The sequence below is a fragment of the Pseudophryne corroboree genome, chromosome 3 (genome assembly GCF_028390025.1).
Source record: "Pseudophryne corroboree isolate aPseCor3 chromosome 3, aPseCor3.hap2, whole genome shotgun sequence".
NCBI lineage: Eukaryota > Metazoa > Chordata > Amphibia > Anura > Myobatrachidae > Pseudophryne > Pseudophryne corroboree.
This window is the reverse complement of record NC_086446.1, coordinates 789,115,144-789,187,232: the sequence shown is the minus strand read 5'-3', so window position 1 is coordinate 789,187,232 and position 72,089 is coordinate 789,115,144.

The following is a 72,089-nucleotide window of genomic DNA, read 5'->3' as shown; positions in this document are numbered from 1 at the left end:
AGGAGGTGGAATGCACCTGTCTCAAGTGCAGTGGAGAATGATTTCAACGTTGTGCAAGGTTCTGATGCCCTTTGAACTTGCCACACGTGAAGTCAGTTCAGACACTGCCAGCCTGAGTCAGGTCATTCCCCTCATCAGGCTTTTGCAGAAGAAGCTGGAGGCATTGAAGAAGGAGCTAAAAGGGAGCGATTCCGCTAGGCATGTGGGACTTGTGGATGCAGCCCTTAATTCGCTTAACAAGGATTCACGGGTGGTCAATCTGTTGAAATCAGAGCACTACATTTTGGCCACCGTGCTCGATCCTAGATTTAAAGCCTACCTTGGATCTCTCTTTCCGGCAGACACAAGTCTGCTGGGGTTGAAAGACCTGCTGGTGACAAAATTGTCAAGTCAAGCGGAACGCGACCTGTCAACATCTCCTCCTTCACATTCTCCCGCAACTGGGGGTGCGAGGAAAAGGCTCAGAATTCCGAGCCCACCCGCTGGCGGTGATGCAGGGCAGTCTGGAGCGACTGCTGATGCTGACATCTGGTCCGGACTGAAGGACCTGACAACGATTACGGACATGTCGTCTACTGTCACTGCATATGATTCTCTCAACATTGATAGAATGGTGGAGGATTATATGAGTGACCGCATCCAAGTAGGCACGTCACACAGTCCGTACTTATACTGGCAGGAAAAAGAGGCAATTTGGAGGCCCTTGCACAAACTGGCTTTATTCTACCTAAGTTGCCCTCCCACAAGTGTGTACTCCGAAAGAGTGTTTAGTGCCGCCGCTCACCTTGTCAGCAATCGGCGTACGAGGTTACATCCAGAAAATGTGGAGAAGATGATGTTCATTAAAATGAATTATAATCAATTCCTCCGCGGAGACATTGACCAGCAGCAATTGCCTCCACAAAGTACACAGGGAGCTGAGATGGTGGATTCCAGTGGGGACGAATTGATAATCTGTGAGGAGGGGGATGTACACGGTGATATATCGGAGGGTGAAGATGAGGTGGACATCTTGCCTCTGTAGAGCCAGTTTGTGCAAGGAGAGATTAATTGCTTCTTTTTTGGGGGGGGTCCAAACCAACCCGTCATATCAGTCACAGTCGTGTGGCAGACCCTGTCACTGAAATGATGGGTTGGTTAAAGTGTGCATGTCCTGTTTTGTTTATACAACATAAGGGTGGGTGGGAGGGCCCAAGGACAATTCCATCTTGCACCTCTTTTTTCTTTTCTTTTTCTTTGCATCATGTGCTGATTGGGGAGGGTTTTTTGGAAGGGACATCCTGCGTGACACTGCAGTGCCACTCCTAGATGGGCCCGGTGTTTGTGTCGGCCACTAGGGTCGCTAATCTTACTCACACAGTCAGCTACCTCATTGCGCCTCTTTTTTTCTTTGCGTCATGTGCTGTTTGGGGAGGGTTTTTTGGAAGGGACATCCTGCGTGACACTGCAGTGCCACTCCTAGATGGGCCCGGTGTTTGTGTCGGCCACTAGGGTCGCTAATCTTACTCACACAGCTACCTCATTGCGCCTCTTTTTTTCTTTGCGTCATGTGCTGTTTGGGGAGGGTTTTTTGGAAGGGACATCCTGCGTGACACTGCAGTGCCACTCCTAGATGGGCCCGGTGTTTGTGTCGGCCACTAGGGTCGCTTATCTTACTCACACAGCGACCTCGGTGCAAATTTTAGGACTAAAAATAATATTGTGAGGTGTGAGGTATTCAGAATAGACTGAAAATGAGTGTAAATTATGGTTTTTGAGGTTAATAATACTTTGGGATCAAAATGACCCCCAAATTCTATGATTTAAGCTGTTTTTTAGTGTTTTTTGAAAAAAACACCCGAATCCAAAACACACCCGAATCCGACAAAAAAAATTCGGTGAGGTTTTGCCAAAACGCGTTCGAACCCAAAACACTGCCGCGGAACCGAACCCAAAACCAAAACACAAAACCCGAAAAATTTCAGGCGCTCATCTCTATTATATACAGGGTGTGTCTACCATAGGTGCAGGGAGTGCAGGTGCTATGGGCCCAGAGCTGAGAGGGGCCACCTTCCCTGTCATAGTTACATGTGTTATATACAGGGTGTAGCTACCATAGGTGCAGGCAGTGCAGCTGCTATGGGGCCTCCTTTCCTGTCACAGTTACATGTGTTGTATACAGGGGTGTACCTACCATAGGTGCAGGGAGTGCAGCTGCTATGGGTCCCAGAGCTGAGAGGGGCCACCTTCCTTGTCACAGTTACATGTGTTATATATAGAGGGCGTAGCTACCGTAGGTGCAGGGAGTGCAGCTGCTATGGGGCCCAGAGCTGAGAGGGGCCTCCTTCCCTGTCACAGTTATGTGTGTTATATACAGGGTGTAGCTACCAAAGGTGCAGGCAGTGCAGCTGCTATGGGGCCCAGAGCTGAGAGGGGCCACCTTCCCTGTCACAGTTATGTGTGTTATATACAGGGTGTAGCTACCATTGGTGCAGGGAGTGCAGCTTCTATGGGCCCAGAGCTGAGAGGGGCCACCTTCCCTGTCACAGTTACATGTGTTATATACAGGGTGTAGCTACCATAGGAGCAGGCAGTGCAGCTGCTATGGGGCCCAGAGCTGAGAGAGGCCACCTTCCCTTTCACAGTTACATGTGTTATATACAGGGTGTATCTACCATAGGTGCAGGGAGTGCAGGTGCTATGGGCCCAGAGCTGAGAGGGGCCACCTTCCCTGTCATAGTTACATGTGTTATATACAGGGTTGTAGCTACCATAGGTGCAGGGAGTGCAACTGCTATGGGGCCTAGAGCTGAGAGGGGCCACGTTCCCTGTCACAGTTATGTGTGTTATATACAGGGTGTAGTTACCATAGGTGCAGGGAGTGCAGCTGCTATGGGGCCCAGAGCTGAGAGGGGCCTCCTTCCCTGTCACAGTTATGTGTGTTATATACAGGGTGTAGCTACCATAGGTGCAGGCAGTGCAGCTGCTATTGGGCCCAGAGCTGAGAGGGGCCACCTTCCCTGTCACAGTTACATGTGTTATATACAGGGTGTAGCTACCATAGGTGCAGGGAGTGCAGCTGCTATGGAGCCCAGAGCTGAGAGGGGCCACCTTCCCTGTCACAGTTACATGTGATATATACAGGGTGTATCAACCATAGGTGCAGGGAGTGCAGGTGCTATGGGCCCAGAGCTGAGAGGGGCCACCTTCCCTGTCATAGTTACATGTGTTATATACAGGGTGTATCTACCATAGGTGCAGGCAGGGCAGGTGCTATGGGCCTAGAGCTGAGAGGGGCCACCTTCCCTGTCACAGTTACATGTGTTATATACAGGGTGTAGCTACCATAGGTGCAGGGAGTGCAGCTGCTATGGGGCCCAGAGCTGAGAGGGGCCACATTTCCTGTCACAGTTACATGTGTTATATACAGGGTTTAGCTACAATAGGTGCATGAAGTGCAGCTGCTATCGGTCTAGAGCTGAGATGGGCCACCTTCCCTGTCACAGTTACATGTGTTATATATACAGGACGTAGCTACCGTAGGTGCAGGGAGTGCAGCTGCTATGGGGCCCAGAGCTGAGACGGGCCACCTTCCCTGTCACAGTTATGTGTGTTATATACAGGGTGTAGATACCATAGGTGCAGGCAGTGCAGCTGCTATGGGGCCCAGAGCTGAGAGGGGCCACCTTCCCTGTCACAGTTACATGTGTTATATACAGGGGTGTAGCTACTATAGGTGCAGGGAGTGTAGCTGCTATGGGGCCCAGAGCTGAGAAGGGCCACCTTCCCTGTCACAGTCCACCTTCCCTGTCACAGTTACATGTGTTATATACAGGGTTTAGCTACAATAGGTGCATGAAGTGCAGCTGCTATCGGTCCAGAGCTGAGATGGGCCACCTTCCCTGTCACAGTTACATGTGTTATATATACAGGACGTAGCTACCGTAGGTGCAGGGAGTGCAGCTGCTATGGGGCCCAGAGCTGAGACGGGCCACCTTCCCTGTCACAGTTATGTGTGTTATATACAGGGTGTAGATACCATAGGTGCAGGCAGTGCAGCTGCTATGTGGCCCAGAGCTGAGAGGGGCCACCTTCCTTGTCACAGTTACATGTGTTATATACAGGGGTGTAGCTACTATAGGTGCAGGGAGTGTAGCTGCTATGGGGCCCAGAGCTGAGAGGGGCCACCTTCCCTGTCACAGTCCACCTTCCCTGTCACAGTTACATGTGTTATATACAGGGCGTAGCTACCATTCTAACGCCGTTGGCACGCCCCCTCCCACCCTGCAACCGCCTCTGCCTGTCAATCAGGCAGAGGCGATCGCAGCCCTGAGATGCTGTTAGCATCTCACTGGGCTCCAAGGATGCGCACGCGCAGTGCGCCCGCTGCACGAGCGCACTCCACATAGGGATTCAGACTGCGACCGCTGCAGCGAGCCAGTCTGAATTATGCCCAAGGTATGGGGAACAATATTTCAGGGGAAAGGTCCGTCATATAGCCACCCAACACCTGTGATACCTCTCTCAACCACTTAGACATACCCTGCCAACCAGTGTCGGACTGGTGCATGATGGGCCCACCAGGGGGATGCAGTGATAGGGGCCCATACTTAGGGGTCTGGCCAGCCTACAAAGGGGGTGTGGCCAGCCTCCACGGAGGCTTGAAATACACAATAATTTAGTGCAGTGTAATGCAACATATCTGCCATGTAAAATACAAGTGCACAGTCTTGAACCAGATCCCTAGAGGAAACCGAGTAAAACCGAGTACAACCGAATCCGCTCATCACTAAGAGGAAGGAGTGGGCCCTCAGGCAGTGGGGCAGACCGGTGGTTTCCCTGGTACCCCTGTGGGCCAGTCCGACCCTGCTGCCAACCTGGGGGTGTTACACTAATACATTGTACACAGCTGCCTGTATTACAGGCCATATTTCGGGATCCGGTCTGAAGATCGACAGTGTCTAGGTCGACAATGTTTAGGTCGACCACTATAGGTCGACAGTCACTAGGTCGACATGGATGGAAGGTCGACAGGGTTTCTAGGTCGACATGTGCTAGGTCGACAGGCCTAAAGGTCGACATGAGTTTTTCACATTTTTTTTCTTTTTTTGAATTTTTTCATACTTAACGATCCACATGGACTACGATTGGAACGGTAAAGTGTGCCGAAGCGGTAGCGGAGCGAAGGCACCATGCCCGAAGCATGGCGAGCGAAGCGAGCCAAGCGAGGGGACGCGGTGCACTAATTTGGGATCCCGGTCACTCTACGAAGAAAACGACACAAAAAAAAAAAAAATCCTCATGTCGACCTTTAGACCTGTCGACCTAGCACATGTCAACCTAGAAACCCTGTCGACCTTCCATCCATGTCGACCTAGTGACTGTCGACCTATAGTGGTCGACCTAAACATTGTCGACCTAGACACTGTCGATTTGATGAACCACACCCCATAGTTCTGTCACTGCGGTTTTACGGGACCCACTAGGTAATGGCTCACATCCACTTGGCTCTTCGGCCTGTGTGTACCGTAGACCATGCCCACATATTGGATAGCCCAGTGTGTGCGATGCATAAACAGAAAAGTTCCTGTCACATTCAGAACAACAAACAGCAAATCTGTCAGCTGTTTCCAACACATGAGGTAAAATCAGATGAAGGTTGGAAATAAAAGTGTTTTATAATTCGCCATCCGCAGTAGTTAATGTGTGTAAGTGACACCAGACAAGATAAATAGCAGCTTTTACACAAGACAAATGTTTGTCTGCATTCTTGTACTTCTCACTAATCTGAGAAAGCTTGCAGATCATTTAAGAAGCATTTCACAGGAATTGGATGAGCATGATTCTACTTCATAGAGTACGCAAAGTATGTGTTTAATTTCCACTTTGCACATTTGCTGGGAGGTGAAAGACGGGGATGTAAGGGGAGCGTCGGAACTCAGAGCAGAGACACAATTTTTCTTCTCTGAAAGCCATATATCTAATAAAAGGATCGGGGTCATTTTCCTAATTTTATGTTCTGAGCAGATTCTTTAATCACCACTTAGAAGAACTTAAATAGATTGGTTGTTTTAACTTCACAATCATCCTTCATCCATGTGATAATAGCCTCACATACATTCCTGGTGCTCATTCCACTCTATAATTCTGTGGCTTCCTGCTGCCTCCATTCCCCTCCTCACATCATGTCACAGCCCCTGTCACATGCAGCCCTGTCCTCACTGACACATCCCTCATCTCCTGATATACTCTGTGCTGCTGGGGACCCTGCTCCTCCCATTATATAACTCTCAGTCTGTGGCTTCCTGCTGCCTCCATTCCCCTCCTCACATCATGTCACTGCCCCTGTCACATGCAGCCCTGTCCTCACTGACACATCACTCATCCCCTGATATACTCTGTGCTGCTGGGGACCCTGCTCCTCCCACTATATAACTCTCAGTCTGTGACTTCCTGGCGGTGAGCGGATTCGGTTTTACTCGGTTTTACTCGGTTCTCAAAACCGAATCTTATTGGCTCACTGATGTCACGTGTTTTGGATAAAACCGAGTGAAACCGAATCCGCTCATCACGGCTTCCTGCTGCCTCCATTCCCCTCCTCACATCATATCACTGCCCCTCTCACATGCAGCCCTGTCCTCACTGACACATCACTCATTTCCTGATATACTCTGTGCTGCTGGACACCCTGCTCCTCCCACTATATATCTCTCAGTCTGTGACTTCCTGCTGCCGCCATTCCCCTCCTCACATCATGTCACTACCCCTGTCACATGCAGCCCTGTCCTCACTGACACATCACTCATCTCCTGATATACTCTGTGCTGCTGGGGACCCTGCTCCTCCCACTATATAACTCTCAGTCTGTGACTTCCTGCTGCCTCCATTCCCCTCCTCACATCATGTCACTGCCCTTGTCACATGCAGCCCTGTCCTCACTGACACATCCCTCATCTCCTGATATACTCTGTGCTGCTGGGGACCCTGCTCCTCTTATTATATAACTCTCAGTCTGTGGAATCCTGCTGCCTCCATTCCTCTCCTCACATCATGTCACTGCCCTTGTCACATGCAGCCCTGTCCTCACTGACACATCACTCATCTCCTGATATACTCTGTGCTTCTGGAGACCCTGCTCCTCCCACTATATGACTCTCAGTCTGTGACTTCCTGCTGTCTCCATTCCCCTCCTCACATCATGTCACTGCCCCTGTCACATGCAGCCCTGTCCTCACTGACACATCACTCATCTCCTGATATACTCTGTGCTGCTGACCCTGCTCCTCCCACTATTTAACTCTCAGTCTGTGACTTCCTGCTGCCTCCATTCCCCTCCTCACATCATGTCACTGCCCCTGTCACATGCAGCCCTGTCCTCACTGACACATCCCTCATCTCCTGATATACTCTGTGCTGCTGGGGACCCTGCTCCTCCCACTATATAACTTTCAGTCTGTGGCTTCCTGCTGCCTCCATTCCCCTCCTCACATCATGTCACTGCCCCTGTCACATGCAGCCCTGTCCTCACTGACACATCACTCATCTTCTGATATACTCTGTGCTTCTGGGGACCCTGCTCCTCCCACTATATAACTCTCAGTCTGTGACTTCCTGCTGTCTCCATTCTCCTCCTCACATCATGTCACTGCCCCTGTCACATGCAGCCTTGTCCTCACTGACACATCCCTCATCTCCTGATATACTCTGTGCTGCTGAGGACACTGCTCCTTCCACTATATAACTCTCAGTCTGTGGCTTCCTGCTGCCTCCATTCCCCTCCTCACATCATGTCACTGCCCCTGTCACATGCAGCCCTGTCCTCACTGACACATCACTCATTTCCTGATATACTCTGTGCTGCTGGGCACCCTGCTACTCCCACTATATAACTCTCAGTCTGTGACTTCCTGCTGACTCCATTCCCCTCCTCACATCATGTCACTGCCCCTGTCACATGCAGCCCTGTCCTCACTGACACATCACTCATCTCCTGACATACTCTGTGCTGCTGGGGACCCTGCTCCTCTTATTATATAACTCTCAGTCTGTGGAATCCTGCTGCATCCATTCCTCTCCTCACATCATGTCACTGCCCCTGTCACATGCAGCCCTGTCCTCACTGACACATCACCCATCTCCTGATATACTCTGTGCTGCTGGGCACCCTGCTCCTCCCACTATATAACTCTCAGTCTGTGGCTTCCTGCTGCCTCCATTCCTCTCCTAACATCATGTCACTGCCCCTGTCACATGCAGCCCTGTCCTCACTGACACATCACTCATTTCCTGATGTACTCTGTGCTGCTGGGCACCCTGCTCCTCCCACTATATAACTCTCAGTCTGTGACTTCCTGCTGCCTCTATTCCCCTCCTCACATCATGTCACTGCCCCTGTCACATGCAGCCTTGTCCTCAGTGACACATCACTCATCTTCTGATATACTCTGTGCTGCTGGGGACCCTGCTCCTCTTATTATATAACTCTCAGTCTGTGGCTTCCTGCTGCCTCCATTCCTCTCCTAACATCATGTCACTGCCCCTGTCACATGCAGCCCTGTCCTCACTGACACATCACTCATTTCCTGATATACTCTGTGCTGCTGGGCACCCTGCTCCTCCCACTATATAACTCTCAGTCTGTGACTTCCTGCTGCCTCCATTCCCCTCCTCACATTATGTCACTGCCCCTGTCACATGCAGCCCTGTCCTCACTGACACATCACTCATCTACTGATATACTCTGTGCTGCTGGGGACCCTGCTACTTCCACTATATAACTCTCAGTCTGTGGCTTCCTGCTGCCTCCATTCCTCTCCTCACATCATGTCACTGCCCCTGTCACATGCCGCCCTGTCCTCGCTAACACATCACTCATCTGATATACTCTGTGCTGCTGGGGACCCTGCTCCTCCCACTATATAACTCTCAGTCTGTGGCTACCTGCTGCCTCCATTCCCCTCCTCACATCATGTCACTGCCCCTGTCACATGCAGTCCTGTCCTCACTGACACATCACTCATCTCCTGATATACTCTGTGCTGCTGGGGACCCTGCTCCTCCCACTATATAACTCTCAGTCTGTGACTTCCTCATTGCTTTCATTCCCCATCCGCCTACTGTAAAATAAGTCTCTTACACTAATACAGAAACAGGTCCCACTCTGTATAAGGCCTAGGATCTTGATGGGTGGGGTACAATTTGAAGCGATGGACACCAAGTGCCTTCAGAGTGGATGGGAGAAGCCATTTCCCGACGGTACATCACACTGAATTCACTTCTCCCTCATGTGTTTTAGGAGGAGAATAGGAGCATTTACTGTATTATACTATCTGGCTGAGGTAAATGTGACACTGGTCATGCGTGTTTTCACTCAGGCATGCCGCATGCTTCGGAAGTTTGAATACACATTACAGTCACCTCTCTACTTGGTGCCGTAATAGGATGTCCTCATGTATGGAGAGATCAGAGTGGACATGCAGACTATGAAGTCACTGAGACGCGTAAACATGTATGATGTCAGACATGCCATTTGCAGCAATTGCATACCTCCCAACTGTCCCGATTTTCGCGGGACAGTCCCGTTTTTTGGGGACTGTCCCGCTGTCCCACCCGCGGGTCACAGTGTCCCACGGTGGGGAAGGGGCAGTTGGGAGGCTCTGTCTCTCGCTGCCCTGCTTAGCAGAGCAGCGGTGAATAGACGCTGGAGTCAGAGGGAGAGGGGCATGCCAGCGGCTCACAGAGCGCTGGGCATGCCCCCTCAGTGACGAAAACGGGGCGTGGCTCGCGATCGCTGGTCCTCCTGCGAAGCCATGCCCCCTTTTCATAGGCCACGCCCTATTTTTGGGAGCTTCGCCGCGCGTGTGTCCCTCTTCAATCCAAGTGAAAGTTGGGAGGTATGCAATTGTATGCTGAGGGTGACAGGGTTTTCCAGCAACAAACAAAGCCGGCGACAGGGGGGGTGTCAAAGGGGACACCTGTACCGGGCCCCAAGGATCAGAGGGGTTCCAAGTATATGCCACTTTGTGCCTGGCAGGGATGCGAGCCGCCTTGTCTAAATTGGGCAGCAAGTTGTAGGCGGTGTGAACGCAGCATCAGAATGACAGGAGCCTCTCACACACAGTGACTGTGCGGTGCGAGTGTGCGCCCGCTCTACCGGGTCCGGCTCTGTTGCTGGCAGTTATGGGACATGGCAGCAGCTCCACTGGCCAGGATTCCCGTACCCTGCGCCGGCCTCTTCTGCTGTGGTGTGAGGGCCGCATGGTATTTGCTGTGCAGCGTGAGGGTCTGGGAAGTGCAGAGTGGTTCCTTGGGTATATTTACTAAAGGTCGATTTTTTTTTTTTTTTTTGTTAGATCGATTTTAAATAGATTTTAATCGATGTTGGGCATCCAGGGTTAAAACACGCATTTACTAGCAAATTATTTTTTATATTTATTTTTAAATGTTAGTAAATGTGTGTTTTAACTAGTGATGAGCGGGTTCGGTTCGTCGGAATCCGAACCCCCCGGAACTTCACCCATTTTACACGGTTCCGAGGCAGATTCGAACCTTCCCGCCTTGCTCGGTTAACCCGAGCGCGCCTGAACGTCATCATCCCGCTGTCGGATTCTCGCGAGATTCGGATTCTATATAAGGAGCCGCGCGTCGCCGCCATTTTTCACTCGTGCATTGGAAATGATAGTGAGAGGACGTGGCTGACGTCCTCTCAGTTTTATTCAGGTGGCTGCAAATATCTGTGCTCACTGCTCTATTGTGGGGACTGGGGACCAGCAGTATTATAGGAGGAGTACAGTGCAGAGTTTTGCTGACCAGTGACCACCAGTATTATACGTTCTCTGCCTGAAAAACGCTCCATATCTGTGCTCAGTGTGCTGCATATATCTGTGCTCACACTGCTTTATTGTGGGGACTGGGGACCAGCTGTATTATATAGGAGGAGTACAGTGCAGAGTTTTGCTGACCAGTGACCACCAGTATTATACGTTCTCTGCCTGAAAAACGCTCCATATCTGTGCTCAGTGTGCTGCATATATCTGTGATCACACTGCTTTATTGTGGGGACTGGGGACCACCAGTATTATATAAGAGGAGTACAGTGCAGAGTTTTGCTGAGCAGTGACCACCAGTATTATACGTTCTCTGCCTGAAAAACGCTCCATATCTGTGCTGCATTGTAGTATATAGTAGGAGTACAGTGCATAATTTTGCTGACCACCAGTATATAATATATAGCAGTACGGTACAGTAGGCCACTGCTCTACCTACCTCTGTGTCGTCAAGTATACTATCCATCCATACCTGTGGTTAGTGATCTGCACCGGAAATTTTTCGGGTTTTGTGTTTTGGTTTTTGGTTCGGTTCCGCGGCCGTGTTTTGGGTTCGGACGCTTTTTGGCAAAACCTCACCGGAAATTTTTTGTCGGATTCGGGTGTGTTTTGGATTCGGGTGTTTTTTTCAAAAAACACTAAAAAACCGCTTAAATCATAGAATTTGGGGGTCATTTTGATCCCATAGTATTATTAACCTCAATAACCATAATTTCCACTCATTTCCAGTCTATTCTGAACACCTCACACCTCACAATATTATTTTTAGTCCTAAAATTTGCACCGAGGTCGCTGGATGGCTAAGCTAAGCGACCCAAGTGGCCGACACAAACACCTGGCCCATCTAGGAGTGGCACTGCAGTGTCAGACAGGATGGCCCTTTAAAAAAATTGTCCCCAAACAGCACATGATGCAAAGAAAAAAAGAGGCGCAATGAGGTAGCTGTGTGACTAAGCTAAGCGACCCTAGTGGCCGACACAAACACCTGGCCCATCTAGGAGTGGCACTGCAGTGTCAGACAGGATGGCACTTGAAAAAAATACTCCCCAAACAGCACATGATGCAAAGAAAAAAAGAGGCGCAATGAGGTAGCTGTGTGACTAAGCTAAGCGACCCTAGTGGCCGACACAAACACCTGGCCCATCTAGGAGTGGCACTGCAGTGTCAGACAGGATGGCACTTGAAAAAAATACTCCCCAAACAGCACATGATGCAAAGAAAAAAAGAGGCGCAATGAGGTAGCTGTGTGACTAAGCTAAGCAACCCTAGTGGCCGACACAAACAACTGGCCCATCTAGGAGTGGCACTGCAGTGTCAGACAGGATGGCACTTGAAAAAAATACTTTCCAAACAGCACATGATGCAAAGAAAAAAAGAGGCGCAATGAGGTAGCTGTGTGACTAAGCTAAGCGACCCTAGTGGCCGACACAAACACCTGGCCCATCTAGGAGTGGCACTGCAGTGTCAGACAGGATGGCCCTTCAAAAAAATACTCCCCAAACAGCACATGATGCAAAGAAAAAAAGAGGCGCAATGAGGTAGCTGTGTGACTAAGCTCAGCGACCCAAGTGGCCGACACAAACACCTGGCCCATCTAGGAGTGACACTGCAGTGTCAGGCAGTATGGCATGGCCCTTCAAAAAAATACTCCCCAAACAGCACATGATGCAAAGAAAAAAAGAGGCGCAATGAGGTAGCTGTGTGACTAAGCTCAGCGACCCAAGTGGCCAACACAAACACCTGGCCCATCTAGGAGTGGCACTGCAGTGTCAGACAGGATGGCCCTTCAAAAAAATACTCCCCAAACAGCACATGATGCAAAGAAAAAAAGAGGCGCAATGAGGTAGCTGTGTGACTAAGCTCAGCGACCCAAGTGGCCGACACAAACACCTGGCCCATCTAGGAGTGGCACTGCAGTGTCAGACAGGATGGCCCTTCAAAAAATACTCCCCAAACAGCACATGATGCAAAGAAAAAATGAGGCGCAATGAGGTAGCTGTGTGACTAAGCTCAGCGACCCAAGTGGCCGACACAAACACCTGGCCCATCTAGGAGTGACACTGCAGTGTCAGGCAGGATGGCCTTTCAAAAAAATACTCCCCAAACAGCACATGATGCAAAGAAAAAGAAAAGAAAAAAGAGGTGCAAGATGGAATTGTCCTTGGGCCCTCCCACCCACCCTTATGTTGTATAAACAGGACATGCACACTTTAACGAACCCATCATTTCAGCGACAGGGTCTGCCACACGACTGTGACTGAAATGACTGGTGGTTTGGGCCCACACCAAAAAAGAAGCAATCAATCTCTCCTTGCACAAACTGGCTCTACAGATGCAAGATGTCCACCTCATCATCATCGTCCGATTCATCACCCCTTTCACTGTGTACATCCCCCTCCTCACAGATTATTAATTCGTCCCCACTGGAATCCACCATCTCAGGTCCCCGTGTACTTTCTGGAGGCAATTGCTGCTGGTGAATGTCTCCACGGAGGAATTGATTATAATTCATTTTAATGAACATCATCTTCTCCACATTTTCTGGAAGTAACCTCGTACGCCGATTGCTGACAAGGTGTGCGGCTGCACTAAACACTCTTTCGGAGTACACACTGGAGGGAGGACAACTTAGGTAGAATAAAGCCAGTTTCTGCAAGGGCCTCCAAATTGCCTCTTTTTCCTGCCATTATACGTACGGACTGTCTGACGTGCCTACTTGGATGCGGTCACTCATATAATCCTCCACCATTCTTTCAATGGTGAGAGAATCATATGCAGTGACAGTAGACGACATGTCAGTAATCGTTGGCAGGTCCTTCAGTCCGGACCAGATGTCAGCACTCGCTCCAGACTGCCCTGCATCACCGCCAGCGGGTGGGTTCGGAATTCTTAGCCTTTTCCTCGCACCCCCAGTTGCGGGAGAATGTGAAGGAGGAGCTGTTGACGGGTCACGTTCCGCTTGACTTGACAATTTTCTCACCAGCAGGTCTTTGAACCCCTGCAGACTTGTGTCTGCCGGAAAGAGAGATACAACCTAGGTTTTAAATCTAGGATCGAGCACGGTGGCCAAAATGTAGTGCTCTGATTTCAACAGATTGACCACCCGTGAATCCTGGTTAAGCGAATGAAGGGCTCCATCCACAAGTCCCACATGCCTAGCGGAATCGCTCTGTTTTAGCTCCTCCTTCAATCTCTCCAGCTTCTTCTGCAAAAGCCTGATGAGGGGAATGACCTGAATCAGGCTGGCAGTGTCTGAACTGACTTCACATGTGGCAAGTTCAAAGGGTTGCAGAACCTTGCACAACGTTGAAATCATTCTCCACTGCGCTTGAGACAGGTGCATTCCACCTCCTTTGCCTATATCGTGGCCAGATGTATAGTCTTGAATGGCCTTTTGCTGCTTCTCCATCCTCTGAAGCATATAGAGGGTTGAATTCCACCTCGTTACCACCTCTTGCTTCAGATGATGGCAGGGCAGGTTCAGGTATTTTTGGTGGTGCTCCAGTCTTCTGTACGCGTTGCCTGAACGCCGAAAGTGGCCCGCAATTCTTCGGGCCACCGACAGCATCTCTTGCACGCCCCTGTCGTTTTTTAAATAATTCTGCACCACCAAATTCAAGGTATGTGCAAAACATGGGACATGCTGGAATTTGCCCAGATGTAATGCACGCACAATATTGCTGGCGTTGTCCGATGTCACAAATCCCCAGGAGAGTCCAATTGGGGTAAGCCATTCTGCGATGATCTTCCTCAGTTGCCGTAAGAGGTTTTCAGCTGTGTGCGTATTCTGGAAAGCGGTGATACAAAGCGTAGCCTGCCTAGGAACGAGTTGGCGTTTGCGAGATGCTGCTACTGGTGTCGCCGCTGCTGTTCTTGCAGCGGGAGGCAATACATCTACCCAGTGGGCTGTCACAGTCATATAGTCCTGAGTCTGCCCTGCTCCACTTGTCCACATGTCCGTGGTTAAGTGGACATTGGGTACAACTGCATTTTTTAGGACACTGGTGAGTCTTTTTCTGAGTTCTGTGTACATTTTCGGTATTGCCTGCCTAGAGAAATGGAACCTAGATGGTATTTGGTACCGGGAACACAGTACCTCAATCAAGTCTATAGTTGGATCTGATTTAACGATGGATACCGGAACCACGTTTCTCACCGCCCAGGCTGCCAAGGCCTCAGTTATCCGCTTTGCAGCAGGATGACTGCTGTGATATTTCATCTTCCTCGCAAAGGACTGTTGTACAGTCAATTGCTTACTGGAAGTAGTACAAGTGGTCTTCCGACTTCCCCTCTGGGATGACGATCGACTCCCAGCAGCAACAACATCAGCACCAGCAGCAGTAGGCGTTACACTCAAGGATGCATCGGAGGAATCCCAGGCAGGAGAAGACTCGTCAGACTTGCCAGTGACATGGCCTGCAGGACTATTGGCTTTCCTGGGTAAGGAGTAAATTGACACTGAGGGAGTTGGTGGTGTGGTTTGCAGGAGCTTGGTTACAAGAGGAAGGGATTTACTGGTCAGTGGACTGCTTCAAAGTTTTTGAACTTGTCACTGACTTATGATGAATGCGCTGCAGGTGACGTATAAGGGAGGATGTTCCGAGGTGGTTAACGTCCTTACCCCTACTAATTACAGCTTGACAAAGGCAACACACGGCTTGACACCTGTTGTCCGCATTTGTGTTGAAATAATTCCACACCGAAGAGCTGATTTTTTTTGTATTTTGACCAGGCATGTCAATGGCCATATTCCTCCCACGGACAACAGGTGTCTCCCCGGGTGCCTGACTTAAACAAACAACCTCACCATCAGAATCCTCCTTGTCAATTTCCTCCCAAGCGCCAGCAACACCCATATCCTCATCCTGGTGTACTTCAACACTGACATCTTCAATTTGACTATCAGGAACTGGACTGCGGATGCTCCTTCCAGCACTTGCAGGGGGCGTGCAATTGGTGGAAGGCGCAAGCTCTTCCCGTCCAGTGTTGGGAAGGTCAGGCATCGCAACCGACACAATTGGACTCTCCTTGGGGATTTGTGATTTTGAAGAACGCACAGTTCTTTGCTGTGCTTTTGCCAGCTTAAGTCTTTTCTTTTTTCTAGCGAGAGGATGAGTGCTTCCATCCTCATGTGAATCTGAACCACTAGCCATGAACATAGGCCAAGGCCTCAGCCGTTCCTTGCCACTCCGTGTCGTAAATGGCATATTGGCAAGTTTATGCTTCTCCTCAGACGCTTTTAATTTTGATTTTTGAGGCATTTTACTGATCTTTTGTGTTTTGGATTTTACATGCTCTGTACTATTACATTGGGCATCGGCCTTGGCAGACGACGTTGATGGCATTTCATCGTCTCGGCCATGACTAGTGGCAGCAGCTTCAGCACGAGGTGGAAGTGGATCTTGATCTTTCCCTATTTTTTTACCCTCCACATTTTTGTTCTCCATATTTTAATGCGCACAACTAAAAGGCACCACAGGTATACAATGTAGATTGACGGATAGTATACTTAATGGATGACGAGTGACGACACAGAGGTAGGTACAGCAGTGGCCTACCGTACTGCTATATACAGTATAATAAATGGACCTGGTGGACACTGTCAGCAAACTGCTAAACTAGTATAAAAAAAAAGCCACCACAGGTATACAATGTAGATGGATGGATAGTATACTTATGGATGACGAGTGACGACACAGAGGTAGGTACAGCAGTGGCCTACCGTACTGCTATATACAGTATAATAAATGGACCTGGTGGACACTGTCAGCAAACGGCTAAATTAGTATAAAAAAAGCCACCACAGGTATACAATGTAGATGGATGGATAGTATACTTATTAATGGATGACGAGTGACGACACAGAGGTAGGTACAGCAGTGGCCTACCGTACTGCTATATACAGTATAATGGACCTGGTGGACACTGTCAGCAAACTGCTAAACTAGTATAAAAAAAAAGCCTTCACAGGTATACAATGTAGATGGATGGATAGTATACTTATGGATGACGAGTGACGACACAGAGGTAGGTACAGCAGTGGCCTACCGTACTGCTATATACAGTATAATGGACCTGGTGGACACTGTCAGCAAACTGCTAAACTAGTATAAAAAAAAAGCCACCACAGGTATACAATGTAGATGGATGGATAGTATACTTATTAATGGATGACGAGTGATGACACAGAGGTAGGTACAGCAGTGGCCTACCGTACTGCTATATACAGTATAATAAATGGACCTGGTGGACACTGTCAGCAAACTGCTAAACTAGTATAAAAAAAAAGCCACCACAGGTATACAATGTAGATGGATGGATAGTATACTTATGGATGACGAGTGACGACACAGAGGTAGGTACAGCAGTGGCCTACCGTACTGCTATATACAGTATAATGGACCTGGTGGACACTGTCAGCAAACTGCTAAACTAGTATAAAAAAAGCCACCACAGGTATACAATGTAGATGGATGGATAGTATACTTATTAATGGATGACGAGTGACGATACAGAGGTAGGTACAGCAGTGGCCTATCGTACTGCTATATACAGTATAATGGACCTGGTGGACACTGCCAGCAAACTGCTAAACTAGTATAAAAAAAAAGCCATCACAGGTATACAATGTAGATGGATGGATAGTATACTTATTAATGGATGATGAGTGACGACACAGAGGTAGGTACAGCAGTGGCCTACCGTACTGCTATATACAGTATAATAAATGGACCTGGTGGACACTGTCAGCAAACTGCTAAACTAGTATAAAAAAAAAGCCACCACAGGTATACAATGTAGATGGATGGATAGTATACTTATTAATGGATGACGAGTGACGACACAGAGGTAGGTACAGCAGTGGCCTACCGTACTGCTATATACAGTATAATGGACCTGGTGGACACTGTCAGCAAACTGCTAAACTAGTATAAAAAAAAGCCACCACAGGTATACAATGTAGATGGATGGATAGTATACTTATTCATGGATGACGAGTGACGACACAGAGGTAGGTACAGCAGTGGCCTACTGTACTGCTATATACAGTATAATAAATGGACCTGGTGGACACTGTCAGCAAACTGCTAAACTAGTATAAAAAAAAAGCCACCACAGGTATACAATGTAGATGGATGGATAGTATACTTATTAATGGATGACGAGTGACGACACAGAGGTAGGTACAGCAGTGGCCTACCGTACTGCTATATACAGTATAATAAATGGACCTGGTGGACACTGTCAGCAAACTGCTAAACTAGTATAAAAAAAAGCCACCACAGGTATACAATGTAGATGGATGGATAGTATACTTATTAATGGATGATGAGTGACGACACAGAGGTAGGTACAGCAGTGGCCTACCGTACTGCTATATACAGTATAATGGACCTGGTGGACACTGTCAGCAAACTGCTAAACTAGTATAAAAAAAGCCACCACAGGTATACAATGTAGATGGATGGATAGTATACTTATTAATGGATGACAAGTGACGACACAGAGGTAGGTACAGCAGTGGCCTACCGTACTGCTATATACAGTATAATAAATGGACCTGGTGGACACTGTCAGCAAACTGCTAAACTAGTATAAAAAAAAAAGCCACCACAGGTATACAATGTAGATGGATGGACAGTATACTTATTAATGGATGACGAGTGATGACACAGAGGTAGGTACAGCAGTGGCCTACCGTACTGCTATATACAGTATAATGGACCTGGTGGACACTGCCAGCAAACTGCTAAACTAGTATAAAAAAAAAAGCCACCACAGGTATACAATGTAGATGGATGGATAGTATACTTATGGATGACGAGTGACGACACAGAGGTAGGTACAGCAGTGGCCTACCGTACTGCTATATACAGTATAATGGACCTGGTGGACACTGTCAGCAAACTGCTAAACTAGTATAAAAAAAGCCACCACAGGTATACAATGTAGATGGATGGATAGTATACTTATTAATGGATGACGAGTGACGATACAGAGGTAGGTACAGCAGTGGCCTATCGTACTGCTATATACAGTATAATGGACCTGGTGGACACTGCCAGCAAACTGCTAAACTAGTATAAAAAAAAAGCCATCACAGGTATACAATGTAGATGGATGGATAGTATACTTATTAATGGATGATGAGTGACGACACAGAGGTAGGTACAGCAGTGGCCTACCGTACTGCTATATACAGTATAATAAATGGACCTGGTGGACACTGTCAGCAAACTGCTAAACTAGTATAAAAAAAAAGCCACCACAGGTATACAGTGTAGATGGATGGATAGTATACTTATTAATGGATGACGAGTGACGACACCGAGGTAGGTACAGCAGTGGCCTACCGTACTGCTATATACAGTATAATAAATGGACCTGGTGGACACTGTCAGCAAACTGCTAAACTAGTATAAAAAAAAAAGCCACCACAGGTATACAATGTAGATGGATGGATAGTATACATATTAATGGATGACGAGTGACGACACAGAGGTAGGTACAGCAGTGGCCTACCGTACTGCTATATACAGTATAATGGACCTGGTGGACACTGCCAGCAAACTGCTAAACTAGTATAAAAAAAAAGCCACCACAGGTATACAATGTAGATGGATGGATAGTATACTTATGGATGACGAGTGACGACATAGAGGTAGGTACAGCAGTGGCCTACCGTACTGCTATATATAGTATAATGGACCTGGTGGACACTGTCAGCAAACTGCTAAACTAGTATAAAAAAAAGCCACCACAGGTATACAATGTAGATGGATGGATAGTATACTTATGGATGACGAGTGACGACACAGAGCAGTGGCGGATCTAGACTTAACTTTTAGGGGGGGCGGTTTAAGAATGATGACTCCTCCCCCTAATCATAGCCCCTCCCACTTAGTAATGCCCTTCCTGTTCGCTTCTAAAATTTCCTATTGTTGCCATTACTAATAAAATGTTGCCAGTTAGTGGCGAGAACCCTGCGCACTGGTGATACAGACTGGCGAATCGCCATTCCTTCCATCAGGGGTGGTAGAGGATAAGACAGTAGGGCAATTTAAACATGCATGGGATAGACATAAGGATATTCTTACAAAGAAATAAGGATCAGATAAGGTTAGAGATAAAAATAATGTAAAAAAAAAACAAAAAAAAAGGGGCAGACTAGATGGGCCAAGTGGTTCTTATCTGCCGACAAATTCTGTTTCTACAGCACACAGAATGAGCCGAAATTCACATTATAGCACACTGAATGAGCCGACATTCACATGATAGCACGCAGAATGAGGGAAAAATTACTTTATAGCACACTGTATGAGGCAAAAATGACGTTATAGCACGCAGAATGAGCCGAAATTGACATTATAGCACACTGTATGAGGTAAAAATCACGTTATAGCACGCAGAATGAGGGAAAAATCACATTATAGCACACTGTATGAGGCAAAAATGACGTTATAGCACGCAGAATGAGCCGAAATTGACATTATAGCACACTGTATGAGGCAAAATTCACGTTATAGCACGCAGAATGAGGGAAAAATCACATTATAGCACACTGTATGAGGCAAAAATGATGTTATAGCACGCAGAATGAGCCGAAATTGACATTATAGCACACTGTATGAGGCAAAAATCACGTTATAGCACGCAGAATGAGCCGAAATTGACATTATAGCACACTGTATGAGGCAAAAATCACGTTATAGCACGCAGAATGAGCCGAAATTGACATTATAGCACGCAGAATGAGGCAAAATTCACATGATAGCACGCAGAATGAGGGAAAAATCACATTATAGCACACTGTATGAGGCAAAAATCACATGATAGCACGCAGAATGAGGCAAAATTCACATGATAGCACGCAGAATGAGGCAAAAATCACATGATAGCACGCAGAATGAGGGAAAAATCACATTATAGCACACTGTATGAGGCAAAAATTACGTTATAGCACGCAGAATGAGCCGAAATTGACATTATAGCACACTGTATGAGGCAAAATTCACGTTATAGCACACTGAATGAGCCGAAATTCACATGATAGCACACTGAATGAGCCGAAATTCACATGATAGCACACTGAATGAGCCGAAATTCACATGATAGCACACTGAATGAGCCGAAATTCACATTGTAGCACACTGAATGAGCCGAAATTGACATTATAGCACGCAGAATGAGGCAAAATTCACATGATAGCACGCAGAATGAGGCAAAAATCACATGATAGCACGCAGAATGAGGGAAAAATCACATTATAGCACACTGTATGAGGCAAAAATCACATGATAGCACGCAGAATGAGGGGAAAATCACATTATAGCACACTGTATGAGGCAAAAATCACATGATAGCACGCAGAATGAGGGGAAAATCACATTATAGCACACTGTATGAGGCAAAAATCACATGATAGCACGCAGAATGAGGCAAACTTCAGCCAAATAATGCAGGGAGAAGAGGGGGGGGGGGAGAAATGGGACACACACACACACACACACACACACACACACACACACACACACACACACACACACACAGTTAGAAGCTGAATAATTCCTTTGGACAACATCTCCACTTTTTCTCTGTCCAAGGTTTGATACATACCCCCCTTATGCACATACTACAAACATACATACATACTACATACATACATACATACATACATACATACATACAGAATGACAGACAGATACTATTGTGGGTCTCTTCTTTCAGTCCCTATTACTTTATAGGCTGGCTGCTGGATAGTCCTCACCACTCTGGGTCTGCAGCTGCTCCTCCCCTCTCTCCCATACTGCTACCTCTATCTGTACAGTGCCATGTAGTCCTGCCTTCTGCTTAGACTCCACATCCCTCTCCTCTTCTCCACCTTGCAGTTAAGTCCTGATCTACATTTGTAGCTGTAATCAAATCCTAGGGCTCCCTGGGAGAGGGGAGCCTGGAACATTTCACCCCTCCCACCCATAAATCCAGCTCTGTATTATGTCCATCATTAAAGAACATGTATTCAGCATTACCACACATCAAAGACTGCATATTACTTAGCTAAATATTATACCACGAAAACTGTAACCGGAGTGATTTTTTTACATATCAAAATATGTCTGTGCTCTCTATCTCCATTCCAATAGTAAAAAGTGTAAACTGAGGACAAGACATGCCTAATCCACGATCAACCCATAATAACCCACATGATACCTGCCAAACTAAACTCACATTTGCTTGTCACTTCTAATTTTAGGCACCGGGATGGAGGCAGGGGCCCGCTGCGGTATTGGGAACGGGGTGCAGAGCGGTGCAGCGCGGCGGAGGATGAAGACAGAGAGAGAGAGAGCGTACTGACGCGCGTACAGGAAGGAGGGGGCATGGTCAGAACAGAGGTCGCTGTACGCGCGTCAGGACGCTCCTCTCTCTCCTCGTACCCCGCCGCGCTGCACCGCTCTCCACCCCGTTCGCAATACCGCGCCGGGACCCGGCCTCCATCCTGGTGCCGGTATATGTAGGGGGGACGTTCGGCCTAATCGCCCCCCGCTAGATCCGCCACTGACACAGAGGTAGGTACAGCAGTGGCCTACCGTACTGCTATATACAGTATAATGGACCTGGTGGACACTGTCAGCAAACTGCTAAACTAGTATAAAAAAAAGCCACCACAGGAGTGTTTTTCAGGCAGACAACGTATACTGGTGGTCACTGTCAGCAAAACTCTGCACTGTACTCCTGCTATAGCTGCTTCCCAGTCCCCACAATTAAGCAGTGTGAGCACTCAGCACAGATATATCATGCAGCACACTGAGCACAGATATGGTATGGAGCGTTTTTTTCAGGCAGAGAACGGATAAAAAACTGGTGGTCACGACTCACTTATCAGCAAAACTCTGCACTGTACTGTACTCCTCCTAACAGCTGCTCCCCAATCCTCCCCACAATTATAGTAAAATAAAACAAGCAATCAGAACAACCAACTGTCTCGTATTAGTAGTAGTACGGAGAGGACGCCAGCCACGTCCTCTCCCTATCAATCTCAATGCACGTGTGAAAATGGCGGCGACGCGCGGCTGCTTATATAGAATCCGAATCTCGCGAGAATCCGACAGCGGGATGATGACGTTCGGGCGCGCTCGGGTTAACCGAGCCATACGGGAGAATCCGAGTATGGCTCGGACCCGTGTAAAAAGGGTGACGTTCGGGGGGGGGTACGGTTTCTCGGAAACCGAACCCACTCATCACTACCTGTGGTGCATTTCAGTTTTGCACAGTTTGCTGACCACCAGTATATAATATATAGCAGTACGGTACAATAGGCCACTGCTCTACCTACCTCTGTGTCGTCAAGTATACTATCCTTCCATACCTGTGGTGCATTTCAGTTTTGCACAGTTTGCTGACCACCAGTATATAATATATAGCAGTACGGTACAGTAGGCCACTGCTCTACCTACCTCTGTGTCGCCAAGTATACTATCCATCCATACCTGTGGTGCATTTCAGTTTTGCACAGTTTGCTGACCACCAGTATATAATATATAGCAGTACGGTACAGAAGGCCTCTGCTCTACCTACCTCTGTGTCGTCAAGTATACTATCCATCCATACCTGTGGTGCATTTCAGTTGTGCGCAGTATATATAGTAGTATGCCATTGCTATTGATACTGGCATATAATTCCACACATTAAAAAATAAAGAACAAAAATGTGGAGGGTAAAATAGGGAAAGATCAAGATCCACTTCCACCTCGTGCTGAAGCTGCTGCCACTAGTCATGGCCGAGACGATGAAATGCCATCAACGTCGTCTGCCAAGGCCGATGCCCAATGTCATAGTAGAGAGCATGTAAAATCCAAAAAACAAAAGTTCAGTAATATGACCCAAAAATCAAAATTAAAAGCGTCTGAGGAGAAGCGTAAACTTGCCAATATGCCATTTACGACACGGAGTGGCAAGAAACGGCTGAGGCCCTGGCCTATGTTCATGGCTAGTGGTTCAGATTCACATGAGGATGGAAGCACTCATCCTCTCGCTAGAAAACTGCAGTGCCACTCCTAGATGGGCCATGTGTTTGTGTCGGCCACTTGGGTCGCTTAGCTTAGTCACACAGCTACCTCATTGCACCTCTTTTTTTCTTTGCATCATGTGCTGTTTGGGGACTATTTTTTTGAAGTGCCATCCTGCCTGACACTGCAGTGCCACTCCTAGATGTGCCAGGTGTTTGTGTCGGCCACTTGTGTCGCTTAGCTTAGCCATCCAGCGACCTTGGTGCACCTCTTTTTTTCTTTGAATCATGTGCTGTTTGGGGACTATTTTTTAAATCTGCCATCCTGTCTGACACTGCAGTGCCACTCCTAGATGGGCCAGGTGTTTGTGTCGGCCACTTGTGTCGCTTAGCTTAGCCATCCAGCGACCTTGGTGCACCTCTTTTTTTCTTTGCATCATGTGCTGTTTGGGGACTATTTTTTTGAAGTGCCATCCTGCCTGACACTGCAGTGCCACTCCTAGATGGGCCAGGTGTTTGTGTCAGCCACTTGGGTCGCTTAGCTTAGCCATCCAGCGACCTCGGTGCAAATTTTAGGACTAAAAATAATATTGTGAGGTGTGAGGTGTTCAGAATAGACTGGAAATGAGTGTAAATTATGGTTATTGAGGTTAATAATACTATGGGATCAAAATGACCCCCAAATTCTATGATTTAAGCTGTTTTTGAGGGTTTTTTGTAAAAAAAAAACACCTGAATCCAAAACACACCCGAATCCGACAAAAAGTTTTCGGTGAGGTTTTGCCAAACGCGTCCGAATCCAAAACACGGCCGCGGAACCGAATCCAAAACCAAAGCACAAAACCCGAAAAATTTCCGGTGCACATCACTAGTTTTAACCCTGGAAGCCCAACATCGATTAAAACTGATCTAATATCGAACAAAACCACACAAAATGGACCTTCAGTAAATATACCCACATGCATAGGCGTACGCACGGGGGGTGCCTGGTACACAGGCACCCCCTAATGTCTGGCTTCCCCCGCACTCCACACCTGCGATGATCGCAAGTCTGTCTCTGAAAAACTGTGCCGCCCGCCGCTGCGGACAATATATTTAAAGAGGCACATGCTGGTGTCATGAATGGCAGCCCAGCGCGTGCACAGGGGGTGACTGATGTCAAGCGCCGCCTCCTGCCCGATGTCTTCAGTCTTCTCTCGTGGCTACGCGCACGCAGGGGGGTGAGTGCAGCTCTTTACTTCTGATGGTGGTGGACTGGCTGAGTTGGATGCAGCGTCTTCTGTCTGCCTGCAGGTATGAGATGCATGTCAGGGGGTGACGGCAGTAGTTGCGGGTCCAGTGGGGGGGATCGGTATGCGGGCGTCTTTGATTAAAGATTCTGGCCGGGCGGGCTCTCGCTGACTCGGCAGGGGCTGGCAGCATCTATATGCAATTATGGTGGCTGTGTTTTATTGTTTTGTGAAAGAGATGTGTGTTTACAGTATGTATACTATGGTGGCAACTGTGTCTGCTGTGTATATCTATGCTACTGTGTGTGTCTACTGTATGTATGCATGTTGTGTACTACTGCTATGTGTGTTTATGTATGTAACTATGTCATCTATGTGTATGTATACTATTATGTGAGTTCACTGTGTGTGTGTGTGTGTGTGTGTGTGTGTGTGTGTGTGTGTGTGTGTGTGTGTGTGTGTGTGTATGCTGTGTGTGTGTATGTGTACTATGTGATTGGTGACATGCTGTGATGTGGTTTAATTATTAACATCTTGTTGGAGTGCCGGGCAACTTCACAGGCCCAGCCCGGGTAGCGTTCCTCTCAGGAGGACATGGCTGAACGAGCCTGAGACAGTTCAGCACTCAGCAGAGAGTATAAAGGTGTATACACACTGGACGTTTTTGCCCAGTGTGCATGCACAGGGATGATCGCTGACATCGCTGGGCTGAAAATCGCCCAGCGATGTCAGTGGGGGTGAACGGCTTTCAATAACAGGACGCTATGTAAAGTCGTCCACCCCACTGTTCATCTGCTGGTAATACCAGCAGATGAACGGCGGCTGTCGGCGATGAAGCATAGGCGCGCATCAGCGATCATCGCCGGGACATACACACTGGGCAGTTCTGAGCAGAAAAGTGAGCTGCTTTCAGCTCAAAATCGCCCAGTGTGTATGCGCCTTAGGACACAGCTCTGTTTAATATGTTAAATTTGGATTTTTTTTATTACTATGGATTATTTATATCCCTCAAAATATTTATTATTAATAATGTGTTATACTTTTATAATAACGGTGAGCACTATGGGGGTATTATGTGTATCTGGCACTGCTGGGGGCATACTGTTTGCCATAATATTAATTCCGACTCATATTGTGTGACATAACGTGAGTTTTGGATCATACTGTGTGGCATAACGTTAATTTTAGTTCATACTGTATGTCAAAAAGTATGAATTTCGGCTCATACTGTGTGGGGTCATGTGAATTTCGGCTCATACTGTGTGGGGTCATGTGAATTTTGACTCATAATGTGAATAAGGGGTACAACTGGCTAGTAGCTGGTGAGCATGGGAACATTTGTGACAAATGCTGGGTTCTGCAGAGGAGGGGTCTGTTGGCATAGAGAGAGGCAAATGAGGCTCTGATGGCACATGTGTAAATTATAAACTTACTTATGTTATATTAAAATGGAAATGTTTGTACCGGAATACATACCACTTACCGGAGGCCAGGATTCCGGCTGTCATGACAGTGGGATACCGACCACCAGTATGCCTGCAGCGGGGTGAGCGCTAGAAAGCCCCTTGCAGGCTCGCTATGCTCACCGAAGGATCTATTCTCCCTCTATGGGTGTCGTGCACACTCACAGAGGGAGAAAAGCCTGTGGTGCCGGTTTTCCGACAGGCGGTCTTGTGATCGCCTCCCATTTGGCTCAATAAATCTCCCGTACTTTTCAGAGTGGCCCGCTCAAAATTAGGGTGTAGTGCTGGGGGGTGCAAGTGGTGGGTGGGGCTGGGGAGGGGAATGCATAAGCACCGAGGCCCATCACTCTCTAGTTCCGCCACTGGGTCAGGGATAGATTGTGGAAATGTAAGCAGTGAATAGGGTACAGCGGCAGCTAGCACTCAGGGTTATGCCGTAGCGGACCATCAGTACTGCCTGGTGGTCGCACCATTATATTTCATTTTTTTTTCTCTGGAGTGTATTATATCTACTTTATTATTAGAGAGAAATTAGATTAAGCCATGTGATTTTACTGAGAGAATGTAAAATAGTTCTAGACATGTCTATGGGTGGTGCTAGACACGCCCAAAAGGTGGTGCTAGACACACCGCTCCGGGGGTGCACCCCCTAATAAAATTAGTTGCGCACGCCTATGCCCCCATGTGCTTTATACTCACACTAGGGCAGCCATTGCAAGCGAACGGCGGAAATGTTTTGAGGCATTCAGTAAAAAAAAATTACATTTTATCCCTAAAATAAACTTCTTAAAGAAATAAAGAATTTTCAGCCGCTGAGGGATTTATCCTTTCACATTTAATCCATTAGCACAGACCTGGTAGTAAAGAGAGATTATGTTACAAAAAACACACACAAAATGTTACATTTAATGTCAAGGATTGAAAAAAATATGTGCTTGCTTCAAAACTGACATTTAGTTTGGATTGGAAGACGAGGAAATAAAAGGATTGATATATCATTGGTACTGTAATAAGCTGAATATCCCTGCCTCGAAATGGCTGGATTTACACCCAACGCATGACGTCTTCAGAGTGGGAAAAGACGACAGGCAGCTGAGGGCCTGTTTCATAGAGGGTCGCCATTCCTTCGTTACCTCCCACAAATGGTGTCTGTCAATCACTTTGTAAATAAATCCCCACCGCAGTTGCATGACCATGGTGAGGTGTTTGCAGTGTGACTTATTTGCATGCGCAGTGACATTGCATACACGTGTGACTCAGACCCTACGTGGTTATCTCGTTCAGGGCCGTAACTACGTGTGTGCCTGGTGTGCCCCCTCTCCTTCCCTATTGGCTGCCCGGCGCTGCTGTGGATGCTTGGATGCGGTTCCTTCATCCCAGCATCCACAGCAGCGCCGGGTAGCCAATACGGAAGGAGAGGGGACAGCTGCAGCGGCGCTTACTACCAATGATATAGCGCTGCTGCGGCTCCAGTCCCCCTCCCTCCTCCTCCTTCTCCCCTGCCTCCGGAGCTGCACGAGGAGCCTGACTGCCAGCGGGAGAGATGGTAAGTATATCTCTCTCTCTCTGTCTGTCTGTCTCTCTCTCTCTCGTCTGCCGTTATGTGTAAAAAGGGGGACTGTGCCTGCCGCAATGTGTAAAAAGAGGGACTGGCTGCCGCTATGTGTAAAAAGGGGGACTGTGCCTGCCGCAATGTGTAAAAAGAGGGACTGGCTGCCGTTGTGTGTAAAAAGGGGGACTGGCTGCCGCTATGTGTAAAAAGGGGGACTGCGCCTGCCGCAATGTGTAAAAAGGGGGAACTGGCTGCCGTTATGTGTAAAAAGGGGGACTGGCTGCCACTATGTGTAAAAAGGGGGACTGTGCCTGCCGCAATGTGTAAAAAGGGGGACTGGCTGCCGTTGTGTGTAAAAAGGTGGACTGGCTGCTGCTATATGTAAAAAGGGGGCCTGGCTGCCGCAATGTGTAAAAAGGGGGCCTGGCTGCCGCAATGTGTAAAAAGGGGGCCTGGCTGCCGCAATGTGTAAAAAGGGGGCCTGGCTTCTGCAATGTGTTTAAAGGGGGACTGGCTGCCGCAATGTGTAAAATGGGGGACTGTGCCTGCTGCAATGTGTAAAAAGGGGGCCTGGCTGCCGCAATGTGTAAAAAGGGGGCCTGGCTGCCGCAATGTGTAAAAAGGGGGCCTGGCTTCCGCAATGTGTTTAAAGGGGGACTGGCTGCCGCAATGTGTAAAATGGGGGACTGTGCCTGCTGCAATGTGTAAAAAGGGGGACTGGCTGCCGCTATGTGAAAAAAGGGGGACTGTGCCTGCCGCAATGTGTAAAAATGGGGAATTGTGCCTGCCGCAATGTGTAAAAAGGGGGATGCTGTTTGCCGTAATGTGTAAAAAAGTGGACGCTGTCTGCCGTAATGTGTAGAAAGGGGGACTGTCTGCTGTAATGTGGAAAAAGGGGGACTGTCTGCTGTAATGTGTAAAAGGGGATCTACCTGATGTAGTAGCGCTACTGTGCAGCGTAATTTGAATAATGGAGACTACTGTGCACCGTAGTATGAATTGGTATTATTTTGTGGCCACGCCCATTCCCCATGAAGCCACGCCCCTATATGTTTTTCGCACTGCCCTATCTTGCATGGGGGGGGGGCACCAATGCCGTTTCTTGCACACAGCGCTAAAATGCCTAGTTACGGCACTGATCTCGTTGTACTGTATAACGCTGAGATGGAATGATGCTTTCTCGGTTTTCATGTGTGACTAAAGGACAAAAATAAAAATCTTTCTAACAAATTTGCTGCTGCGATCAACTCGGAATTACTTCCACAGTTTGTAACATGGCAGGTAGGAGGTGATTGGCTGGTGCAATTTATCACTCACAGTGAAATGTATCACTCATTGGGGGTAATTCCAAGTTGATCGCAGCAGGAAATTTTTTAGCAGTTGGGCAAAACCATGTGCACTGCAGGGGGGGGGGAGTTATAACATGTGCAGAGAGAGTTAGATTTTGGTGGGTTATTTTGTTTCTGTGCAGGGTAAATACTGGCTGCTTTATTTTTACACTGCAATTTAGATTGCAGATTGAACACACCACACCCAAATCTAACTCTCTCTGCACATGTTATATCTGCCTCCCCTGCAGTGCACATGGTTTTGCCCAACTGCTAACAAAGTAACTGCTGCAATCAACTCAGAATTACCCCCATTGTTAAATAAGGTGAAAGATTTTTATTTTATTTTATATATATAGTTATGGCACTCACTTTTCCTGCAGTATCCACCATGGTGCCTTCCTCCGTATGTATAGAGAAGGGTGGGTTCTATCACAGGGGTAGCAAATCCCCTCTCTGTTTTAAAAGAACCAGGCGGCACTCCTTGGGTTTTACAAAAATAGGTAAAGCTGTATTAGGCAATCATGGAATCAAAAAGGTGCAAGCATACTGCAGATCCCCAATGTTTCAATACCCTCCTGGCATTTTTTCTCAAGGTGCTATGCTGTGAATGAATAACTTAATAAAAACCAAATTATATATATAAATATATATATATATAGAGAGAGAGAGAGAGAGAGAGAGAGAGAGAGAGAGAGAGAGTCTCAGATCCAATCGGCAGCCACTAACATGGTAATAGGCCCTTGGTATGCTTAGAATGACTGTCTCTCAGTCAATCAGTGCTTCCCTAGACTATAATGGGCCTATTGAAGTCTATGGGAAAGTGCTAATTGGCTGAGAGACAGACGTTCTCAGCCAACCAGCGGCTTGTTAGCATGGTAGCTGCCGTTGATTGGCTGGCGCAGCTTCAAGCTCAGGAACACATGTGTAACATACAGGTAAGTAGTTTGTGCCATAGGGTGCCTTTCTTACCGAATCTAGACAAATCTGTCCGCTGCCGGTTTCACCGTTATCATACAGAGAGGCAAAGAGGTATATCCTTACACAGAAATGGTCACAACTGGTTCTCAGAATAAAGTATTTATTTATTGGCTAAAAACTTTCCTTATAACATGAGTTTCTCAATCTCTCCACCAAGTATTATATTTCATTTCGACAATTTGTTATACAGAAAGAAAATATTACAATTTAATGTCCATACACCTAGAGATTTATCTTCCAATCTGGCTGGTTGGAATGAAAATCTGGTAATGGATGTGAGCAAATTACATGGATGGGAGCAAATGGTCAACTGTCATTTGCTACCATCCATTACCAGATTTTCCTTCCAACCAGCCGGATTGGAAGATAAATTTTTAGGTTTATGGCAACAGATATTTTCCCTGTTTGAAGAAACTGTTTTCTTTCTTTGAATGGTAACAATTTGTAGCTCCAGGTGATTAGAGTAACAAAAGTATCTTTTACTGAGGAACATTTACCCTTTATCCATACCTCCCAATATTTATTTTAGAAGCGCTGACCATTCTGCGTGCCCACCCGAAAAAGGGGGGGCGGCCTCAGGGGCATAGCTTTTCGGCAATACAGTGACCGCCTGCCAAGCTTCCGTTTTCATCACAGTGGGGGCATGCTGGCAAGCTGCAAGTTCCTTTGTCTCCTGTGAATAGACGTTGTGCGCATGCGCAATGTTTCAATATTTTTAATTCATACTGTCATCAGGATACAAAATTGATACATACTTACATATCTTTATAGTAGCGCACACAGCATGTGGATGTCGACGTCTTGGCCAGGACGGCACACCCGTCTCGCCGCCAGGCTGTTGTATGATGTCATCAGATGCAGACCGCTCAGCGGATGAGTCAAAGCATAAACCATCACCATAGTGACCGAACAAAGTAATGAACAATTAACACAAGAGCAAGTGTTAACATTCTGCACATAATCACATCAATTGTTTGCAGCATACGTATCATTAATTGTTATAACAATTATAAATAGCAATTACAGTACATACATTGTTATTGTTATTATTAAGGCAGTTACTACAATAGTCATATTACATGATAAAGAAATGTCTGATTTGGTAACTCTCTAAGGTACACAATAATACCAAACACTTTATCTGGAGCTAGCATACGCAATGCTGTCATTCAGCCCATTGGAGGACAAAGTATTCAAGCCGTGGATCCACAGCGCCTCCCATCTTAACAATATAATGTATAGATCGATCGCCCCTCGCATGTCACATGGCACTGTATCGTAAAGTGGCCAAAGGGTGTCTAAATTCCAAGAAGTATCTGGTGACCGGTTGGTCACTTGTTCTCTTCGCAATAGATGCCCCTATGGTGGATGGATGATTACACATACGTTCTTTAAACTTTGTTTGTGTCTTCCCTATATAACTCATGCCACAGGGACAGATAATTTGACATACCACAAATGTGGAATTACAGGTAAAATGATGTCTTATTTCAGACGGTTTGCCTGTAAGAGGGAGGCAGAATGTGTTGCCTGTTAGCAGGAATTGACATGTTGTACAGGTACACCTAAAGCAACCTACAGTACACCTAAGGCAACCTACAGTACACCTAAAGCAACCTACAGTACTCTGGTGATGCTAAGGAATGTGGTGCGAGGAAATATCAGTCTTTACCAATATATCTTTTAAATTGCAACCCCGTGAGTAACATGGCATCAAATCATGATCTCCTAGATTTAGTTTAGGGTCACTTTATATCAGGAACCGGCAACTGGCGGACCACGGTCCATCTCCGGACCGCAAAGGACAGAACAGCGGACCGGTTTACTCTAATTATAAATACTTTACTAGTGGCAGGATACTGGCAGGGGAAGGAAGTTCACACTGTAATGATGCAGAGAGGCAAGAGCGTCCATCTTCCTTCCCCTGCAGAGCGTGCTGACGCGGCGTCCCACGTGAGCGGGCTGACGCGGTGTCCCACGTGAGCGGGCTGACGCGACGTCTCTTGTGAGCGGGCTGACGTGGCGTCACGGGACTGATGGAGGCTGAGGCGCTGAGTGGATCCCGCGCACCGCACCACAGCGTGGAGGAGCCCCGACTGGACCCAGTCCCCGCACCCAGGGGACTCACCCTCTCAAGAGGAAACCAAGCCACCAGGCGGCGGAGCCGGGAGGCACTTTTTAGTGTGTCTGCGGGTTGCAGCCTGCCCGTCCCCACGTACGCGGGCTTTGTACATAAGGATGAGCAGATTTTGTGGTTTTTTGGACCTCGATCAAAATAATTAGATAACATCCGGACTCCATTCAAAATTACTTGCCTACCCCTGCTTTATATGATGGGCCACAGTTCTTATTATTAGTAGCTGCAGATGAAGCATTACATTTATTTACCCATGGTAACGTTTTTATATTGTTTAATATTACATACCGATCATCTCAAAATTAATAACCGGTCAATAGATAACACTCTTTCTTTACATTCTTCAAGTGCAGTTTTATTGTATCCGCGTTGTGTGAATTTATCAAATAATGAATCTGTATGTGGATCGTAAAGTATGAAAAAGTTAAAAAAATTGTGAAAAACTTGTGTCGACCTTTTTCCATGTCAACCTTGTTCATATCGACCTAACAGCCGTGTCGACCTATTTATGGAGTCGACCTAGCCACTGTCGACCAATAGGCATCGACCTAATGGGTGTCGATCTAAGTGATGTCAGCCTAGGGTCCGGATACCAATACGATGTACTCTGATCATTTGTGAATAGGGAAGACCTTTTACTAACGATTTAGAGTGGCAGCTCTGTGCTTTTAACAGGGTGTTCCTGTCCGTGGATTTAGTATAGAGACTAGTACAAATCAATTGATTCTCAACTGAAACATTGTCATCCAAAACATTCATGGATTTTTGGCTAGTAGTATAGGTAAATTTAATAGGGCTTTCTGAATTATTATGTAATTCTGATAAATCACTGAGTTGGCCGATATTACCCTGCCAGATAAGGAACAACTCATCTATAAAATAAAAAACAACAATATATGTACAGAGAGTGTGTCATCCGAGAACAATAATTTCTGTTCTATCCAAAACATCACAATATTCGCATAGACCAGAGCCATGGAACTACACATTGCACACTCCTTGGTCTGTAAAAAGAAATGATTATCGTAAATGAAAAAAACATTCTCCAGAATCAACTGAAGCATATACAGTATACTCTCAGTTTTATCCAAGGTGAAATCACTTTTTGTCATTAGAAACCATCTCAAGGCTTGAAGACCCATATCGTGGGGGATAGAAGTATACAAATTAACCACGTCAATACCCACTATCCGGCCATCATTAAGGACACAAGATACATGTTGCAATTTATTTAAAGATGCCGTTGTGTCCAATAAAAATGAAGCTTCCAATTGAACCAACGATTCTAGGATAGAATCAAGAAATGTAGCCATAACTGTAGGTTGAAATAAAGAGCCTTGGGCAGATACTATAGGCGGTGGTGGATTTAAGCCTTTATGTATTTTGGGAATCGTATAAAATATCAGGATAATTGGTGTTTGGCTGGAGAAGGATGTCATGAATGTTTTCAGTGATAAAACCAGCATCCAAGACTAACAATAATAATTTTGTTAGCTGTTTTTTACACGCCATAGTGGGATCTCCAGGCAATTTGCGATAAATAGAAGAATCAAGGAGTTGGCGCACAACAGTTCAGGTTTTAAGTAGAGATGAGCGCCTGAAATTTTTCGGGTTTTGTGTTTTGGTTTTGGGTTCGGTTCCGCGGCCGTGTTTTGGGTTCGAACGCGTTTTGGCAAAACCTCACCGAATTTTTTTTGTCGGATTCGGGTGTGTTTTGGATTCGGGTGTTTTTTTCAAAAAACACTAAAAAACAGCTTAAATCATAGAATTTGGGGGTCATTTTGATCCCAAAGTATTATTAACCTCAAAAACCATAATTTACACTCATTTTCAGTCTATTCTGAATACCTCACACCTCACAATATTATTTTTAGTCCTAAAATTTGCACCGAGGTCGCTGTGTGAGTAAGATAAGCGACCCTAGTGGCCGACACAAACACCGGGCCCATCTAGAAGTGGCACTGCAGTGTCACGCAGGATGTCCCTTCCAAAAAACCCTCCCCAAACAGCACATGACGCAAAGAAAAAAAGAGGCGCAATGAGGTAGCTGTGTGAGTAAGATTAGCGACCCTAGTGGCCGACACAAACACTGGGCCCATCTAGGAGTGGCACTGCAGTGTCACGCAGGATGGCCCTTCCAAAAAACCCTCCCCAAACAGCACATGACGCAAAGAAAAAAAGAGGCGCAATGAGGTAGCTGTGTGAGTAAGATTAGCGACCCTAGTGGCCGACACAAACACCGGGCCCATCTAGGAGTGGCACTGCAGTGTCACGCAGGATGTCCCTTCCAAAAAACCCTCCCCAAACAGCACATGACGCAAAGAAAAAAAGAGGCGCAATGAGGTAGCTGTGTGAGTAAGATTAGCGACCCTAGTGGCCGACACAAACACCGGGCCCATCTAGGAGTGGCACTGCAGTGTCACGCAGGATGTCCCTTCCAAAAAACCCTCCCCAAACAGCACATGACGCAAAGAAAAAAAGAGGCGCAATGAGGTAGCTGACTGTGTGAGTAAGATTAGCGACCCTAGTGGCCGACACAAACACCGGGCCCATTTAGGAGTGGCACTGCAGTGTCACGCAGGATGTCCCTTCCAAAAAACCCTCCCCAATCAGCACATGATGCAAAGAAAAAGAAAAGAAAAAAGAGGTGCAAGATGGAATTGTCCTTGGGCCCTCCCACCCACCCTTATGTTGTATAAACAAAACAGGACATGCACACTTTAACCAACCCATCATTTCAGTGACAGGGTCTGCCACACGACTGTGACTGATATGACGGGTTGGTTTGGACCCCCCCCAAAAAAGAAGCAATTAATCTCTCCTTGCACAAACTGGCTCTACAGAGGCAAGATGTCCACCTCATCATCACCCTCCGATATATCACCGTGTACATCCCCCTCCTCACAGATTATCAATTCGTCCCCACTGGAATCCACCATCTCAGCTCCCTGTGTACTTTGTGGAGGCAATTGCTGCTGGTCAATGTCTCCGCGGAGGAATTGATTATAATTCATTTTAATGAACATCATCTTCTCCACATTTTCTGGATGTAACCTCGTACGCCGATTGCTGACAAGGTGAGCGGCGGCACTAAACACTCTTTCGGAGTACACACTTGTGGGAGGGCAACTTAGGTAGAATAAAGCCAGTTTGTGCAAGGGCCTCCAAATTGCCTCTTTTTCCTGCCAGTATAAGTACGGACTGTGTGACGTGCCTACTTGGATGCGGTCACTCATATAATCCTCCACCATTCTATCAATGTTGAGAGAATCATATGCAGTGACTGTAGACGACATGTCCGTAATCGTTGTCAGGTCCTTCAGTCCGGACCAGATGTCAGCATCAGCAGTCACTCCAGACTGCCCTGCATCACCGCCAGCGGGTGGGCTCGGAATTCTGAGCCTTTTCCTCGCACCCCCAGTTGCGGGAGAATGTGAAGGAGGAGATGTTGACAGGTCGCGTTCCGCTTGACTTGACAATTTTGTCACCAGCAGGTCTTTCAACCCCAGCAGACTTGTGTCTGCCGGAAAGAGAGATCCAAGGTAGGCTTTAAATCTAGGATCGAGCACGGTGGCCAAAATGTAGTGCTCTGATTTCAACAGATTGACCACCCGTGAATCCATGTTAAGCGAATTAAGGGCTCCATCCACAAGTCCCACATGCCTAGCGGAATCGCTCCGTGTTAGCTCCTCCTTCAATGTCTCCAGCTTCTTCTGCAAAAGCCTGATGAGGGGAATTACCTGACTCAGGCTGGCAGTGTCTGAACTGACTTCACGTGTGGCAAGTTCAAAGGGCATCAGAACCTTGCACAACGTTGAAATCATTCTCCACTGCGCTTGAGACAGGTGCATTCCACCTACTATATCGTGCTCAATTGTATAGGCTTGAATGGCCTTTTGCTGCTCCTCCAACCTCTGAAGCATATAGAGGGTTGAATTCCACCTCGTTACCACTTCTTGCTTCAGATGATGGCAGGGCAGGTTCAGTAGTTTTTGGTGGTGCTCCAGTCTTCTGTACGTGGTGCCTGTACGCCGAAAGTGTCCCGCAATTCTTCTGGCCACCGACAGCATCTCTTGCACGCCCCTGTCGTTTTTTAAAAAATTCTGCACCACCAAATTCAAGGTATGTGCAAAACATGGGACGTGCTGGAATTTGCCCATATTTAATGCACACACAATATTGCTGGCGTTGTCCGATGCCACAAATCCACAGGAGAGTCCAATTGGGGTAAGCCATTCCGCGATGATCTTCCTCAGTTGCCGTAAGAGGTTTTCAGCTGTGTGCGTATTCTGGAAAGCGGTGATACAAAGCGTAGCCTGCCTAGGAAAGAGTTGGCGTTTGCGAGATGCTGCTACTGGTGCCGCCGCTGCTGTTCTTGCGGCGGGAGTCCATACATCTACCCAGTGGGCTGTCACAGTCATATAGTCCTGACCCTGCCCTGCTCCACTTGTCCACATGTCCGTGGTTAAGTGGACATTGGGTACAACTGCATTTTTTAGGACACTGGTGAGTCTTTTTCTGACGTCCGTGTACATTCTCGGTATCGCCTGCCTAGAGAAGTGGAACCTAGATGGTATTTGGTAACGGGGGCACACTGCCTCAATAAATTGTCTAGTTCCCTGTGAACTAACGGCGGATACCGGACGCACGTCTAACACCAACATAGTTGTCAAGGCCTCAGTTATCCGCTTTGCAGCAGGATGACTGCTGTGATATTTCATCTTCCTCGCAAAGGACTGTTGGACAGTCAATTGCTTACTGGAAGTAGTACAAGTGGGCTTACGACTTCCCCTCTGGGATGACCATCGACTCCCAGCAGCAACAACAGCAGCGCCAGCAGCAGTAGGCGTTACACGCAAGGATGCATCGGAGGAATCCCAGGCAGGAGAGGAATCGTCAGAATTGCCAGTGACATGGCCTGCAGGACTATTGGCATTCCTGGGGAAGGAGGAAATTGACACTGAGGGAGTTGGTGGGGTGGTTTGCGTGAGCTTGGTTACAAGAGGAAGGGATTTACTGGTCAGTGGACTGCTTCCGCTGTCACCCAAAGTTTTTGAACTTGTCACTGACTTATTATGAATGCGCTGCAGGTGACGTATAAGGGAGGATGTTCCGAGGTGGTTAACGTCCTTACCCCTACTTATTACAGCTTGACAAAGGGAACACACGGCTTGACACCTGTTGTCCGCATTTCTGGTGAAATACCTCCACACCGAAGAGCTGATTTTTTTGGTATTTTCACCTGGCATGTCAACGGCCATATTCCTCCCACGGACAACAGGTGTCTCCCCGGGTGCCTGACTTAAACAAACCACCTCACCATCAGAATCCTCCTGGTCAATTTCCTCCCCAGCGCCAGCAACACCCATATCCTCCTCATCCTGGTGTACTTCAACACTGACATCTTCAATCTGACTATCAGGAACTGGACTGCGGGTGCTCCTTCCAGCACTTGCAGGGGGCGTGCAAATGGTGGAAGGCGCATGCTCTTCACGTCCAGTGTTGGGAAGGTCAGGCATCGCAACCGACACAATTGGACTCTCCTTGTGGATTTGGGATTTCGAAGAATGCACAGTTCTTTGCTGTGCTGCTTTTGCCAGCTTGAGTCTTTTCATTTTTCTAGCGAGAGGCTGAGTGCTTCCATCCTCATGTGAAGCTGAACCACTAGCCATGAACATAGGCCAGGGCCTCAGCCGTTCCTTGCCACTCCGTGTCGTAAATGGCATATTGGCAAGTTTACGCTTCTCCTCCGACAATTTTATTTTAGGTTTTGGAGTCCTTTTTTTTCTGATATTTGGTGTTTTGGATTTGACATGCTCTGTACTATGACATTGGGCATCGGCCTTGGCAGACGACGTTGCTGGCATTTCATCGTCTCGGCCATGACTAGTGGCAGCAGCTTCAGCACGAGGTGGAAGTGGATCTTGATCTTTCCCTAATTTTGGAACCTCAACATTTTTGTTCTCCATATTTTAATAGGCACAACTAAAAGGCACCTCAGGTAAACAATGGAGATGGATACTAGTATACAATTATGGACTGCCTGCCGAGTGCAGACACAGAGGTAGCCACAGCCGTGAACTACCGTACTGTACTGTGTCTGCTGCTAATATAGACTGGTTGATAAAGAGATGTCTATGTAACTATGTATGTATAAAGAAGAAAGAAAAAAAAACCACGGTTAGGTGGTATACAATTATGGACGGACTGCCTGCCGAGTGCAGACACAGAGGTAGCCACAGCCGTGAACTACCGTACTGTACTGTGTCTGCTGCTAATATAGACTGGTTGATAAAGAGATGTCTATGTAACTATGTATGTATAAAGAAGAAAGAAAAAAAAACCACGGTTAGGTGGTATACAATTATGGACGGACTGCCTGCCGAGTGCAGACACAGAGGTAGCCACAGCCGTGAACTACCGTACTGTACTGTGTCTGCTGCTAATATAGACTGGTTGATAAAGAGATGTCTATGTAACTATGTATGTATAAAGAAGAAAGAAAAAAAAACCACGGTTAGGTGGTATACAATTATGGACGGACTGCCTGCCGAGTGCAGACACAGAGGTAGCCACAGCCGTGAACTACCGTACTGTACTGTGTCTGCTGCTAATATAGACTGGTTGATAAAGAGATGTCTATGTAACTATGTATGTATAAAGAAGAAAGAAAAAAAGACCACGGTTAGGTGGTATACAATTATGGACGGACTGCCTGCCGAGTGCAGACACAGAGGTAGCCACAGCCGTGAACTACCGTACTGTACTGTGTCTGCTGCTAATATAGACTGGTTGATAAAGAGATGTCTATGTAACTATGTATGTATAAAGAAGAGAGAAAAAAAAACCACGGTTAGGTGGTATACAATTATGGACGGACTGCCTGCCGAGTGCAGACACAGAGGTAGCAACAGCCGTGAACTACCGTACTGTACTGTGTCTGCTGCTAATATAGACTGGTTGATAAAGAGATGTCGTAGTAGTATGTATGTATAAAGAAGAAAAAAAAACCACGGTTAGGTGGTATACAATTATGGACGGACTGCCTGCCGAGTGCAGACACAGAGGTAGCCACAGCCGTGAACTACCGTACTGTGTCTGCTGCGACTGGATGATAAATTATATAAAAAATATATATATATCACTACTGCAGCCGGACAGGTATATATTATATATTATATAATGACGGACCTGCTGGACACTGTCTGTCAGCAGAATGAGTTTTATTTTTATAGAATAAAAAAACAACAACACACAAGTGAAGTCACACGACGAGTGTTTAACTTTTTCAGGCAATCACAATATAAGTATACTACTAACTATACTGGTGGTCAGTGTGGTCAGGTCACTGGTCAGTCACACTGGCAGTGGCACTCATGCAGCAAAAGTGTGCACTGTTTAATTTTAATATAATATTATGTACTCCTGGCTCCTGCTATAACCTATAACTGGCACTGCAGTGCTCCCCAGTCTCCCCCACAATTATAAGCTGTGTGAGCTGAGCAGTCAGACAGATATATAATATATATAGATGATGCAGCACACTGGGCTGAGCCTGAGCAGTGCACACAGATATGGTATGTGACTGAGTCACTGTGTGTATCGCTTTTTTCAGGCAGAGAACGGATATATTAAATAAACTGCACTTTCTGGTGGTCACTCACTAGTAAACTCTCTGCACTCTCTACACTTCTACAGTACTCCTCCTAGTCCTAAGCTCCAGTAAATCTCTCTCTCTTATAATCTAAATGGAGAGGACGCCAGCCACGTCCTCTCCCTATCAATCTCAATGCACGTGTGAAAATGGCGGCGACGCGCGGCTCCTTATATAGAATCCGAGTCTCGCGATAGAATCCGAGCCTCGCGAGAATCCGACAGCGTCATGATGACGTTCGGGCGCGCTCGGGTTAACCGAGCAAGGCGGGAAGATCCGAGTCGCTCGGATCCGTGTAAAAAAAGCTGAAGTTCGGGCGGGTTCGGATTCCGAGGAACCGAACCCGCTCATCTCTAGTTTTAAGTGTATTTATGCTTGGCCACAGGTGACTTAATTAGCACCTCAGCCGATTTGATTTAGCCATCTGTGCTATGTCATGGATATACCTAACACCTGGACTGTTGGGGTGCCTAGAGGACCACGTTTGAGAAACCTCTGTTCTGGGCCAAAGTTCTCAATGCTTCTCTCTCAATTGGTGTTAAATTGGGATGTATATTTTGCTTATTCTGTCTTAAAAGTGTTTATCTCATTATCCAACATCCGTATGAAGGTTTTGATGCTCTTATTGTCTGACACCGGGTCAAATTTTGATCGTGGACAGAATTTTCTAAGTTGGGGAGGTATTGTAACTTTAGAGCTACTTTAGTTGTCAAAACATTCTTTGAGTCTTAAACTTCTTGCTAGATAATTTTTTTTCCCACATTCCACTCTAATTCATAAAATTGTACGGTAGGTATAAAGAAAAAAAGTCCTTTTGATAGAAGACTATATTCCCCATCCCATAATTCATAACTTGAAAGAGTAAAGATTAATAGGGGTCTATCTACTAAGCCTCAGATGGAGATAAAGTGTATGGAGAGGTGCCAGCCAATCAGCTCCTAACTGTCATTTTTCAAATACAGACTGTAACATGACAGTTAGGAGCTGATTGGCTGGTACCTTATCTCCGTCCACTTTATCTACATCTAAGGCTTAGTAAATAAACCCCTAAGTCTTTCTCGATAGGAGAGGTCTACCTGCTCTGCGTTTGCCTCTTACATTGTTGGCTTCTTCTCGTATATTTTCTCTTATATTTCCTGGAGGTCCTGTTTGAGTGTTGCCAGGAGGAATATCTAAAGGGCCCATTGAATTAATCCATTTATCAGTTTTGCTGTTAGAGCTCTCATTATCCTGTAAAGACTCTGTCAAATGGAGAGAGGGGACACAAGGGTGGGCGAGTGTTTCGGCTGAAAAAAGGGCGTTTAGGTTCATGAGAGCCGTTGCCAGCCATCTGTACGCATTGTGCTTTTCATAATCTGCCTCCACTTTCATTCATTTCTATTTTTTAAAACACAGTACAGTAGCTCTTTCATATATATTTTCAATTGTTGTTCCAAATGATCCATCCAATCAGTACTCTCCTCCGATGACAAAATAGGTAAATTATTTGTCTCACATTGCACAATCTTAATCAGTTCTTCAGTCGATTGCGCTATCACTAAAACCATCAAATTGAAAGAAAAGCGGTTTAAAATCCCAATCCACCGTTTGCAGAATTGATGGACCAATAGTAAGCCAATTCCGCACCCTAAAACCTCTGGGAATTTTTGGGGATTTAAAATAGTTGCTTAATGATAATCCATGAAGGTAAAACTCAATTTATTTTTTCTTCAACCTTAATAGGTCTCTATAAAAGTATGTATATGTGGAGCAATAGCTTCCGCTTCATCTTTCATCTCTATAAAATACAATATGGCTTCTATTTCATCTTCCGAAAAAGTGTGGGTATTCCCTATGGGGAACTGAAATTGAGCTAGCATAGGGTCTAAATCTTCCAACGATTCAGCCATCTTGCATTTAACGCTGCACCTTAATGTAATGTAAAGAGCTGCCGCAATATGATTGTGCAAATCCAAACAAAAGTGCTAATAGAAACCATAGTATCTTCTTGCATGTGATATGTTTTGTCCAATAGGAATAGATAAGGAAGAGTTTGTTCTATTTCATTCAACTTTATATTCAATTTTATAGTTGATTTTAAGTTCGATTTTGAAATGGGCATCAAAAACCAAACAAGAAACCACCAGTCAAAATTAGTGATGAGCGGGTTCGGTTTCCAAGAAACCGAACCCCCCCGAACTTCACCCATTTTACACGGGTCCGAGGCAGGTTCGAACCTTCCCGCCTTGCTCGGCTAACCCGAGCGCGCCTGAACGTCATCATCAAGATGACGGATTCTCACAAGATTCAGATTCTATATAAGCAGCCGCGCGTCGCCGCCATTTTCACTCGTGCATTGGAGATGATAGGGAGAGGACGTGGCTGGCGTCCTCTCCGTTTATTGTAGAAGACAGTTGATTCTTGTTTGTTTTTTATTGCTTAATTGTGGGGAGGATTGGGGAGCAGCTGTTAGGAGTACAGTGCAGAGTTTTGCTGATAAGTGACCACCAGTTTTTTTATCCGTTCTCTGCCTGAAAAAAACGCTCCATACCATATCTGTGCTCAGTGTGCTGCATGATATATCTGTGCTGAGTGCTCACACTGCTTAATTGTGGGGACTGGGGAGCAGCTATAGCAGGAGTACAGTGCAGAGTTTTGCTGACAGTGACCACCAGTATACGTTGTCTGCCTGAAAAACACTCCATATCTGTGCTCACAGTGTGCTGCTTTATTGTGGGGACTGCGGACCACCAGTATAATTAATATTATATAGGAGTAGTACAGTGCAGAGTGCACTGCTGTACCTACCTCTGTGTCGTCACTCGTCATCCATTAAGTATACTATCCATCTGCATTGTATACCTGTGGTGCATTTTAGACTAGTTTAGCAGTTTGCTGACAGTGTCCACCAGTATACTATATATAGCAGTACGGTAGGCCACTGCTGTACCTACCTCTGTGTCGTCACTCGTCATCCATTAAGTATACTATCCATCTAAATTGTATACGTGTGGTGCATTTTTTTAGACTAGTTTAGCAGTTTGCAGACAGTGTCCACCAGTATACTATATTTAGCAGTACGGTAGGTCACTGCTGTACCTACCTCTGTGTCGTCACTCGTCATCCATTAAGTATACTATCCATCTACATTGTATACGTGTGGTGCATTTTTTTAGACTAGTTTAGCAGTTTGCTGACAGTGTCCACCAGTATACTATATATAGCAGTACGGTAGGCCACTTCTGTGTACCTACCTCTGTGTCGTCACTCGTCATCCATTAAGTATACTATCCATCTACATTGTATACCTGTGGTGCATTTTTTTAGACTAGTTTAGCAGTTTGCTGACAGTTTCCATCAGTATACTATATATAGCAGTACGGTAGGCCACTGCTGTGTACCTACCTCTGTGTCATCACTCGTCATCCCATTAAGTATACTATCCATCTACATTCTATACCTGTGGTGCATTTTAGTTTTGCAGTTTGCTGACAGTGTCCACCAGTATACTATATATAGCAGTACGGTAGGCCACTGCTGTGTACCTACCTCTGTGTCGTCACTCGTCATCCATTAAGTATACTATCCATCTACAGTCTATACCTGTGGTGCATTTTAGACAGTTTTGCAGTTTGCTGACAGTGTCCACCAGTATACTATATATATACTTATAGCAGTACGGTAGGCCACTGCTGTACCTACCTCTGTGTCGTCACTCGTCATTCATTAAGTATACTATCCATCTACATTCTATACCTGTGGTGCATTTTAGACAGTTTTGCAGTTTGCTGACAGTGTCCACCAGTATACTATATATAGCAGTACGGTAGGCCACTGCTGTGTACCTACCTCTGTGTCGTCACTCGTCATCCATTAAGTATACTATCCATCTACATTCTATACCTGTGGTGCATTTTAGACAGTTTTGCAGTTTGCTGACAGTGTCCACCAGTGTACTATATATATATATATATATATATATATATATATATATAGCAGTACGGTAGGCCACTGCTGTACCTACCTCTGTGTCGTCACTCGTCATCCATTAAGTATACTATCCATCTACATTCTATACCTGTGGTGCATTTTAGACAGTTTTGCAGTTTGCTGACAGTGTCCACCAGTATACTATATATAGCAGTACGGTAGGCCACTGCTGTGTACCTACCTCTGTGTCATCACTCGTCATCCATTAAGTATACTATCCATCTACATTCTATACCTGTGGTGCATTTTAGACAGTTTTGCAGTTTGCTGACAGTGTCCACCAGTATACTATATATAGCAGTATGGTAGGCCACTGCTGTGTACCTACCTCTGTGTCATCACTCGTCATCCATTAAGTATACTATCCATCTACATTCTATACCTGTGGTGCATTTTAGTTTTGCGCAGTAAATATAGTAGTAGGCCATTGCTATTGATACTGGCATATAATTCCACACATTAAAAAATGGAGAACAAAAATGTGGAGGTTAAAGGGAAAGATCAAGATCCACTTCCACCTCGCGCTGAAGCTGCTGCCACTAGTCATGGCCGAGACGATGAAATGCCATCAACGTTGTCTGCCAAGGCCGATGCCCAATGTCATAGTAGAGAGCATGTAAAATCCAAAACACAAAAGTTCAGTAAAATGACCCAAAAATCAAAATTAAAAGCGTCTGAGGAGAAGCGTAAACTTGCTAATATGCCATTTACGACACGGAGTGGCAAGGAACGGCTGAGGCCCTGGCCTATGTTCATGGCTAGTGGTTCAGCTTCAAATGAGGATGGAAGCACTCATCCTCTCGCTAGAAAAAAGAAAAGACTTAAGCTGGCAAAAGCACAGCAAAGAACTGTGCGTTCTTCAAAATCACAAATCCCCAAGGAGAGTCCAATTGTGTCGGTTGCGATGCCTGACCTTCCCAACACTGGACGGGAAGAGCTTGCGCCTTCCACCATTTGCACGCCCCCTGCAAGTGCTGGAAGGAGCACCCGCAGTCCAGTTCCTGATAGTCAAATTGAAGATGTCACTGTTGAAGTACACCAGGATGAGGATATGGGTGTTGCTGGCGCTGGGGAGGAAATTGACAAGGAGGATTCTGATGGTGAGGTTGTTTGTTTAAGTCAGGCACCCGGGGAGACACCTGTTGTCCGTGGGAGGAATACGGCCCTTGACATGCCTGGTCAAAATACAAAAAAAATCAGCTCTTCGGTGTGGAATTATTTCAACACAAATGCGGACAACAAGTGTCAAGCCGTGTGTTGCCTTTGTCAAGCTGTAATAAGTAGGGGTAAGGACGTTACCCACCTCGGAACATCCTCCCTTATACGTCACCTGCAGCGCATTCATCATAAGTCAGTGACAAGTTCAAAAACTTTGGGTGACAGCGGAAGCAGTCCACTGACCACTAAATCCCTTCCTCTTGTAACCAAGCTCCTGCAAACCACACCACCAACTCCCTCAGTGTCAATTTCCTCCTTACCCAGGAAAGCCAATAGTCCTGCAGGCCATGTCACTGTCAAGTCTGACGAGTCCTCTCCTGCCTGGGATTCCTCTGATGCATCCTTGAGTGTAACGCCTACTGCTGCTGGCGCTGCTGTTGTTGCTGCTGGGAGTCGATCGTCATCCCAGAGGGGAAGTCGGAAGACGACTTGTACTACTTCCAGTAAGCAATTGACTGTCCAACAGTCCTTTGCGAGGAAGATGAAATATCACAGCAGTCATCCTGCTGCAAAGCGGATAACTGAGGCCTTGGCAGCCTGGGCGGTGAGAAACGTGGTTCCGGTATCCATCGTTAATTCAGAGCCAACTAGAGACTTGATTGAGGTACTGTGTCCCCGGTACCAAATACCATCTAGGTTCCATTTCTCTAGGCAGGCGATACCGAAAATGTACACAGACCTCAGAAAAAGACTCACCAGTGTCCTAAAAAATGCAGTTGTACCCAATGTTCACTTAACCACAGACATGTGGACAAGTGGAGCAGGGCAGACTCAGGACTATATGACTGTGACAGCCCACTGGGTAGATGTATTGCCTCCCGCAGCAAGAACAGCAGCGGCGGCACCAGTAGCAGCATCTCGCAAACGCCAACTCGTTCCTAGGCAGGCTACGCTTTGTATCACCGCTTTCCAGATTAGGCACACAGCTGAAAACCTCTTACGGCAACTGAGGAAGATCATCGCAGAATGGCTTACCCCAATTGGACTCTCCTGGGGATTTGTGACATCGGACAACGCCAGCAATATTGTGCGTGCATTACATCTGGGCAAATTCCATCACGTCCCATGTTTTGCACATACCTTGAATTTGGTGGTGCAGAATTATTTAAAAAACGACAGGGGCGTGCAAGAGATGCTGTCAATGGCCCGAAGAATTGCGGGCCACTTTCGGCATTCAGGCACCGCGTACAGAAGACTGGAGCACCACCAAACATTCCTGAACCTGCCCTGCCATCATCTGAAGCAAGAGGTGGTAACGAGGTGGAATTCAACCCTCTATATGCTTCAGAGGATGGAGGAGCAGCAAAAGGCCATTCAAGCCTATACATCTGGCCACGATATAGGCAAAGGAGGTGGAATGCACCTGACTCAAGCGCAGTGGAGAATGATTTCAACGTTGTGCAAGGTTCTGCAACCCTTTGAACTTGCAACACGTGAAGTCAGTTCAGACACTGCCAGCCTGAGTCAGGTCATTCCCCTCATCAGGCTTTTGCAGAAGAAGCTGGAGACATTGAAGGAGGAGCTAAAACAGAGCGATTCCGCTAGGCATGTGGGACTTGTGGATGGAGCCCTTAATTCGCTTAACCATGATTCACGGGTGGTCAATCTGTTGAAATCAGAGCACTACATTTTGGCCACCATGCTCGATCCTAGATTTAAAACCTACGTTGTATCTCTCTTTCCGGCAGACACAAGTCTGCAGAGGTTCAAAGACCTGCTGGTGAGAAAATTGTCAAGTCAAGCGGAACGTGACCCGTCACCATCTCCTCCTTCACATTCTCCCGCAACTGGGGGTGCGAGGAAAAGGCTAAGAATTCCGAGCCCACCCGCTGGCGGTGATGCAGGGCAGTCTGGAGCGAGTGCTGACATCTGGTCCGGACTGAAGGACCTGGCAACGATTACTGACATGTCGTCTACTGTCACTGCATATGATTCTCTCACCATTGAAAGAATGGTGGAGGATTATATGAGTGACCGCATCCAAGTAGGCACGTCAGACAGTCCGTACTTATACTGGCAGGAAAAAGAGGCAATTTGGAGGCCCTTGCACAAACTGGCTTTATTCTACCTAAGTTGCCCTCCCTCCAGTGTGTACTCCGAAAGAGTGTTTAGTGCAGCCGCTCACCTTGTCAGCAATCGGCGTACGAGGTTACTTCCAGAAAATGTGGAGAAGATGATGTTCATTAAAATGAATTATAATCAATTCCTCCGTGGAGACATTCACCAGCAGCAATTGCCTCCAGAAAGTACACGGGGACCTGAGATGGTGGATTCCAGTGGGGACGAATTAATAATCTGTGAGGAGGGGGATGTACACAGTGAAAGGGGTGAGGAATCGGAGGATGATGATGAGGTGGACATCTTGCCTCTGTAGAGCCAGTTTGTGCAAGGAGAGATTGATTGCTTCTTTTTTGGTGGGGGCCCAAACCAACCAGTCATTTCAGTCACAGTCGTGTGGCAGACCCTGTCACTGAAATGATGGGTTCGTTAAAGTGTGCAGTCCTGTTTATACAACATAAGGGTGGGTGGGAGGGCCCAAGGACAATTCCATCTTGCACCTCTTTTTTCTTTCATTTTTCTTTGCATCATGTGCTGTTTGGGGACAATTTTTTTGAAGTGCCATCCTGCCTGACACTGCAGCGCCACTCCTAGATGGGCCATGTGTTTGTGTCGGCCACTTGTGTCGCTTAGCTTAGTCACACAGCCACCTTGGTGCGCCTCTTTTTTTCTTTGCATCATGTGCTGTTTGGGGAGTATTTTTTTGAAGGGCCATCCTGCCTGACACTGCAGTGCCACTCCTAGATGGGCCAGGTGTTTGTGTCGGCCACTTGTGTCGCTTAGCTTAGTCACACAGCCACCTTGGTGCGCCTCTTTTTTTCTATGCATCATGTGCTGTTTGGGGACAATTTTTTAGAAGGGCCATTCTGCCTGACACTGCAGTGCCACTCCTAGATGGGCCAGGTGTTTGTGTCGGCCACTTGTGTCGCTTAGCTTAGTCACACAGCCACCTTGGTGCGTCTCTTTTTTTCTATGCATCATGTGCTGTTTGGGGACAATTTTTTGGAAGGGCCATCCTGTCTTGATTGACACTGCAGTGCCACTCCTACATGGGCCAGGTGTTTGTGTCGGCCACTTGTGTCGCTTAGCTTAGTCACACAGCGACCTTGGTGCGCCTTTTTTTTTCTTTGCATCATGTGCTGTTTGGGGACTATTTTTTTGAAGGGCCATACTGCCTGACACTGCAGTGCCACTCCTAGATGGGCCAGGTGTTTGTGTCGGCCACTTGTGTCGCTTAGCTTAGTCAAACAGCCACCTTGGTGCGCCTCTTTTTTTCTTTGCATCATGTGCTGTTTGGGGACTATTATTTTGAAGGGCCATTCTGCCTGACACTGCAGTGCCACTCCTAGATGGGCCAGGTGTTTGTGTCGGCCACTTGTGTCGCTTAGCTTAGCCATCCAGCGACCTCGGTGCAAATTTTAGGACTAAAAATAATATTGTGAGGTGTGAGGTGTTCAGAATAGACTGGAAATGAGTGGAAATTATGGTTATTGAGGTTAATAATACTATGGGATCAAAATGACCCCCAAATTCTATGATTTAAGCTGTTTTTTAGGGTTTTTTGAAAAAAACACCCGAATCCAAAACACACCCGAATCCGACAAATATTTTTCGGTGAGATTTTGCCAAAACGCGTCCGAATCCAAAACACGGCCGCGGAACCGAACCCAAAACCAAAACACAAAACGCAAAAAATTTCCGGTGCACATCACTAGTCAAAATCAACTCCCACCGAATTTAGAGGGTGATTCTGACCTGATTGCTGGGCTCCAAACGTTGCTGTCCTGCGTTCTGATAGTCACTGCCTCCAGGGGGAGTGTAAATTCGCTGTGCAAGTGTACGATCCTATGTGTACGCCGAGCTGCAAAATCCACTGTGTGCAGTCTGTACGCAGCCCAGGACTTATAGGCCCTACACACTGGCCGATAATACTCAAAGATATGAATGATCTCGGTCATTAATGAACGAGATACCGTTCATATCTTTGAGTGTGGAGGCTCCAGCGATGAACGATGCGCGGCCCCGCGCTCGTTCATCGCTGGTGCCCCGTCGCCTGTGCATGCAGGCCAATATGGACGATCTCGTCCATATTGACCTGCACTTCTATGGAGCCGGGTGACGGGGGGAGTGAAGAAACTTCACTCCCCCCGTCACTGCCCCCCCGCCACCGGGTCACCCATCGGCCGTATCCGCTGCCGGGCAGCTCGGCGACGGATCACTCAATGTATAGGGCCCATTACTCCTACGGTGCGATGAGAACAGGATGATCTGGGCCGGAGCTGATGTCAGACACCCTCCCTGAAAACGCTTGGACACGCCTGCGTTTTTCCGGACACTCCCAGTAAATGGTCAGTTACCACCCACAAACGACCTCTTCCTGTCAATCACCTTGCGAACGCCCGTGCAATCAGATCTTTCGCATCATCCCGTCGCTGACCGGCGATGCCCTTTGTTGTTGTCCTATGCGCATGTGCATTGCGGTGCATATGCGTCCGCAGTTATGACCTGATCGCCCGCTGTGCGGAAACGCACAGCATCAGTCATGTCTGAATCATCCCCTTAGTTTGAAATCAATTTGAAAACTGAATGTTAGTAAATGAATGGGGGATAGCCCCTGTAGCTGCTCTGGCCAGGTGAGAAATTAGAACAAAATAGAGAACATTACATACGTAAGCGGTCTCGCTACCTCGCTTATTGAACATTGAGCACCCTCATACATTAATATTTATTCCTGCATTTATACTTTCAAGAAAAATCAGTCTTTTAGGTACTTTAGAACCCTTTTTATAGGATAGAGATCGAGACTAGATATTTAGATCATAGGTAGAAACCTCATGTCATAGTGCACCCATAACAGATATTTCACTTTTCACAGATTTTTAATTTATTAAAATCAAATCTTGAATCACATATCACACATGTCCTTCTTGACCTTTGCAGGCACGATGGTATAAGGAACTCGCTGTCTGCCCCAGCCGGGGAGAGCTAGACCATTTGGGTCAAGATGGTATCACCAACGCGTTTCATCACTTGTGACTTCCTTAGGGGTGTTTAAGTGCGTGTGAGGATCTCCTCTAGTAAATAAATAGTCCACCAGTGGCTGGTTGTAGAATAAAAGTGTAATTTAAACCTCTTAAGACTGGAAACCTTTTTCACAGTTTTAGAGTCTATTCATTGGTGGAAACAGTGCATGTGGTCCTAGTGCAGGTCAGGCAGCAATACTGACTGTACTTACAGTGCTGCTCCTAAACCTTAGTCTGGCCCTAACTGCAGCCTATCACTAATCCTAACCTAAATGACTGCCTAATCCTAACCTTAATCCTAGCCGCAGTCTACACCTAAACCTGACCCTATCTGCATCCTAAGTTTAACCTTAAACCTACCTGCAGTCTAACCCTAAACCTAAACTTGACCCTATCTGCAGCCTAACACTGATCCTAACCTAATCTACTGCCTATTCCTAACCTTAATCCTACCCGCAGTCTAATCCAAAACCTAAAACCTGAACCCTAACCGCAGCCTAACCCAAACCTAAATCCTAATTGCGGCCTAACCCTAATCTTCATCCAAACTGCAGTCTAACACGAACCTAATTCTTAACTGTAGCCTAACCCTATACTGAGAAGTACTAGAGAGGAAAGAATTGTCTCTTTGTTGGCGCACTTTAAGGAAAAGAGTGAGTGTGTTTAAAATTTAACTTTTAATTTCATTTGATTAAAATACCTGAGAATGTGAAAAATCATGAGACAACAATTACAAACAGTACATACAATAAAATAAAAATGATAACAAATCCTCCTATGTGTCTTGGTTGTATTCGTACAATTTCTGGTTCTTAAGTGTGTGCAGCAATACCTCAAACCTTGCCGCAGATTAATGACTGCACAATTGGATCCTTATTTATTAAGATATCTTTATTCAAATGATAGAAAGGTATATCACTGTGTCCAGCAGTCACTGTAAATTAGCGGTAAAAATTCTATTCTGTATTCATAATTTGTGCATATACATGTGGGACCAACGTGTACCAATTCTGCACACAGTGTCTCTAAACATTTGTTGTAGCATATACTTCAGTAATTATATCTCATTGGTGGCTCTATCACGTAGCTATGTACGAGTACAACCAAGACACATAGGAGGATTTGTTATCATTTTTATTTTATTGTATGTACTGTTTGTAATTGTTGTCTCATGATTTTTTTCACATTCTCAGGTATTTTAATCAAATGAAATTAAAAGTTAAATTTTCAACACACTCACTCTTTTCCTTAAAGTGCGCCAACAAAGAGACAATTCTTTCCTCTCTAGTACTTCTCTTCCATTTTTATTGTCTATGGCGGCACCCCCATATAACATCATGAATTGATCTATGATAATGAAATTGGGGAATTATATCAATTTACCATAAGTACTATCAATTTGACATGAGTCCAGTGCAGAGGTTTTCTATCCTTTCCCTTTTTCCTTGAATCTATAACCCTATACTGAACAAGAAACAGAGAAATATTTCCCCCCCGCACACCAAGAAGTATCAACGATAAGACTTGAAAACTACAGTACATGATAATAGAAAATTCAGAGATCTTAGTTGCATATATTTACAAAGATATGGTTACGCCACCAGGCCCCGCCATGGCTTCTCTGATACTGGTGGTCCCTAATGCTACGTGATAACAACACCTACTCTGGTCATATAATAGCTTATTGTTATGCTACATGATAATAGCACATACAGTAAATATGTCTAAATTGAGAGCCACCTCACCTGGAGTCACCTCTAAATCCTCCGGATGGCACTACAAGAACCAGCATACCCTTCAAGTGCTGGTCCTATCTTTGCCTCTCTGATCAGCAATATAAAATGGTAGGTGCTTAATCTATTTAGTAATAATTCTCAGGTGCATGACAATGAGGTCTTATTCTAAACAAGAAACATAAAAAAGTTTTCCCCCAGCACACAAAAAAGTAACAGCAATACCAACGTCAGCCTAACACTAGCCCTAACCTAACCCAATCCAAACCACAGCTTAAACCTAACCTTAAGCTTTGCATCACCCATAGAAGTGCATGCCCGGCTACAGAGCATGATCAGGACTAAAGAACACAGTAGTCCAGTTGTAATGATGCCTGAGTTCAGCGGCCGTGTGGGATGCCAGCCGAACTCAGACTTTTTTTAAAGGGGCAATCATTTACAAGGCAAAACAAGTGTTGGGTGCCTATGTGATGGACCTGTCATGTAAACTGTTGTTTTCCGTACCTTGTCTCACAGTAACATGTTCAGAGAGGTAGGAAAGACTGATATGAATCAGGATTGAGTCAGCAATTCCATCAGGAAGTCTTTTTATTGATCTGCAATGAACTCTGGATTTGGGATGATTTGTTTATTAAAAGATGTTGCTTTGGTTGTAAAAAAAAAAAAACAGAAGACTTTGGCATACAGGAGTAACTGGAATACACAATTCCCTACAGTTCACACCACAAAAGATCATCCAATATGCAAAAGACAGGCAGAAGAAGAATTGCAATCAGGATGAGTTACAATTGGAATCACAAAATGAACATAAAATCATTGGAATCATTAAATCATATCAAACACTGAGCATTCCATTCTACAATGTGATAAGAAAAATAATGACAAAACATTCAGTAACCCCAAATACTGACTTTCTACCTCTCCCTAGCCAAGGTAACAATTATCTTCACTGGCAAATATCGTTGGAGCTTTTACTAAAGTCTGCTGTGCCACAGTGTGTAAAAGGGGGAATGGGCACACAGCAGTTACAGGGGGATCCTTGGATGGAAAATGTCAATGCTACTCATTTATTTATTACAAAGAGGATGTAACTAGTGAAGGAATAGCAAAGTCTCCAGACAATGACACTTATTTCACAATAAGGTAGCTTTAGTGTGGAACAAACTCAGTCTCTTTCAGTTGCAGGGCTTGATTAACTCTTGCATAATTAGCGCAGTCTTTCCAACAATAACTGTCTATTTACGTTGCACAAACGTAGTCCTTTATTATTTATTTAACAGTTTCTTATATAGCGTAGCATATTCCGTTGCGCTTTACAATTAGAACAACAGTAATAGAACAAAACTGGGTAAAAACAGACAGACATAGAGGTAGGAAGGCCCTGCTCGCAAGCTTACAATCTATAGGGAAATAGGCATTGATACGCAAGGATAGATGCTACGTATTCCATAATGGTCCACCAGATTGCTAGGTTCTTAATGGGTTGTATGATATCAATATGTCTCTTTTCCTTGCATTTAAACTCAGCCCTTGAAAAATATTTTTCTTGAACTTGTAATAAACTCAGACCTCGTTTTAGCTCTCTGTCTTTGGGTCTTAACTGGCATAATATAGTGCTGCTGGCTGGAGTCAAGGTTAGAGCCCCATTTCTCATTTAATTATGATGAGATAATTAATTGGGATACTCTTCTCAACCTTTGTGCTTCTCAATCTAGTGGAGATACATTTCTTTTCTATGAATCAGAGGGAAGTTTCCAAATTTCACTTTTTTTCTTGGAGGTCAAAGCGTCTTCCAAGTGGCTGGGGGGCTAAAATAGTTGTCAGCTTATACGGCGCTCCTATTTATAGGGTTGACATTAAGAGAATTTCTAGCACATTTCTTGAGGGCTAAACACTGTTCTCCTTTTCTTGTACAAGATTATTGCATATTTTAAGGTCAAGGATGTCTGAGGTTGACTTGATGGCACACAACCATTCAGCCAGTACGGATTTGGGCTCCTCCTAAAGATTACCAGAATTTACTTTGATTGAGATCACCCCCTGTAACAATTTAATAGGAAAATGGCACGAAAAGTTACAGCTTTCCATGTGTCCACTATTACAGTACAGATAAACCGTCAGCCTTGTACAATGCGGCAAAAACAAACACAGAACTGGCACATAATGGCTGTAAAACTTCCCAATTAATGCAACTAAGTTACTGCAAGTGTTGCAATCCTCTCTAGTAGGCTTTAGAAGAAATTCTAATGCTACCCATACACTTGTGCGATTGCTTTCGACGTGAGATCGGGCCCGATTTCCCTTGAAGCTCATCTTGAGACAAATCTCATCGAAAGTGCATTTTTACTGCATTCGATGCGCATACAATCCTGAGATTTATCTCATGCCCCTTACGACCGGAAATTGACTGGTATCGTATGATCGAATTCGAGCGCATCTCATGCTGCACAAAAGCACACCAGATTTATCTGCCATCTTAAGAAGAATGTAAATAGTGGGCTGGCCTATATGGGGGATATATAAACAAGCAGCCATTTTATAGTCTGTGCACTCCTGTTTGCTCTGTGACTAGAGAAGTCTGGTTTATACCTGCTGCTCGTTCCACATTGCTAGCTACCGTGCACTGCTTTGTTCTGCTTGCATTACAAACAGGGCCGGTGCAAGGTTTCTCGACACCCTAGGCAAAACTTCAGCCTGCTTCTAACCCCCCCCCCACCCCCCAGACCGAAACCACACACCCATTTTCCAGCCCGTCAGATGAAAGTATGTAGGCAGCATCCTAGAAGTTCAACAGCTACCGTCTACATTAAGTTTTACAGGGATGCATCTCTCGGAGTTATCCTTAAATTTGTGATAAGCAGACTCAGGGCTGCCCCCTCAGATACTGGCACCCTAAGCAGCTGCCTATTGGTAGAGCCAGCCCTGCACTTACACATAATACACACAGTGGTAGTGCTGCTTACATATAATACACACAGTGGTAGTGCCGCTTACATATAATACACACAGTAGTAGTGCCGCTTACATATAATACACACAGTAGTAGTGCCGCTTACATATAATACACACAGTAGTAGTGCCGCTTACATATAATACACACAGTAGTAGTGCCGCTTACATATAATACACACAGTAGTAGTGCCGCTTACATATAATACACACAGTGGTAGTGCTGCTTACATATAATACACACAGTGGTAGTGCCGCTTACATATAATACACACAGTAGTAGTGCCGCTTACATATAATACACACAGTAGTAGTGCTGCTTACATATAATACACACAGTGGTAGTGCTGCTTACATATAATACACACAGTAGTAGTGCTGCTTACACATAATACACACAGTGGTAGTGCTGCTTACATATAATACACACAGTAGTAGTGCCGCTTACATATAATACACACAGTGGTAGTGCCGCTTACATATAATACACACAGTGGTAGTGCCGCTTACATATAATACACACAGTGGTAGTGCTGCTTACATATAATACACACAGTGGTAGTGCCGCTTACATATAATACACACAGTGGTAGTGCTGCTTACATATAATACACACAGTGGTAGTGCCGCTTACATATAATACACACAGTAGTAGTGCCGCTTACATATAATACACACAGTGGTAGTGCTGCTTACATATAATACACACAGTGGTAGTGCTGCTTACATATAATACACACAGTGGTAGTGCTGCTTACATATAATACACACAGTGGTAGTGCCGCTTACATATAATACACACAGTGGTAGTGCTGCTTACATATAATACACACAGTAGTAGTGCCGCTTACATATAATACACACAGTAGTAGTGCTGCTTACATATAATACACATAGTGGTAGTGCCGCTTACATATAATACACACAGTAGTAGTGCCGCTTACATATAATACACACAGTAGTAGTGCCGCTTACATATAATACACACAGTAGTAGTGCCGCTTACATATAATACACACAGTGGTAGTGCTGGTTACATATAATACACACAGTAGTAGTGCCGCTTACATATAATACACACAGTGGTAGTGCTGCTTACATATAATACACACAGTGGTAGTGCCGCTTACATATAATACACACAGTGGTAGTGCCGCTTACATATAATACACACAGTGGTAGTGCTGCTTACATATAATACACACAGTGGTAGTGCTGCTTACATATAATACACACAGTAGTAGTGCCGCTTACATATAATACACACAGTAGTAGTGCCGCTTACATATAATACACACAGTGGTAGTGCTGCTTACATATAATACACACAGTGGTAGTGCCGCTTACATATAATACACACAGTGGTAGTGCCGCTTACATATAATACACACAGTGGTAGTGCTGCTTACATATAATACACACAGTGGTAGTGCTGCTTACATATAATACACACAGTGGTAGTGCTGCTTACATATAATACACACAGTGGTAGTGCTGCTTACATATAATACACACAGTGGTAGTGCTGCTTACATATAATACACACAGTGGTAGTGCCGCTTACACATAATACACACAGTGGTAGTGCTGCTTACATATAATACACACAGTGGTAGTGCTGCTTACATATAATACACACAGTGGTAGTGCCGCTTACATATAATACACACAGTAGTAGTGCCGCTTACATATAATTCACACAGTAGTAGTGCCGCTTACATATAATACACACAGTAGTAGTGCCGCTTACATATAATACACACAGTGGTAGTGCTGCTTACATATAATACACACAGTGGTAGTGCTGCTTACATATAATACACACAGTGGTAGTGCTGCTTACATATAATACACACAGTAGTAGTGCCGCTTACATATAATACACACAGTAGTAGTGCCGCTTACATATAATACACACAGTAGTAGTGCCGCTTACATATAATACACACAGTGGTAGTGCCGCTTACATATAATACACACAGTGGTAGTGCCGCTTACATATAATACACACAGTGGTAGTGCCGCTTACATATAATACACACAGTGGTAGTGCTGCTTACATATAATACACACAGTGGTAGTGCTGCTTACATATAATACACACAGTGGTAGTGCCGCTTACACATAATACACACAGTGGTAGTGCTGCTTACATATAATACACACAGTGGTAGTGCTGCTTACATATAATACACACAGTGGTAGTGCCGCTTACATATAATACACACAGTAGTAGTGCCGCTTACATATAATACACACAGTAGTAGTGCCGCTTACATATAATACACACAGTAGTAGTGCCGCTTACATATAATACACACAGTAGTAGTGCCGCTTACACATAATACACACAGTGGTAGTGCTGCTTACATATAATACACACAGTGGTAGTGCTGCTTACATATAATACACACAGTGGTAGTGCTGCTTACATATAATACACACAGTAGTAGTGCCGCTTACATATAATACACACAGTGGTAGTGCCGCTTACATATAATACACACAGTGGTAGTGCTGCTTACATATAATACACACAGTGGTAGTGCTGCTTACATATAATACACACAGTGGTAGTGCTGCTTACATATAATACACACAGTAGTAGTGCTGCTTACATATAATACACACAGTAGTAGTGCCGCTTACATATAATACACACAGTAGTAGTGCTGCTTACATATAATACACACAGTAGTAGTGCTGCTTACATATAATACACACAGTAGTAGTGCCGCTTACATATAATACACACAGTGGTAGTGCCGCTTACATATAATACACACAGTAGTAGTGCTGCTTACATATAATACACACAGTGGTAGTGCTGCTTACATATAATACACACAGTGGTAGTGCCGCTTACACATAATACACACAGTGGTAGTGCTGCTTACATATAATACACACAGTGGTAGTGCCGCTTACACATAATACACACAGTGGTAGTGCTGCTTACATATAATACACACAGTAGTAGTGCCGCTTACATATAATACACACAGTGGTAGTGCCGGTTACATATAATACACACAGTAGTAGTGCCGCTTACATATAATACACACAGTGGTAGTGCTGCTTACATATAATACACACAGTGGTAGTGCCGCTTACATATAATACACACAGTGGTAGTGCCGCTTACATATAATACACACAGTAGTAGTGCCGCTTACATATAATACACACAGTGGTAGTGCCGCTTACATATAATACACACAGTGGTAGTGCCGCTTACATATAATACACACAGTGGTAGTGCTGCTTACATATAATACACACAGTGGTAGTGCCGCTTACACATAATACACACAGTAGTAGTGCAGCTTACATATAATACACACAGTGGTAGTGCTGCTTACACATAATACACACAGTAGTAGTGCCGCTTACATATAATACACACAGTAGTAGTGCCGCTTACATATAATACACACAGTGGTAGTGCCGCTTACACATAATACACACAGTGGTAGTGCTGCTTACATATAATACACACAGTAGTAGTGCTGCTTACATATAATACACACAGTGGTAGTGCCGCTTACATATAATACACACAGTAGTAGTGCCGCTTACATATAATACACACAGTGGTAGTGCCGCTTACATATAATACACACAGTGGTAGTGCTGCTTACATATAATACACACAGTGGTAGTGCTGCTTACATATAATACACACAGTGGTAGTGCTGCTTACATATAATACACACAGTAGTAGTGCCGCTTACACATAATAAACACAGTGGTAGTGCCGCTTACATATAATACACACAGTGGTAGTGCTGCTTACATATAATACACACAGTGGTAGTGCTGCTTACATATAATACACACAGTAGTAGTGCCGCTTACATATAATACACACAGTAGTAGTGCCGCTTACATATAATACACACAGTGGTAGTGCCGCTTACATATAATACACACAGTGGTAGTGCTGCTTACATATAATACACACAGTGGTAGTGCTGCTTACATATAATACACACAGTGGTAGTGCTGCTTACATATAATACACACAGTAGTAGTGCCGCTTACATATAATACACACAGTAGTAGTGCCGCTTACACATAATAAACACAGTGGTAGTGCCGCTTACATATAATACACACAGTAGTAGTGCCGCTTACATATAATACACACAGTGGTAGTGCCGCTTACATATAATACACACAGTGGTAGTGCCGCTTACATATAATACACACAGTGGTAGTGCTGCTTACATATAATACACACAGTGGTAGTGCCGCTTACACATAATACACACAGTGGTAGTGCCGCTTACACATAATACACACAGTAGTAGTGCCGCTTACACATAATACACACAGTGGTAGTGCCGCTTACATATAATACACACAGTAGTAGTGCCGCTTACACATAATACACACAGTAGTAGTGCCGCTTACACATAATACACACAGTGGTAGTGCCGCTTACACATAATACACACAGTAGTAGTGCCGCTTACACATAATACACACAGTAGTAGTGCCGCTTACATATAATACACACAGTAGTAGTGCCGCTTACATATAATACACACAGTAGAACGCCGTTGGTGGGGTGCGGTCCAGACAGCGCAGGCGTGTCCGGACTGTTGCGGGGGCGGGCCGCGGCGAGTGCATGATATAACCCAGGCTGCGCAGGCAGGGAGCTACTCAGCAAGTGCAAAAGCATCGCCGCCGTGTATTGAGAAGTACATTTGGATCTGGACTAGTATGTACATGCCATTTGAGGATGATATGCAGTGTTTAATACTATTTATGTGAGTGGAACCAATAAATGATCCTATGATTCTTTATCCCAACAGTCTGCACTGTGTCTGCTTGTTTACATTTTTGCAGAACAATATCTTTATAAAGAAAGAATACATTAGTGCAGACTTCACTGTCTAAATGGTTGAACGAAAGTAAGCAATGATTGTTTTACTCAGGATATGTGGCTGCGCCACGTGTTATTAAGATATTAGCATTCCCCTCAGATGTGCAATCTGTATACTAATGCTCTGCCTTTATACATGCCATATCTGCTCACTCACTACTAATACAGTAAGCAGGTAATTGTATTATCCACTATATATATCAGCAATATTATATGTATAATAGTATATGATTGTAGCTACAGGCTACAATCCATACAGAGATATTATTATACGATTGCACAAAAAAAGAAAGAAAAAAAAAGGTAATTTGTGCTATTGATGTTTTAAAAATGTCCTGTGTAAATACATTTAACTTCAGCCTCATTACTACAATGCCGTACTGCAGCCACGCTGCTCCCCAAGCAGAGCGCCATCACACCTGCCATTGTACAGACTTGCCCCCTCCATACCTTGACAAAGTCCACTGGGTACAGCTCCAGGACAGGGTCGTAGCCAGAACTTTGTGGGCCCCATAGCAACACATTGAAGGGGTTCAGGGTATACCAAGATATATTGCAGACCCAAAGGCAACTTTTTTTTAAGGACACCTATGTATCACCCAATGGTGAAAAATATATACAACACCTGTAACTGTGACAGGGAAGGTGGGCCCCTCTTAGCTCTGGGCCCCATAGCAGCTGCACTCCCTGCACCTATGGTAGCTACACCCTGTATATAACACATGTAACTGTGACAGGGAAGGTGGCCCCTCTCAGCTCTGGCCCCATAGCAGCTGCACTCCCTGTACCTATGGTAGCTACACCCTGTATATAACACATGTAACTGTGACAGGGAAGGTGGCCCCTCTCAGCTCTGGCCCCATAGCAGCTGCACTCCCTGCACCTATGGTAGATACACCCTGTATATAACACATGTAACTGTGACAGGGAAGGTGGCCCCTCTCAGCTCTGGCCCCATAGCAGCTGCACTCCCTGCACCTATGGTAGCTACACCCTGTATATACAGGGCCGGCGCTTCCATTAGGCAGCTTTAGGCAGCTGCCTATGGGCGCCAGGACCTGAGGGGGCGGTATGCTGAGGCTGTCAGGAGCCCTGGTCGTTTTGACTGTTAGCCGCCAACCCGCTCTCCCCCCTTCGCCCTTTACTAGCCCCCATGAAATAGCAGCAGCAAGGCACCCGGCGTCAAGGGAGACACATAGCAGCGCTGCGGGTAGTCCTGCAACGATGCTAAGCTGACTGACAGGCAGCTAGACAATTCACTGCCGCACCGCTATGCAGTGGGAGCAGAGAGTTGGTTTCCCCCTCGCCAGTCCCGTGTCCCCCACCTGCCGGGCCGGCTCCATAGCCTGCTGCTTGATGGGGTTTTTTTGGTGGGTTTTTTTTTATAAAAGGGGCGTGGCCACACCTCCGTGATTAGGCCACGCCCCCCGAGTATGCTAGGTCCTCCACGGTCTTTCTATGGCTCTGCTGCCTGTTCTTTCAGACTTGCTCCTGTGATATACTGTAAGCTGGAGGCAACTACTGTGTGTGTGTGTGTGTGTGTGTGTGTGTGTGTGTGTGTGTGTGTGTGTGTGTGTGTGTGTGTCTCAGTATCAGTGTGTGTGTGTGTGTGTGTGTGTGTGTGTGTGTGTGTGTGTGTGTGTGTGTGCCTCAGTATCAGTGTGTGCCTCAGTATGAGTTTGTTGTCTCAGTATGTGTCTCAGTATGAGTGTGTGTGTCTCAGTATCAGTGTGTGTCTCAGTATGAGTGTGTGTCTCAGTATCAGTGTGTGTGTGTGTGTGTGTGTGTGTGTGTGTCTCTGACTTAGTATTAGTGTCATCATACGCGGATTTAGGGGGGGGGCACCAAGGCACGTGCTCCCCCTGTCATTTAGGAGGTGTTTTTTTTTTAATACTGCACAATGAGGCCGCCGGCTGTCGGTCCCTCCTTCCTGTAGCAGCTTACCTAGGAACGAACAGCCCAGCTCCGCCTCCTGCATTCTGATTCGCGGGCTGGGCCTAATTCGGACTTTAGTGTCACCCTCTTCCTGGCTGCACTAGTACACGGGGGAGGAGGGGCTCCGCGGTACGCTGATTGCGGGGGAGTGAGAGCCGTCAATGCCGCCGCCTGTTAGATGGAGCAAGCTGCCGCCTGATGGAGCCAGCCGGACCCGCCACCAGGAGACAGATCCCTGCACAGAGTTGGCAGTGCAGGGGTGATTGAGCTGAGCTGGGGACCGAGGAAGCAGGTAGGGTGCAGGGACACGGGAAGGGCTACTGAGTGAGTGTGCGGTGCTGCACTCGTATGTGCAGGGCCAGACAGAAACAGTGCTCTCTCAGTGTCTGCCCCCTTCTCCAGCCTGGTGCCCCCACCTTTACTGCCCCTAGCCCCAGTGTCTCCCATCCTGCCAGCCCAATGTTTCCCCTTCCCTCCCCAACCAGCCCACTGTTCCCATCTCACTGCTCTCCCATCTAGAACCCCCCAGTGAGTCTAGACATACTGATCCCTCCTCACCAGCCCAGTGTTACCCCTTTCACTGCCCCCTTCCCATCCTGCCAAGTGCCTCCCCACTCATAGTGCCCTGGGCCCCCCAATCCAGCCCAGTGTCCCCCACCATCTCACTAACTCCCTTATCCCAGTATGTACCACCCTGTCTGCCCAGTGTCTCCCCTCTCCCAGCCCCCTGCCCCCATCTCACTGCCCCTCAGCAAGGACATCCCCTCATTCAGCCCAGTGTATCCCCTTCTACGGCCTAGTGTTTCCCCCTCCCACCACCATCTCTCTGCCCCATTTCCATCTAGGCCGGTGTCCCATATATAGATCCCACTGCCTGTCACCTACTGCCTTTCTGTCTCCAGCTATCTCTCCCCATCACTTTTCTCCCGTTACCCATTGCCTTCTACTCTCAACCTGACATCACCCACTGCCTCTCCCCGTCACATTCTCCCTGTCACCTACTGCCTTTCTGTCTCCAACTATCTCTCCCCATCACTTTTCTCTCCTGTCACCCATTGCCTTTTACTCTCTACCTGACATCACCCACTACCTCTCCCCGTCACATTCTCCCTGTCACCCACTGCCTTTCTTTCTCCCACTATTTCACCCCATCACTTCTCCCTCCTGTCTGCCTCTCCCTGTCACCCACTATCTCTCCCCGTCATCCACTATGTCACAAACAATCTCACATTCTGTGGCGACACCCACTGCCTCATGGATATGGCATTCTCTTTGAAGCCACAACCATTGTTACAAGGCCAAACCCACTTTTCTGGAGCACGTGCGTCTTATGTGCGCACTAAAGTACCTCCCCCTCATTTCCTCTGTCATGGTGCCCCCCCCCCCCCGTCATTTTGTTCTGGATCCGCCCCTGAGTGTCATTGTGTTTCTCAGTATGAGTGTACATGTGCCTCTACCTCAGTATGAGTGTCAGTGTGTGTGTCTCAGTGTGAGTGTCACTGTGTGTCTCAGTATGAGTGCCACTGTGTGTCCGTCCCAGTATGAGTGTCAGTGTGTGTGTCTCAGTATGAGTGTCACTGTGTGTGTGTCTCAGTATGAGTGTCACTGTGTGTGTGTGTGTGTGTGTGTGTGTGTGTGTGTGTGTGTGTGTGTGTGTCTCAGTATGAGTGTGTGTGGGCCTCAGTGTGAGTAGTTGTGTATGTGTTACAGGGCTCACTGGGAAACATCCAGTACCTATAATGCTATACCTCACACTCTGTTAAAGGTGTGGCATTTGATATGCCGGCTGTCGGGATCCCAGCGCTCAGCATACCGACGCTGGAATCCCGACAGCCGGCATACCGACAACTATTTTCCCTCTTGGGGTGTCCACGATCCCCCTGGAGGGAGAATAACAAGCGCCACTGTGCCCGCAAGGGGCTCTTTTGTGCTCGCCCCGCTGCCGGTATACCAGCGGTCAGGATCCCAGCGACGGTATGCTGGGCGCTGGGATCCCTAGCAGTGTCATACCGTAGTACACCCAGTTAAAGAAGTTCCCTGCACACATACTGTATCACAAAAGGCCTGCAGTTGCTGAGAGTATAGGCAGATTCAGTGGCAGCACCGAGCACTGAGCCCCCCCCCCCCCCCCCCTCACAGCAACAGGCGTGCTGCACTGGAGGGAGGGGGGGGGGGGATATGCCCCAGGCCGCTCCGTCATTTATGTCCTGGTCCGCCTCATCTACAGAAAGTGGACCAGTGGTTTATGCATCTGCAGCCTGATCCAACTGTCACTGTGGGACCAACGCCAGCATGTGATACTACTATAGACTTTTTTTTACTTTGTCCTACAGACCTACGGAAGACCTGTAGGTCCATAGGCTGTGATGGATGCCGACTGATTGCTTCTCCGTCTGACGGTTACTCCTCCTTGCAAGTAAGTAGTGGAGTTTTTTTTCCATGCGTCAGCTGTAGCTGGTGTGAAACTACATTGTCCAGTATGCCCTGCTTCTTTTTTGGCAGGATATGCTGGGACTTGCAGTTCCACATTGGCTGGGGGTGCCACATTTCACCTATATTTGCAACATAAAAACTGTCAATGAACCAACATAGTATATCACAAGATACAGTATATAGTGTATGGCTGAACAAGACATCCGTACCTGCTGCTCAGAAACGTATTTGTCAGTTTGTCGTGTTCTATATTTTTTTACCATTTATTAGTACTGAAATCTAACTGCACACACTAAAAATAAGCTGCCCAACAACGATCAGAATCCCGATGCCGGAATCCCAAGAGTCAGCATACTGAATGTAAGTATGCCGGGGAGGGTTACAGTTAGGCTGTGGGGGGAGGGGGTTAGGGTTAGGCACCAGGGTAGGGTTAGGTTGCAGGGGGGGGGAATTAAAGTTAGACTGCAGGAAGGGAGGGTTAGGCGGCAGGTAGGGGAGGGAAGGGGGTTAGCATACTTTCCTACGAGGGGTTGGGATTATGGGGGTCATTCCGAGTTGATCGCTAGATTAAAATGTTCACTGCGCTGCGATTAAGTGAAAAAACAGCACTTCTGCGCATGCGTATGCACAAAGTACTTTCACAATGGCCGATGTAGTTTCACACAAGGTCTAGCGTTGCTTTTCAGTCGCAATGGCGGCCTCAGAGTGATTGACATGAAGTGGGCGTTTCTGGGTGTCAACTGACCGTTTCCAGGTAGTGTTCGAAAAAACGCAGGCGTTCCAGGAAAAACGCAGGCGTGGCTGGGAGAACGTAGGGTGTGTTTGTGACGTCAAATCCGGAACTGAATGGTCTGAAGTGATCGCAAGCGCTGAGTAGGTCTGAAGCTACTCTGAAACTGCACAATTTGTTTTTGCTGCCGCTCTGCGATCCTTTAGTTCGCACTTCTGCTAAGCTAAAATACACTCCCAGTGGGCGGCGGCATAGCGTTTGCACGGCTGCTAAAAACTGCTAGCGAGCGATCAACTCGGAATGACCACCTATAAGCAGCAGGATGCTGCTGTCATTCTTCTGACTACCGGCATCCTAAGCGTCAGGATCCCTTTCCCAAACTGCTGTAGGGTGTATTCTCTATACAGTCTGCAACATTTTTGATACGTTATTATCCAATTGGCGGAACAGTAGCATAGGGTAAGCATTACTGCCTCACAGCACTCAGGTCATGAGTTCAATTCCTGGTCATGGCCTGTCTGTGTAGAGTTTGCATGTTCTTTTTATGTTTCTATGGGTTTCCTCTGGGTATTCCTGTTTCCTCCCACACTCCAAAAACATATGGTCAGGTTATGTGGATTTGTCTGTGTGTGTTTGCATTTTAGAGAGTATCACTCCCATTCCAGTGGAACAGGGAGAGATATGAATTCTGATGTTCTGTGTACAAATTAGTGGCACTATATAAGTAAATAATAATAATAATTTTGATACTAAGATAGGGCCTTGCACATATGTTGGAGAAGCCATCACGTTTTCCCTTTGTACTTAGCAGGAGCACATTAATTTGCTGTTCTGACAATAATAAAGGGCTATATGCAAGTTATGTACTGGGGAGCATTGTGTTTTGGTTTTTCCTGTCAGGGCAAATGTGTGTTTCTTTTACCCTGTGGAAGCCAATGTGTTTTTTTCTTTTTTTCCTGAAAGGGGTCATTGTGTTTGTTATTATTTGTTCCTGTGGATGCCAATGTGTTTTATTTTATCCTGTGGTGGCTGATAGGTGTGATGGTGGGGGGGTGGGGGGAGGCTGAAGTCTTGCCTAGGGTGCCGAGAAACCTTGCACCGGCCCTGTGTATATAACACATGTAACTGTGACAGGGAAGGTGGCCCCTCTCAGCTCTGGGCCCCATAGCAGCTGCACTCCCTGCACCTATGGTAACTACACCCTGTATATAACACATGTAACTGTGACAGGGAAGGTGGCCCCTCTCAGCTCTGGGCCCCATAGCAGCTGCACTCCCTGCACCTATGGTAGCTACGACCTTGTTCCGGGATCTGACAGCTCCGGGATCCCTACCACGGCTCCAACTGCCATGTGCCTCAGTGGAGACACCCTGTCCAACAGGCTCTCGTAGTTGTCTCCAGACAGAGAGGGCATCCCCTCTTTAACCCCCATTGGGATACCAACATTTCGTAGCTCCTTGGGGCTGCCGAGGACAGGAAAGGGGCTCAGCCCTCCCCCTGGTGCAGCTAGCAGTTCGAGCTCCGCCTGCTGTGTGCAGCCAGCATGCAGCACAGTGACCAACATGAATCGCTGAAGTGCAGCACAGGCAAGGGGGCACAAGAACAGGACTCCTGAGATTCATGAGGGTCCAGGGCCCCTCGGAATCTCAGTGCCTGTTACAAGTGTCCCCTTTGTTCCCCCGTCGCTGGGCCTGTGTACACATAATGACAGACATATTGCCCAACATTATTAAATGCCCTAATACATGACAGACATAATGGCCCTAATGCTGGGCACACACTGGTAGATATATCTGCAGATCAATTGATCTGCAGGTATATCTATGGATGGATTTACATGCGCCCGCCCAGTTCAGCGGTCAATCACCTCCAGCTGTTGCAGCATGTGTATGGGCAGTTGTCTGACTGCCTGCCCACACAGCGATGCGCCAATATATCACTAGATATATTGTCCGTCGGCTGTGCTGCAGGGCCGACGCGATATGTCTGTGAACGACAACGTTCACGGAGATATCACTCGTACACACTGGCCGACGGACCAGCGATATGGGTGGTATTCATGTGACCGCCGGTCAGCTGACCGACAGTCACATGACCTCCTCTACGAGCCCGACGGCTCACTATCCCGATGGTCGGCATGCCGACCAACAGGGACTATTTCCACTCGTGGGTGTCCACGACACCCATAGAGTGGGAATAGAACTTGTGGCGACCGCAGGTCGCCACCGAGCCTGCAGCATGGCGTGCGCAGCAAGCCCCTTGCGGGCTCGCTGCGCACGCCATGCTGCGGGCTCGGTGGCGCCCCTCCCCGCCGGGATCCCGGCATCTGTAAGCTGACGGGCGGTCTCCTGAACGCCGGTCAGCAGTACTACACCCCAGCGATCCATATCGGCCAGTGTGAAAGCACCTTGACACACATGCCCCAAATTATTACAATCCCTTATATACATGACAGACATAATGGCCCTGTTACACAGCAATCCAATCTCTTAACACTCCATTGCAATCCCCCACCACCTCCACAGCACTCACCCAGCTGAAGGTATTAAACAGCCACGGCCCACGTAGGCTGAGCAGGCGGTCCGCAGCCAGTCACTCCACACACATAGGAAGAGTCCGGGACCTGGGAGAGCCGGGGAGGCAGCAGGAACGTTGGTAGACATGCGCGGATCGCGCCCTCACGCACGGCGCTCCACCGCACACATTTTCCGCCCTCTGGGACTTGGGAGAGCCGGGGAGGCAGCAGCAGCATTGGTAGACATGCGCGGATTGCGTCCTCACTCACGGCGCTCCACCACACACATTTTCCGCCCTCTGCTGTCAGCTCACTCCCGCCGCTATCAGCATGAGGAGCGGAGCGGGTAACGTGATGGATGCAATCGCGGGTGAAGGGGGGGCGGGTCCAATCGTGGGGGCGTGGGTAACATGCGGGAGGGAGCTCTTCTGGTGCTTGTGGAGAGGGGGGGGAATGTTACTGCTTATCGCCTGATGGGTTCAGTGCTGCTTACAGGTGGGCGGTGCAGCATCCCTGCTGAGCCGGGAAAGGAAGTATTCTTTCATTGGCAGCGTGCAGCGCCGCCCTCTAGTGGCCGGCGCCCATAGGCAGCTGCCTAGTGGTGGCGCCGGCCCTGATTACAAAGTGATTTTATACTGCTGTGTGTGTGTAGAGATGGATTCTACTCGTTATCAGGCTCTCATGTGCTACTCTGTGCTGAAGGTGAGGTGAGACAGGGAGAGGGCCCAGCAAAGGCGGAGGGAGAGATCTTGCTGGACCAAGGAGTGGCTGCTTAAGTGGCTTACTCGCTCCTACATGCCCCTCCTGGATGAGATCAGGGACAACAACCCGGATGACTACCGCAACTCCCTCCGCATGAATGATGACACCTTCCAAGAGTTGCTGCGTCTGGTGACCCCCCTCATACAGAAGCGGGATACCAAATGGCGGGTTCCTATCCCTGCTGAGGAGAGGCTCGTGGCTACCCTGCGGTTCCTTGCTACTGGACAGTCATTTGAGGACCTGAAGTATGGGACCCGTATCTCTGCGCAGGCTTTGGGACACATCATACCTGAAACCTGCAAGGCTATCTTCAAAGTGCTTCAGTATAAGTACTGCAAGGTAAGAAAATTACACCACACCCACACATTGCTTGTCGTATAACAAAATATTTTATTTTGCAAACTGAATTTGCATAGAAAAATAAATGCTTTTTATTTCCAGACATAATTGTATATGCAGCCAACATGGCTGAACTTTTTAACAACAAAATAAAGGTTTCATTATGCATCATGCATTATGCATTTGGACATGATAACAAAATGCTATATATAGCAACAGATGTGGTGCATTGTGACAGTGCCGTAACTAGGCATTTTAGCGCTGTGTGCAAGAAACGGCATTGGTGCCCCCCCACATGCAAGACAGGGGCAGTGCGCGCCTTAGGCGCGCAAAAATTATATAGGGGCGTGGCTTCATAGGGAAGGGGCGTGGACATAAAATAATACCAATTCATACTACGGTGCACAGTAGTCTCCATTATTCAAATTACGCTGCACAGTTGCGCCACTACACCAGGTAGAGCCCCTTTTACACATTACAGCAGACAGTCCCCCTTTTTACACATTACGGCAGACAGCGTCCCCTTTTTTACACATTACGGCAGACAGCGTCCCCCTTTTTTACACATTACGGCAGACAGCGTCCCCTTTTTACACATTACGGCAGACAGCGTCCCCCTTTTTTACACATTACGGCAGACAGCGTCCCCTTTTTACTCATTACGCCAAACAGCATGCCCTTTTACACATTACGGCAGACAGCGTCCCCCTTTTTACACATTGCAGCAGCCAGTACCCCTTTTTACACATCACGGCAGACAGCATCCCCCTTTTTTACACATTACGGCAGACAGCGTCTCTCTTTTTTACACATTACAGCAGACAGCGTCCCCTTTTTACACATTATGGCAAACAGCGTCCCCTTTTTACACATTACGGCAAACAGCGTCCCCTTTTTTTACACATTACGGCAGACAGCGTCCCCTTTTTTACACATTATGGCAGACAGCGTCCCCCTTTTTACACATTACGGCAGACAGCGTCCCCCTTTTTACACATTGTTGCAGCCAGTCCCCCTTTTTACACATTACGGCAGACGGTGTCCCCCTTTTTACACATTGCGGCAGACAGCGTCCTCCTTTTTACACATTGCAGCAGCCAGTCTCCCTTTTTACACATTACGGCAGACAGCGTCCCCCTTTTTTACACATTGCAGCAGCCAGTCCCCCTTTTACACATTACGGCAGACTGTGTCCCACTTTTTACACATTGCGGCAGCCAGTCCCCCTTTTTACACACATAACGGCAGACGGTGTCCCCCTTTTTACACATTGCGGCAGACAGCGTCCTCTTTTTTAAACATTGCGGTAGCCAGTCCCCCTTTTTACACATTACGGCAGACAGCGTCCCCCTTTTTACACATTGCGGCAGCCAGTCCCCCTTTTTACACATTACGGCAGACGGTGTCCCCCTTTTTACACATTGCAGCAGCCAGTCCCCCTTTTTACACATTACGGCAGACGACGTCCACCTTTTTACACATTGCGGCAGAAAGGATAGAGAAAGAAAGAGAGAGAAAGAGAGAGAGAGATACCATCTCCCCGCTGGCAGTCAGGCTCCTCGTACTGGCAGCTCCCTCGGTGCAGGCAGGGGAGAAGGAGGTGGAGGGAGGGGGACTGGAGCCGCAGCAGCGCTATGTAATTAGTAGCGCCGCTGCAGCAGTCCCCTCTCCTTCCGTATAGGCTGCCCGGCGCCGCTGTGAATGCTTGGATGGAGGAACCGCATCCCAGCATTCACAGCAGCGCCGGGCAGCCAATACGGAAGGAGAGGGGGCTGCTGCAGCTGCGCTATTACCAATTACATAGCGCTGCTGCGGCTCCAGTCCCCCTCCCTCCAACTCCTTCTCTGCTGCCCGGCACTGCTCTCTCCTCTCCAGTGCGGCGCATGGCACACAGCAGAGGCGGCATGTAATGAGTCAATTTTACTCATTACATGCCGCTGGCCATTGCACCCTCAGGGCAACTGCACTGTGTGCCAGGCACACCTGGCACACACATAGTTACGGCCCTGCATTGTGATACTACAACGTTGAGTGGCACTGCAGGCAGGGGCACAATGCATACATGCAACTTGGGGTAGGAAGATGGGTCCCCGGTTCCATCAACCTGCACCAAGTTGCATGTGTGCATTGTGCCCCTGCCTGCGGTGCCACTCAATGCCGTAGTATCACAATGCACCACATCTGTTGCTATATATATGAAGTTCAGCATTCCCATTTGAGAAACGTCTAAAAGTGCCTATACCTTTTTTTAAATATGTAGCCAACATGGCTGAACTTTTGCAAACAGTATACATTTTTCATGATGAAGCACATGAAATTGCTTTGAAAAAATATGTTCTTTTTATTTCAAGACATATGTGGCCGACATGGCTTGATGTCAGCAAATAGAAAGAAATAATTACCACACCATATCACAGGCGCTTCTCATGTAATATTCATAGGGTTGCTACACACCCCGGATCGAGGAGTGGACGTGACCTTACAAAACAACATAAAACACAAATATAGTGTAATAATGTCAAAAAAGTCCAAACTAGTCTTAAAAAGAGATTCTTCTGTTTTAGTAAAATTAGCCTCGTACCCCAAAGAGTGGTCTACTGCAAGTAGACAATCAGCACTTAGAGAGGGAGCGGATCACCGATCAGATGCAATGCCTCCGTTCTACATGCGGTTCTTGTGGTTATGAGCCCCTCTTCCCACGTTCATTCATCAATGGAATATGTGGATAAAGGATAGCTCAATAGTGTATTACCATAAAAACATTTTATTATATACTAAAACAAAAAATGGGTAGACAGGTGGACTCTCACCGAACTGAATGGTCTACAGTTGGAAGTAGACAAACAAGCATGTATTATTGTCAACTGAGCGTCCCCAGGAACAATCGTCAGACGTCCAGCGAGTCTTCCACGAGTCCCCCACGAACTTTCACCGACGCGTTTCGATAACTAATGGTTATCTTTTTCAAGGTGTGTGTTTTGTAACACCGCTTGAAAGCGTTGACACTCATCGTAGTATCAGACTGCACCACATCTGTTAGTATGTATAACAAGGGCACCAGTAATTGAGAATCACCCTACATTTGAAAGAGACTTGTCTCCTCCTCCTCGTCCACTTGTCCCCCCTGTGACATCAAGGAGGTCATAATTGCGGAGGAGACAGTGGATGTATGGCTGGCTTGGGAAGGGTAGCTGGTCTGAGGAGGAGATTGGAAAGTGGGGGAAGGGTTCGTGGATGGGGTTGGGGGTTGACGAAAACGGGAAGGGTGGATGGTTTGATGAGGAGGGGTTTGAGGAGGATGGAAAGAGGAGGAAGGGTAGTTGGATTGGGCCTGCTGTTGCGGATAACCGGAATGATAGCTGGGATGGGGAGTAGTAAA